The 72089-nt window shown below is 39.7% G+C and overlaps 1 protein-coding gene across 1 annotated transcript; it reads right to left on the reverse strand.

Moving 5' to 3' along the window:
- Positions 1-25281: 25281 nt before the first annotated feature.
- On the reverse strand, positions 25282-26163 carry LOC149172948 (chaperone protein dnaJ 11, chloroplastic-like). Its single transcript, XM_089427850.1, has one exon. The coding sequence runs from the start codon at positions 25917-25919 to the stop codon at positions 25386-25388; it is 534 nt and encodes a 177-aa protein (XP_089283976.1). The 5' UTR covers positions 25920-26163; the 3' UTR covers positions 25282-25385.
- Between the last annotated feature and the right edge of the window lie 45926 nt (positions 26164-72089).

The raw sequence follows: 72089 nt of genomic DNA on the forward strand, positions 1-72089 counted from the left end.
CTGCTATCGCCTCTGTCAGGTTTTCAACTAAGGTTTTTTTATTTGCTCTATGCACGAAGATTGCTAAGTTCGATGGTAAGGCCGTAATATACCATTCACATCGTACTTCTTCGCTGGGTTGGGAAGCAGTGGGAATTTTGTTGAGGATTTTATTGAACCGTAAATTGAAATCTTTGATGGGTTCTCTAGCCTCGGCTTTAAGATTGGATAGGTCATTGATTAACGTTTCCATTGATCTGTCATCACCAAACTTGGTAAGGAATTGACTTTGAAAAATGTCCCAACTTGTGATAGACTCAGAAGGTAATGAAAAGTACCATGACCCGGCTGTTCCTTGCATTGTATAAGGAAAAAGCCGGACAACAGCATCCTCGTTGGCAACTCCGTTGAGATTGACAGAAAGCATGAAATTGTTAGTGTGCTCTTCAGCTAGCATGCCTGCTTCTGGATTGAATTTGGGTAGCCATTTCTCAGGATGGGCCGGTATTTGGCTCAGGGGTGGAGGCATTAAAACTGCCCCAGGATTGTTCCATGGAGACTGGGCCATCGTTGAGCTGCTAGTAAATGAAAGTGCAGAGGATGATCCCTAAGGCTGGGAAGATGAAGATATTATGATCTTAGACGATTGAAGAAGAGGGGTTGTGGAAGATGGATGAGTGGTTTGGAATGAAGATGTGGGTGGCTCACTTCATGGTGAGGGAGTTGAAATGGATGATGTAGATGAAAGAATCTCACTGTCAGACTCTTGTGGTGTTTTCCTTGCTCTTTTCCTGGTGGGGAGAGGGAATTCAGTTGGCGAGATGCCAAATTTTTCACTCTTTAATCTGGTCAGGGGATGAGTAGGATTGTACTGTGAAGTCACGCTGCTTTGAGATTTATCAGACCTCTGTGTAAAAATAGAAAATCCGTGGAGTTTGCGAATCAGAGTTTGAACTTCAGGTGGTTCAATGGTAGATTGGTCTGAAATATTAGGGTATGTAGCAGCGGTTAATACTCGAGCGACTTCTGACTCTGGATTTAAACGTACTGGGGAAGTCGGTGGAGTTGATGAGGGCGATTTACTCTCAGAATGGTATTTAGATTTTGATTTAGGTGCTATTCATAGTTCGGTCCCTCCTTCTAAAGCCAAATATGTTGAGGCCCTGAAAATCGGGTCAACAACAAGGGGGATACCCACCCGGTCCGGACCTTGGTTGGCAGCGCCTTATCCGTTTGGTATAGCGGGTCCGACTGGGGATAATGGGACCAGTTTCCCAATTTAAGGGTGTGTGTGTGTGTGCAGAGTTGGATGATGCTGATCTAAGAGTACTTAAAGCTAATTTAATTCAAACTTATAAACTAACTCTATGCTATTGTAATCTAATGAGAAACAACACATATAATCTACGCTAACACAGGGTGTATTTCTTCTATTATGCGATCTAAAGAGATTTCGAACAATAACTGGTAATAAAGATCATTCAACTATCATAAGAATAGAAATCAATTAAGATAAACCACTTTGCATAAAAAGTTAGGCAAAACAGTTGTGAACAACATATCGCATAACAAGTTATTCATATATCAGACATAAATAAATGACTCCACCATACAAAAGTGCCAAATGGTAACTCATACATTCATGCAGTAATATATAAACAACTAAAAACTGTATATCACTTTAAGAATATAAACAGAAATGGTCAAGAGATAAAAGTACCATTTATGACTGGTTCCACTCATAAGCTTCAAGCAACAATGATTTATCTCTCCTTGCTCTAACATCTACTAAGAGTACAGAAGTGCAACATCAGTAGCAGATATCAAATGCAAACATTAATAAACCTTGATCCATCCATTCATCAAAACCCCCTCCGAGGGTGCAAAAGTGCATGTTCTGAGGACAAGTTTTTTGACAAATTTCTGGACCCTTCTCCTAATGCCTGAGAAGGGTTTAAATACTGCTAACTAATTAACTTAATTACATAAATTTAGGATACGGTTTTAAATGACCACCCTTCTGCTAAAGAAAAACTATTTCTAAAAATTTAATCTAATTCCTAACCATTTATGTATTTGCTCCTTAGTGCTGCAAGCATCCAACATTCGCCTGGGAAGAGTCGGCTGGTCGCCTTCTGCTTTTGTTTGAGCTATGAAAATAGAAATAAAAGCGTTGGCACCACTTTTTGGTAAACTAGAAGATATTTTCGAGAATCTTCCTCTGGCTGGGTGTATTCACTACGTGTATATTTGGTAATAACCCAAATTTCTCTCAAACTGATTCTGCTTTTGCTATTTCGGTTTCCAGCCTTGCGAATGACTGAACAAGTTAGGGACTTTGCTCTCTGAAAAACTTTCTGCATCGAAAACTGCCTTCGTTCTTTGTTCCGGGCTTTTCTGGTGCGTTTTCCTTCTTTAGCGCCTTTTTTCTTTTTGCTTTACCGGGCATAAGCTTCAGGATCTTTTATAAACATGCTGCTTTTGTGCGCCTTTGACTCTGAGTTTCGGATGGCCTATTGACATCAGCATCTGTTGAGTGATACTCTGGAATCTGTGGTCCTGTTGCATGTGGCATCCGTTTTTGAAGGCATCTCTTCTCTATTCTCCGAGCATTGACGCTTTCCCCTTTTCCTTAGATGTTTCCTGCACATTGCTTTATTTTATTTCCTGTCTTACAGTTTATGCAAAGGAAAAGAGTAATGATAATAAAGATTGACATGAAAGCTTTAAGATCTTATGAATGCATAATCATGACACCCATAACGAACTGACTCTTCGAAAAACACAAAACTGTCCTTCTTGAATACTTTGGCGTACAATCATTAATTTCTTTTAAGACGCGCGCCCAATTTTGGTCTACGGATAGCTTTCCTTGAATACTGTGCCGAGGAAATTTTGCGATGGGTGATTTCTGCGACTCGCATCGCAGCATCGCGGATCGCGCCGTCAAGATGTGTCATCGCAGAAATTCATGATCGCATTTATCGCAAATCGCATTCATCGCAGATCGCGCTTAGTCATTCAATCATTGTGTGTTGCTTACGCGATGTTGCGATATGCGACGTCGCATATCGGCCGTCGAAGATTCCTTAAGTTTCATTTAAGAGCGCTTCATAATGTATGCGATGCGATGAATTTCGCGTCGCTTCTTCGTAGCTTATTATGCTCATAGGAAAATGTTTCATTCTCTTCTTGCGATGCGATACAGTTTTAGGGAGTTAAATACAAAAATTTTCATAAAATGTTTTTTTGGATTTTTATTAAGGGTCCCCCTTTGCTTGGTGTTATTGCTTATACTGAACAAAGAGGGGGGTTGTTGGTGGCCATAACACCTTATAACTGCATCGAGCTTCATCGAGGTCTTACCTTACTTGTCGGGTACCACACAGCTCTCCCCGAGCTCCATTAACTTCCTCCTTCCCCAACCAATTCCCAAGACTCTCAAAACAATAAAGGCAAGATCGAGAAGCAAACAAGAAGAAAACCACGGAAACCAACAATAATATGACACTGCAAACAAAGTGGCATGACCATGCATAAGACATAAAAAAAACTGCAATCAAGCACAAAAAATCACCAAAAGAACAAGACTGAAAACAAACTCCATGACTCAATCCCCATGGTTCCCAGTGCTTCCAAGGGAAATCTCAACCTGAGCCTTCTTCGAGATTTCATGGTAGCCTCTTTTCGATGCAATCCCTTGCATCATACTACCATCAACACATAACGATCAGTGCATAAATGAACATAACAATACATTGGTTACCTTACCTCATCATGCCAAGGATGTTGTCTTGCAACTAAACACATCCACTCCATCTCTCAAGGGACTCCAATTCCTTTGACAAATCTAGCTATAACTAGACACCAATTGTTATACCTATCAAATACATGTCCATGATTATAGCACATACCCACATAATGTCAGACAAAATCAAAGTTAAGAAGACTTTAGGTATGTAAAGAACTCATTCATTTGGAATTACGGTTTCTAAATATAGCCAAAGGAATTCTTTCTCGATTCCTTTCTTTTAACTTTTTAGCTTGTTGCAATCAAGGCTTACTATGTACTATCACATCACCCAATTGTTAGTTATATAAACACATCAATTGTTACCTTTTCATGCTAATGCCAAGCATGTTTCCTGAAACTGTTTACACATGTCAACCACATGTTCCAAATATCAAGACAATCATATCTATCAATTTGAAATCAACCTTTACCAAGACTAATAATCATGTCATAATCCATAGTCAACTCATATTCATTAGACATAATGCTACAACTATCACCTACTACACTCAAGTACATATCAATTGTCTCAACACATAATGCGTTAGTACAACCATCTTAAAACAAGACCATTAATTCATGCAATCTTACAGGCACATACTCATATCATGCAAGTAATCAAATATTCAAACAACAGATAGACGACATAATAGACACCAAACACTCAAACACCAAATAGATGACATAATCAACCATTCAAGCACCAAGTATATGACATAAGAAAACTCGTACATTAATGTATCTCAGGGGAGGCTATCTTGCCCGCACAATCAATCCAAATTACATGATATAACTTCATGACATATCAAATCAAACATAAATAAGGTCATGATATCCATAATAGTCACTAGATAACATGTTCACATCATAAACTCATAAAAAATTATCATTCATACATTATAATCACATATAAATAGTCATTCTAGATTAGTATAACATAATATCACAACATATTAACTCATACCTAAATGTCATAACCCTAACCATTTGCATAGACTAATCCAAATTAGTATGATACATATAACATCAAGATCTTAATGTAATAATCCTAATCATCAAGTTACTAGAACATAACAACAACAAGTTATATATCATGCTCATCAACAACATATAACCTAATCATTAAGTTATCTAACATAAAACAACAATAGAAATGCATACAACCACAGGTTACTATCATTCATGACTATCTGACACATGTGCATATAACTACACTAATCAACTAGCACTCAGCTAGCATCTATCATGTGTGTAACCATACATCAATAGAATGAAAGGCATAAGCATAACCATAATGCATATAACAATCATTAACATACATGTCTGCATGCCCAACATACAACCTATAGGACGACATGCTCTTGCCTTAAGGTCCAATGTTGCAACTTCACTTTGATGATTTACATCTCCTACTCTATCTCATCCAACACATTAGCATCATAACATACCAATATCATCATGATGACCGAATTGCATACAACGACCTCACAATGCATGTCCAACCTACCATACATGCATAACGATAACCATGACAATGCATGCATAACAGCATATAGACACCAACATGCATAACAAATTCATATACAACCATACACTCATGACGACACATCCCACAACAACACCATCAACCTTCACATGGCGACATCACTACAACCATGATCAACACCATGCAAATGCAACAAGCACATGGGCTACAAGCATAAGAAACACATATGCAACCGTCATGAATGCATGACCAACAAACTACCCATCCAGTATGAGGGGTGAACCATGCTCTGATACCACTCTATAATGCCCTCCTCCCAAATCTACCCAAGTAACTAGCCAACTAGGGTAAACATGTGACGAGAAGTTACTGTGATATTATTCGACCTCCTAAGCCACCTTAAGGAAGTGGAACTGATGAAAACATGCTATACAGACCTTCCACATCAGCAACATGACTCCCAGGAACCATCCCAACCTCTAAAGTAACCAACCCTTGGGTCCCACTGAGTTTTTGAACGATTAAAGTCTCGGAGGCTCCCTTGATATGGGCATGCATGTGTCCAAGAGGCTTTAGACACTCCCACAACATGGGTATGCATGAATCCAAGGACTTTTCTGCCCAGTGGTGTGCCTGTGTCTTCAGGATTTTAACCACTTTTTAAGGCCCAGAGCCCATGTCACTGCCCAAAATTAAACGAAACCTTCAAAATAGAAAGATAACAATGGAGTAATGATACAAATGCAATTACTTGAACAAGGGCTTGACTGGACCCTTACTAGCCATCACGGGCATTTCGTCAAAAATATCACAAATATGTAATCTACATGTTTAAACAACATTACTGAGCATAGGGGTTTCATACTCATATGAGAATTTCTAAGAAACATTGATGCCTCATCACATTAGCTACAATTTCATCCATTAGGCCATAGATACATTATTCATTCATTTACAAGTAAAAACATGATGAGAGCCATACATAACCACTGTCGTAATACATGCTCATAACAAGTATAAAGACAACATAAATACCAAGGAAATAACAACCCTATAATCCACATATAAACTAGTATAATACTCATGAATTAACAAGGAGAAATAACCTCATATTAATGATGCAAAGGCCAACCAGTTGTGGGAATTCCACGAACCACCTGATCATAGACATGGATGAGCCGAATCTCTCTTCATTCATACACCGTTGCACCATATTCCAAGAATGAATGTGAGATCTCATAGAACACATCAATCATAACCATCCAGTGCTTCTAGAGGCCAAACCACCACAACCCATCAAACAGTGATTCCACCTCACGATCGGACATCACAAAACCATCATCATATTGGTCTCTACCCAAGCCTTACATGGCTCCAGAGCATTTGTTCCAACCAAGGCTTCCAAGAGTAGTAACTCAACCCATATTTTTCGTTGGGCTTCCAAATAATTTTTCCAACCAAGGATTCCAAGACTATTAACTCAACCAACCAAGGGCTTCTAGAGCATTTGTCCAACCAAGGCTTCCAAGACTAGTAACTCAATCAAAGTTGTTACACATCTTCTAAGAACTAGGAAATCAACCCAAGCTAAAGGAAACATGAGAACCAAACCCACAACACCATGGTTATCCAGGAAATATGAAGGCTAGGAAAATCCACTTTCAATCCAATAAATCCTCCATGCTAGTGACAGATCATGACCAATAAAAAACATGCCAAAACTATTGAGGAAAACATACATGCAACTCGGTACCTGCAATAAAACCCGTTGTAGTTGTTGATCCCGGTGTCCTCTTGTGCTTTCCTGCTCTTCCTTTTCCTTATTGCTCCAAATCTCCAAGTATGCCACACTCTCCAAGAGTGCTCCAAGAAAACTCTAAGTGTCTAAGTATGAGAGAGAGAGAGTAAAATAGAGCTCCACCAAAACCTTTCAAAAAGATTTCCAACTGATCCTCAGAAGCCTTTTTATCAATGAGGCCTCTATTTTCTTCATTTTCCATTATTTTCCTTCATTTTCCTCCTCACATGAAACCTATGACATTTCACCTCCGTTTTATCCTAATTTCCATTATTTTCATAAATAAATGTGCCAAAATTCCATTTTTCCTTTCCAAAGCCTTTTCCATTGCCTTTGCCAATTTATTTAGCCATAACAAACTGAAGTGACACCCATTAGGATGTTTTTCCCACCATTCAACTTGGAATACATGTCCCATGACCATGGTATTATATATTTTTACATGAATTTTTAACCAGGGTTGTAACAGTGATTGAGTTATTATCTGACACCATTTCATTTGGCATTCGTTCACTGATCTTTAGGTTAGATTCACAACTCATAGTATTACATTTGAATGGCTTTTATTCAGTTATAAGTGCTTCCATGTTAAGAATGTTTTTGCGATTTCATCTCTTGGAAAGAGAGTTTGATTATATTGATTATCAACATATTCTGTGAAGTTTAAACACATTAAGTGATGCATGGGATAATTATGTGTTAAATTGGCATTTGTACAAAATCTGTAGAGAAATCAATGCAACATTCATCCATATATTGTACAAGATAGACTGAAATAGAAGTAGTAGCCTTCATTAGGTAAATGTATATAACAAATGTGGTTTTTACAAAAATGTCATCCAAAGACGTGAAGCCCCGTGGCCTTTATTTTCAGGACATGATGGTACATCATCAAAAAGAAAAAAATATAGCCCTCAGACTAGTGGCTACACATAATTATCATTTCAGGATACAACAATGCGTGTTACTTATCGTAGCAAGTGATTAATAGGTCTGAGAACCCCCATAGTGTGCCTATGATAGCGGAGAGGCAAGTCATCTGTCCTGACATCCGGGCTCATTAGGGGAATTTTGAGGTCTAAAATGGGCCTCCTAAGAAAATGCGCAACCAAAATAAATTTTATAATAACCAATATGATTTAAGATAATTATGTAAACCATGAGGGATGATTCACCATTTTTGGAGTAAAAAGTAAAAAGATTAAAAAATAATAAAATAATAAAACTACTTTTTCAACTCATATTTTCAACTTATCTCCCTAAGGTTTTACTCAAATTTCGAGTGGGAGTACTCATAAGAAAATTTTAATTTCTCATCGAAGGAGTACCCATGTTGCATACTTTCGATGGACCTTGCTACATGAAAAATGAGAAATACATGAAAAAACGTGATTGCAATCACATTTTCCATGTATTTCTCATTTTTCATGTAGTAGGGTCCATCAAAAGTATGCAACATGGGGAATCCTTGGATGAGGAATCAAATTATGCATCCAACGAGTGTTGTCAATTGAAATTTGAGTAAACCCATAGGGAAATAAGTTGAAAATACGAGTTGAAAAATTAATTTTTTCTTTTTTCCCTCTAAAATTTGATGATGTAATATAATCTTATTTTATTATTTCCACTATTATTTTATAATTTCCTTAGGAGGCCCATTTTAGACCTCAAAATTCCCCTAATGCCATGATCAACCTCTCAAGGTTATGCTCTAACTCAGTCAATGCCTCTACTGCATCCAGGTTTGAGACTGTGGAAGCTACTGACTGCTCACCACTCCTATCATATATGTGTAACCCTGTCGATCTCACTTGGGCCACATCTGCATGATCATTTTAGACAATTAGTTTTGGATGCCATAAAATAACAAAAAATTCAAAAATAACCAAAGTGTGAAGGTTTTACTTAGATCATCCCACTACATCCCAGTTGGGCATGGTATATTTGGATCACCTGTGTAATCCATGCCTTTGTATGGAAAATATTAAATCATTATGATTTATTTTCCAGCCACCTGAAGAAGTTAGGAGTATACCGGACCAATGATCCTTTGCCACCTCTGTCGCGTGCCATGAGTGTGACCCATTTTAGCATGTGAGGGTCCCAAGGTCCTCCTCTCTCTATAGATACCTCTGGAGCGAGGAGAGGGATCTTCTCTAGAGCGAATGAGATGACAAAGGCACCATACCTAAATTTCTTGAGTTTTCCTGTTCTAACTCTAGTTAGTTTCCTTTTTAGATTGGCAACTACAACCTCACTCCACTTGAACATAGTAAGTTGCAAACGCTTTACGATGGTTTCCATTTGAACCTTTGTAAGCAAATGCAAAGCTACATTACCACATATTCATGCAACAGTGAACCCGATAGCTTTCAAAGGAAGCCTCACTATGGTTTTATTTTCAATTCTCCCATCTTTGAGAGAAGCTCCATCAGTGCAATGTTGTATCAGATAGGTGGCATTGGTTTTGCCACCTCACCTATGTCCATACAGAGAAATTTCCACCCCATGGCGTGGAAGCCCAATCAAAGAGTAAATGTCATCATCATCAATGATGATCCTATGGTCTCCAACTATAAAGCATTCTTCTTGCACATTCCACTTCCTCACCATCCACTCTAGAAGTCTAGTTAGGCCTTCATGCCCAGAATGGTGAAAAACTTGTACAGGCCATAGTTTTTCAATGCCTGTATGGTCTCTGGAATTTTTAGAGAAGCTATGTCTTGTTCTTCATTCTCATGTTCTCTCCACTCCATCTTTGCGGCTCAAAACCATGTAAACAAACATAAAATATCATTAAAAACAATCATGGTGGGCATTTTCAAGAAATTTGTGTGTTTCCTATTAAAAATTGTATGCCCTCGGTGCTGTGCACAACCGATTGTACAGAAAAGTGCAGATGTATGTGGTTATCTCCTTAGAAACCACGCACATCGCAGTTTTCGGTGTGAAAAACTTGCAATGTGCATAGGCCCGATAAAGGTTAACTATGCACATCAAGGGTGATTTTCAATTTGAAATGCCTCCCCAAAAAAACCAAATACATAGTAAAATGCAAAATGGAAACCATGAAAACAAAGATCTTGGAGAGGTGATTTACCTGGAGAAGACGACTCGCAATTTCGTCTGATGGTTTGCCCAAAATCTACGTCTGAAGTTCTTGGTGAAAAATGAACTCTATCACTCTCAAAGGGTAAAAAACACAAATGGTAAAAAGTTTTTAAGTTTTTTTTGTTTTTATAAGTTTTTAGGCAAATTAAAATATAATTTTCTGCCTATTAGCCCTTAAAATCGAAATTTATAATTTTTTGACTATATTTTTTATCAGTGATATGATTTTTGAGTTTAAGTGTGCAGATCACAGGTTATTTACTGATCTGATTGAGAAAATTATTTTTGTTGTGCTCAAATTCCTTTTCAAAATATATTAAAAGTGCTTGAGGATTTATGAAATTATTTGCAAGTTTAAACATGGGTTTTTGAGTGCTTTTATATAATTTTTATGTGCAAATTAACATAAACAAATGATTGAACAACAACATATAACAGACATAAACATCACCATAAACAATATCACAGTAGCACATGATGAAGGAGTTCACCCCTCCTGGGCTACTTCTCCTTGGTCTAGCTTCTAATGGCTTGGCCCTCTCTATTATGCTAAAAAAAATGAATACATCATACAATGCTCAAAAAGCTCTAAGACCTATTCCAATGGCTCCAAAATGCCCAAAAATACCTGTGTAGCCTATTTCTGCTCCTGATTTGGTAAAAAAACTCATCAAGTTATGATTTTCCCAAGTTTGTCTACTATTCGCTCTACAAACTCCCTAAAATCTAGCACCTAACCCACAATTTCGCCCCATAATGTGCTAACAGAGCAATATTTTGCCCAAAAAGCAGTGCAAATTGTGGGTGTCTTAATTTGGCCTCTAATGCCTTAAGTCTGAAAAATTTGGGCACATGGGGCCATGTGCCAGAGGCTAAGGCCAATAGCTCGCTCTCGCCAACCGAACCCCCCACTCCTCTCCACCGGTGGTCGTGTGCTGGTGGTGCAACCAACATCCGGCCCCATGGGCTGGCCCTACCTCCAAAATGGCGTGCATTCAACTTTAAATGAAACCCACGGACCATATATGTTAAGACTCGTGTATTTGGTGTATTGGAGGAAGGCTTTGCTCGGTTGTTGTTGGTCATGGGTTCGACCCCCGCTGCCTCTTCTCGTACTTGACCCATGATTTTGATGGCCATCGGGCTACCATGTGGCAGCCTACTGCTAGGCCGCATGTCAACCCGTGGTTGGCCACCAACCAACCAATAATAATATGGAAAATTGCATCAATGAAAATGTGCCACTTGGGACAACATGATTCACTAAGCCTGTTGACCAGTCAACCTGCCACATACAAGTCCCCAGTCAGCGCCATGTCAGCAGTATGGACTGTTAACTGGATTGTCAATGTTTTTTCAAAAAATTTACTATTTAGGAAAGTGAACAGAACATGATTCTGGGAGAATACAATGTCTGTTTCGTGTGAAATGAGTTTCGCTAGATTCAGGATGAAGAGCACTACGCAATCATCCAAGTTCCACACCAATCCAACAACTTTGAACTTTGAGCTATTTTTTGAGCACCTGATCATTCCTCCCCACTGGAAGCCTTTTGGACCCCAAAAGAACACTTTCAGTTGTCCAACAGTTGAGGGTACATTTTCCTCACCTTTCCAATCTCGATCCATTTGGCCTTTGAAGGATTTGTTCCTTTGAGCCCCACTCGAAGGTAATCCACATTCCCTCATTTTGAAGACCTTATTCTTCTATCAAGAATGGTGTCTTGTTGTAGTTCATTAAGGTATTTAGGAGAAAAATCCTCAATGGAATGAATTTTGATATTTTCTCCTTGATCTTCAATCAAAGAAGGCTCGTATAATCTTAAGTTCTCAACATTAACAACAACACAAATTTGTATATATGAAGGCAAATCCAACCTGAAGGCATTGTTACCTATCTTTTCCAAAATTTTGAATGGACCATATCTAATTGGTTTTATCTTTTTACCTTCTCTTGGAGCCTCTCTTTGCTAATGTGAAGCCAAAATTCATCATCGACTTAGAACTTGTGATCTACACGATGCTTGTCATGCCTTGCTTTGTACTTTCCTTGGATCTTTTCAAGTTGTTCTTGAAATCTTTGGTGTACTAATTGTATTTGTTCAATGAACCTTCTTGCTTTATCTATGTCACTATGACCATCAATAAAAACATCTTTCCCAAAAATGAATTCCAAAGGAGACTTAGGAAAGTACCCCAAACATGCTTCAAATGGCGATGTTTGAGTTGAAGAGTGCTTGGCCCGGTTTTAATCGTGTTGAATATAGTGCAAACGTTCATCCCACAACTTAGGATGCTTGTTGCAATACCCACAAAGATGATGTATCACTGTCATGTTCACCACCTCTGTTTGACCATCTATTTTCAGATGAAATGTTGTACTCTTTTTTAAGTTGGTGTCCATGAATCCCCACAAGCCTGACCAAAAATTCCCAAAAAAGCGAGAATCTCGATCACTAACATTGGATGTGGGTAACCCAAAATGCACCCATACATTCTGAATGAATAACTGAGTAGTTTTTTCAACTGTAATTTTCTTTTTACATGACATAAAAATACACATTTTGTTGAACCTATCCACAACTACATACAAATAATCATGACCTATTTTTGACAATGGAAGACCTCCTAAAAAATCCATAGAAACACTCTCCCATGGTTGTGAAGGAACCAGAAGTGGTGTGTATAGTCCTAACTTTTTATTGCTAGGCTTATAGACTGCACATAATGCACAGTGCCCTTTAATAAAACGTGACACACTTTCAAGCATATGAGGCCAATAAAAATACCTTTGTAGATGTGCCACCATTTTACATACACTAAAATGACCAGCAATAAGAGAAGTATGTGCGTCTCTTATGATGTTGACTCTTTCTCCCTCTAGAATACAAAGCTTGCCAAGATGGTACAACAAGTTATCATGCAAATGATAATCCAATTCCTTTACTTGGTTACCTTAACTCAAGCTTGCATAAACGTATTGAAATTCATTATCTAATGCATATTGCTCAGTATAACTTTCATGCAAAACAAAATTATGCTTGAGTAAAGTAGATCCACTAATAATAGGCCTAGAAAGCTTATCAACAACTTTATTGTAGATGCCTTTCTTATACCTTATTACTAAGTGGAATTGTTGAAGAAAACCCATCCATCGAAAGTACCTTGATTGCTGCAACTTAGAATGAGATTGCAAGTATTGCAATGGTTGATGATTAGTGTGAATGATTGTTTCCTTACCCATCAAGTAGTGTTTCCACTTTTTCACACTTTTCACCAATGAATACAATTCCTTGTCATATGTAGGATAATTAATCACTGCACCATTGAAAGTTTCCAAATGAAAACAGATAGGCTTACCATGTTGCATGAGGACTGCACCCATGGCAAAGTCATTACCATCAGGATGGATCTCAAATGACTGTCTCAAGTCTGGAAGTGCAAGTACTGGAGCTAAACTGATATTTTCCTTCAATGCATCAAATGCCTTTTTTTGTTTGCCTCCCCACTAAAAAACATTTTTCACACTTGTAAATGCATGAAAAGGAGCTATTATTGAAGAAAAGTTAGCAATGGATTTCCTCCAATATTGGGCTACGCCCAAAAAACTTCTTACCTCAGTAACTGTCTTGGACCTTGTCCAATTAAAAATGGCATCAATCTTGGAGGGATCTATTTTCAACTCACCTCCAACAATATGACCCAAGTAAACTAAATTTTTTCCAAATTCACACTTTGACATCTTTAGATACAACTGTTCTTTCTTTAAGACATCAAGTACTTTTCTCATATGCATAACACGAATCACAAGATTTATTGAAAATTAAGATGTCATCGAAGTAGACTATAATAAACTCATCAAGAAATGGCCTCAACATATCATTCATCACACGCATGAAGGTAGCGGGAGCATTACATAAACCAAAAGGCATAACTAGCCATTCAAACAAACCTTGTTTTGTTTTGAATTTTGTCTTCTAAATGTCTCCTTCAATAATTCTAATTTGATGGTAGCCACTCCTTAACTCCAACTTAGTAAAATTCTTTGCATCTTTCAATTGATCAAGTAAATCATCTATTATAGGTAGTGGCTAACGGTTCTTTACCGTAATCTTGTTCAATACACGAAATTACACACACATGCACCATGTTCCATCCTTCTTTGGCACAAAAAAAATAGGTGAACCACATGGCGAAGAACTTGACCTGATGATCCCTTTATCCAACAACTCTTGAATTTGTTTTTTAATTTCCACACTTTCAATCACTGACATCTTGTACATGCCAACGTTAGGAAGAGGACTATCTTGCTACAATTGTATCTCATGTTGGATTCCTCTCTTGGGAGGTAATCCTTTTGGTTCCGGAAACATCTCATCATATTAGTTAACAAAATCAACCAATTCAGATTTCAATCTTGAATCACAACCTTGAAAAGCTTCATTATCAACATCATTCTTGGGTTTGATCATTAGAAGCACAAAATTCTTGCTTGAATTCGCTAGTCTTTTCATTTGCGCCGCATTAACAAGTGAAAGATTTAGTTTCTTGCTATGAGCTCTCACAATATATTCTACTCCATCTTTGAAAAAATGGTAATTTTTTTCATGTCTATGGAAGATAGCTTTTTTGTCGTAGAGATACGAGCTACCCAAAACTATACCACATATGTCTAATGGCACAACATCAAGCTCCACTTCATCTATGAAATTTGCAGTAATGGTGAATTTCAGTTTACACTTTCTAGTTACTTGCAAGTGTACATTGTTACACACCCATCCTAGTGGATATGGTTTATGATGTGGAATGGTTTCCAAGTTTAAACTTTTGACAATTTTTTCATAGATGAGATTGGCTTGAGAGACACTATAAAAAACAATATCAATTTTGCTATGTTTTGAGATCACCCTTATATGAAAAAGTTCTCTCCTCTTCTTTTTATTTGGAGTTTCATTGTGTAAATTTGAAGTACTAGTGCTACAAATGGATTATTTTCCCTTCATACCCATGGCTGTAATTTTAGTTTCATCACCCAAATCGGATCCCAAATCCTATTGAGTGGTTGCAGTTGTCTTTTGTTTTCCCACGTTGTTGAATTTCTTTGGTTTCATTTAGGGATGAAGCTTCCAACAATGAGCTTCATCATGACCCTCTTTGCAACAATGCTTGCAAGTTAAATTCTCTCCTTCCTTCTTAATGAATGCATTTTTCTTTCCCTTCCCTTTGAAACCCTTTTCTTTTCCTTTACCCTTAAATGGCTTTTTACTACCCTCTTCTAGAGTTTTTTTCCCTCTTGCCTCAAGATGAGTGGCTTGCACACAAACACCTCATCCAGATTATTGGGATTAAACATAAGGATAGTATGCCTAAGGTAACTATGTAATCCCCCTATGTACCTCAACATCGTGTCTTGTGATTGCAAATCTACATCTAACATTAGAGACATTTTTTTGAATTCTTGGGTGTAATCTTGCACATTTTGACCTTTAAGTTGTCTAAAGTTCTGCCAATTCATGATGGCTTTCTGCATATAAGCTAGAGGATAGACTTGTCTTTTAATTGCAATAATGGAATTAGACCAAGAAATTGAGATCTTATCGTGTTTTTTTATCTCTTCTTGTGTTTTTTGTTCCCACCATACTATTGTTGTGCCCTCCAGCCTTAATGAAGCTAATTGAATCTTGATGTCATCCTCTTGAAGGTTTTAAATTTTGCAATAGACCTCCAACTAATGAACCCAATTTTCAAGCTTCTCTGCATTCACTTCACCATTATACATGGGCAGTTCAAATTTAACATCAAGTTTTAATAAGGGTGATTTACCAGTTCCTTTTGAGATATGTTGATGAGTATGAGTAAGGGTTTTGTTAGGGGAAGAGGGTGAAGATGCCTATGAAGAAGAATATGAAGAAGATGGTGGAGGAGGTGGAGGTTTACCTCCATTTCTATTACCTCCTCTTGAAGAACCTTCTCCTTTGGGAGGTTTGGATCTTTCACCCTGTAGTTGGTATTCCTCTCTTCATACAGGACCTTCACCATCTTTGTCATATCAAAGAAAGCCTTCCTGAAGACCTTCTCATCCTCTATCATGTTTTTAGATTATCCTTCATGAGACATGCTCACTTGAGTCTCAACTACAACTTGAGGAAGAACTCGTGGTGGAGATTGTGGAAACCTTGCCCTCCTTCCCCTTGACCCAACTTCAGGTCTTTCAACCAACTTCCCTTCTCCTCTCTGGAGTTTCAACCTTGTAAGCATCGCATTCACTTGCAAACAATTAAATCCTTCTTGCACAAAGAAAACTAAGAGCTCTAATAGCAAACTTGATCTGATTGAGAAAATTAGTTTTGTTGTGCTAAAATTCATTTCTAGAATATATTAAAAATGCTTGAGGATTTATGAAATTATTTCCAAGTTTAAACATAGGTTTTTGAGTGCTTTTATGTAATTTTTATGTGCAAATTAACATAAACAAATGACTGAACATCAACATATAACAAACATAAACATCACCATAAACAGTATCACAGCAGCACATGATGAAGGATTTCACCCCTCCTGGGCTACGTCTCCTTGGTCCAGCTTCCAATGGTTTGGCCCTCTCTATTATGCTAAAAAATGTGAATACATTAGTTTACAATGCTCATAAAGCTCTAAAACATGTTCCAATGGCTCCAGAATGCCCAAAAATGCCTATGTAGCCTCTTTCTGCTCCTAATTTGGTCAAAAACTCATCAAGTTATGATTTTCCCAAGTTTGGTTGTTATTCACTCTACAAAATCCCCAAAATCTAGCACCTAACCCACAATTTCACCCCAAAATGTGCTAACAGAGCGCCCATTTTGCCCAAAACCTAGTGCAAATTGTGGGCGCCTTAATTTGGACTCTAAGGCCTTAAGTCTAAAAAGTTTGGGCACGTGGGGGACCACGTGCCACAGGTTAAGGCCAACAACATGCCCCCGTCGTCCGAGCCCCTCGCTCCTCTCCACCTGTGGTACTAGGGTCGTTGTGCAACTAAGGGACGACTCTCGTGGGCTGGCCCTACCTCTGAAATGGCACGCATTCAACTTTAAATGAAACTCGTGGACCATATATGTTAAGACTCATGTGTATGGTGTATTGGCAAAAGGATTTTCTCAGTTGTTGTTGGTCGCATGTTCGACCCCCATTGCCTCTTCCCAAACTTGATCCATGATTTTGGTGGCCCCTGGGCTGCCATGTGGTGGCCTCCGGCTAGGCCACATGTCAGCCCATGGTTGGCCACTAACCAACCAATAATAATATGCCAAATTGCACCAATGAAAATGTGCCACTTGGAACAATATGATTCGATGTGCCCATTTACCAGTCAACCTACTACCTATACCTTCCCAGTCAGCGCCACATCAAGTTTACGGACTGCTGACTGGGCTGTCAATATATATATATATATATATATATATATATAATGCTTCTTTGCTCTGCCCTTCTTGCCTCTTGCTAGCAATGCCACATTGTCATCCTCCTCCACTTGTTTGGTTGCCCAAAGATGGTTCTTTCTAATCTCATTCTGAATGCAATCATCCCACAACCTCTTCATGAGTATGCTCCCATAATCATGTTCTGTTCACTTTCCCAAACAAACGATTTTTTGAAAAAAAATTGACAGCCCAGTCAGCAGTCCGTAAACTTGATGTGGCGCTGACTGGGAAGGTATAGGTAGTAGGTTGACTGGTAAATGGTCACATCGAATCATATTGTTCCAAGTGGCACATTTTCATTGGTGCAATTTGGCATATTATTATTGGTTGGTTAGTGGCCAACCATGGGCTGCCATGTGGTGGCCTCCGGCTAGGCCACATGTCAGCCCATGGTTGGCCACTAACCAACCAATAATAATATGCCAAATTGCACCAATGAAAATGTGCCACTTGGAACAATATGATTCGATGTGACCATTTACCAGTCAACCTACTACCTATACCTTCCCAGTCAGCGCCACATCAAGTTTACGGACTGCTGACTGGGCTGTCAATTTTTTTTCAAAAAATCGTTTGTTTGGGAAAGTGAACAGAACATGATTATGGGAGCATACAATGTCCATTTTGCGCGAAATGAGTTGCACCAGATTCAAGATGACGAATACTACGCATTCGTCTAGGTTCCACACTGATTCGAAAACTTTTAATTTTGAGCTATTTTTTAAGCACTTGATCATTTACGAAAACAAATCATTTTGGCATTGAGTATATTTTTATCACTTTTTCAAACTCGTTAAAACTTATGAAAAAATGAAACCAAGGAGTTCTCTTTACGCCCTTTTCAAAATCCCTAAACATGAAAAGATCGTCGAGTACTTGATTGTTCGAACTCGTAAAAGTAAATGAACAACCCTCTATTTAGTATAATTTTACCCCATTTATGGACTGAATTAGACTATTTATGAAAAACGTATACATTGACTAATCATGGTCAATAGAGTTCTCTCCTACAGTATTTTACTCTTTTTCGAGCTTGAGGGACTCAATTTATGAAAAAGGACATTGTGGAGTTTACTTACGTTTTTATCCTAACTCCCTAAAACTAAAAAACACTGAGCTTTACTTTCTCAGGGCTCATTAAAATTTACATTGAAAGAACTGGACAATTTTTATTTTTTTGTCTTTTCAAACTCTTTAAACATGAAAATGACATCGAGTTACCCCTTCACTGGACTCATAAAATTTAAACAATGTAGGACTCGTTAAGCATGATGAGACCAAACCACTCCTTCCTAGGGTTCATTAAAAATACTTCGAAGGACTCATCCGAAGGATGATCTTACAAGACAAGCATATGTTATCCTCCTCAAGCTTGTAAAAAATAAAGAGGTACTTGCCAGTAATGGTGGGGGGAAAGTGAGAAAGAACCTTTGTTTTTGTATTATAAAAGGCAGTATGTCGCTCTTGAACATGACACTCCGTCACTTTTTGTGTCTGGGTTGGGAAATCCATTTTCCTCTCAGTTGACCATACCTCATTGAAAGTCTTTAGTTGGTTTGGGTATTATTTTTGAGTCAAATGTTGCCAAGTCATCATGTCATGTCTCTGATATGTTCAAGAGAAGTCCAACCTCAGTCAAATTACTTTTCCATTCATAACCTTTAGTTGCATCGACCATCCCTAAGTCAATCCTAGATTACTCCAAGCTATTTTTCTTCAAAATGTTGACATGAGTTTCGTGTTGTAGGCCCTCCTATGACAGGTCACTTCCTATCGACATCATCTCACTATCGAAGAAGTTTATCTAGAAACCTTCAGTACCTTGGAGCCTGCATGCCTTAATGGCAGGTTTCTCGCCTTTGACAATAGGTTCTCATCATTGACCTTCGATCGATTGATTCTATGAGTGTTCGACATCCACACATCTATTCACACTTCATAGATTGTACTGGAAGTACCTTGAGAACCATTTTCATTATTGGTGGTTTCTCTCACACTAGTTAACGGTTCACATCATTGACCCGTAATCAAGTGGGTTCTACCATGTTTTATTGCGAGATATTCACTCGCATGGCTAGATTCATACTACGGATCGAGAGATGGAGATCAAGACCCTAGACCTAGTTTCATCCATCCAGGCTTCCTGGAGTTATTAAATATTCATGATTGTAAACATATATCTATTGATGGTTGCATCCATACTATGTCTTATGCTACCATGGATCTTCATATATATATTTGTACTAGTTCTTTTGAGACATTTATACTCTAAGTATGGGAATGCATACCTCAGTGATGATTATATACTGCATTGTAACATTTGTTTGATTGTTTCAGGTCTCCGACTGCTGTCTCTAACCCAAACCTTAGCATGATAAAGCGCTTCAGTCATCAAACATCTCTTCTAACTTTTCACTTTAAGGGGCAATCTGTTACACGCCATTTTTTCACATTAGGCAAATGACTATCGGTTTGGATCTTTAGCTATTCATAAATGTGTCCCAAAGTATTCCCCTACAAAGTTAGAATCCAAATTTTCCCAAAGAAAGTGGAATTCATGGATCCCATGGTTCAAAACCCTATTTTGGCTTCATTCACGATCCCTATTCAATCTTTGTGCATACGTAGAAGTGTCCATTAGGAATTGTGCACAAGTGTGCAATGTCTTACACTTTGACCTACCCACATGACTTAACACATGTAAAAATAAAAAATAAAGTCTAGAAACATTATTAGTCGTATCCATACCAACTAAAAAGCTTCGAATGGTTCCTATTCAACCTTGATACCTCCCATCATGGAGCTACTCCCTCTCTTTGTGGAACCCCTATCCCACCATTATTGGATCTCATCCCCTAGAAAATGGATCCCAAACTTCACACTCTTGGCCTATAAAGCTAACCCAGGCTTGAGGATTGAAAAGGACTATTGGAAGTAGACTTATGTTGGAGGAATAAGGTTGGAAGTCTATTCATTCAAGCAAATGGTTGGAGATTGTGGGAAGGGACTTGCAACATCAAGGCTTCATGGTTGTAAGACTATTCTCCATTTTATTAATATAAAGGCAATTGTTCTTTCTCAATTACATCTTTGTTGATAGAATTTATAGGATACCTTGATCACCTACATAGATTTTGATTCCATATTGATCAGTTTATGATACATGATTAAATTAATTAGTTCATTTACCTCTTATGCTATATACGAGATGCTTTGATATCGTGTATGTTTTTGTCTATGAATATCTCCTTCAGGACAACGTGGAGAAGCCGTGGGAAGCAATGGGAAGATCTCTAAAGCATTAAGGAGGATTGGATGATTGGAAGCTCTAAGGGGACTTTATCAATCATTTCAATTAAACAGTAAGTGGCCCCTATCATAGTATTTGTTTTAGTCAATCATAGTCTAGGGAAAGGTAGCAGTTCCTAGTTGTTTGTTACTAGATTTCTCTGAGGTCTAGGGAGATCTCTCTTGTCCACAAAAGGGATAAGTCCACATAACAAGGCAAGAAAAAAGAATGGAATCAATCTCCAATTAATAATGATTTTATGGTCCCTAGGCTTGGTTATGAACCTTATTATTTGTTTTCCAATACAAATCCTTAATGATTGTTTTCTATTGGTTTCTTTATAACCTATAAGCAAGGAAAGAAAAAAATTCCACATGATCTTATAAAATTTGCATAAGACATCATCTAATTTTAATGACAATCCTCAACCATATTGATTAGAGAATCTATCATTTCATCCAATTCCATCCTTTATTCTCACTTTCTTTAATTTTATTTTGAAGGTTGAGGAGAGAAACCACTAAGAAAAGTCAACATGAAGGCATAGAGATTGAGAAATTGATGTATAATCGATGATGAATTATTCTTCAATGTATTCTTAATTGGTTAGTGGTCCACTGGTTTCTTCACCGTAAATATTTTATAAATATTCCTTGGTTGATAAGGGCTTGAAAAAATACTTAATTAGCTAGCCCCCCATTTTAATCTAGATGAAATTCTCTCTCAATTAAGGCCCTTGAGCTCAGCATCTTCATCCATATTGAGGAAGACTTGTGAAAGTTTAGTAGCCCTAGGTTGTGTTTGTGCATCAAAGGAGTTGAGCTAAAGTCATCAATTGACATGTTTTAGATCTTCTTTTACAACCTTGTGTTCATTCCTTTATATTGAGGTAAATTGTCATCCATGCACCCTCAAGAATGAGTAAATACAAACAATGGAATCCTTTCACCAAGAATTCTAGCCATCTTCACTAGTCAATCTAGGGAAGAGATTCCAAACCCTTCTAATGTGATTAAGATTAAGATTTATCTAGATTTTCAAATGAGACACATTTAATAGAGAACATGTGTTACACATGCATATTTTATCATTAACATAGGATAAAGATAGATAAATCATGTCTTGCTCTAGAAGGGTGGTCTTTCCCAAAACATGGAGACATATTGCAATATTTCAATTCAAGTAGTCTAATGCATTTTCTCATATAGCATGGATCAATCTAATTTCATAGGAAACTTTCCCTTCAGTTCCAAAAGTTGAACCATGTAAGCTCTAATTTACAAGATTTGTTCCTTCTAAAAGTACTAAGATCATACAACCCAACCTTGCTCTTGAGGGCATTCTAGAAAACTTTCTTGTCACTGGGCATTTTGATTGGAAACAAGTGTTAATTTTTGTCTCAGGAATCCACCTATTAAGTCCCCATACACCAACTAATGGATTTTAGGAGTTCATTCGTCATCCATTTTGAACAAAAGGCATGCCTCTTAATATCAACAAATAGGAAACATTAGGCAAACACAACATCCATTCATCCCAATTCAATAGTGTCTAAACCAATCTTTGTGAGGAGTTGGTCTCTCATCTTTTCATCGGGGAGGCAAAATGAGGTTTGACTAGTTTTGCAAATCCAACCTGACCTTCATCATGATTATTAAAAGAAGCATCAACGTGCAACTAAATATAATTCAAGAAAGTTTTTAACATGAACTCACAAAATTTCACTATTTTGATACCTAAAATATCAATATTATGAAACCTTATCCTATGGACCTTTAACATTCCACAATGCTACTTTCATTGGGAAATAATAATAATATAGTAAATATCCTTATCAACATTATCACGTAGCCAAATAGGACCTTGTAAGCATATTAATTAGGTGAATTTTGAGGTTAAAAATGGGCCTCAAAACAAAAAATGTACTAACAAAATTGACTTTAAAAGAACCAATAGGATTCAAGATAGTGAAGTAATCCCCATGGGAAAATATTTTTGAGTGAAAAGAAGAAAACTATTTTTTTATTGTATTTTTTACTTATCTCCTTATATGTTCACTCAAATTTCAAGAATAAACAATCATTAGATGCACAATTAAATTCCACCTCCAACAAGTACCCACTGATTAGTAAATCCACATGGGAAAAAAAATGAGAATACATTAAAGAAATTGTTGAACACATTTTTTTCATGTATTTTCATTTTTTTCCAATGTAGATCTACCCATAAGTATGTAGAGTGGGTACTTGTTGGATGCAGAATTTATTTTTGCAACAATTATCTACTCTTGAAATTTGAATGAACCTTCAAGAGATAAATTGAAAATACAATTAAAAAAATTAATTTCATTTTTTTTTCTTTAAAAATACATCAGTCTTATTTTATTATTTTAAATATTATTTATTTTCTTTCAGACTCTCATTTTAGAACCCAAAATTCCTCTAACAAATTTGAAGTCATTATAGAGCACAAACCTTGAATTTACTTTAATCCATATCAAGGTCTAGAACCATTTGGGAGTTCAAAAGGAAAAGTGGAGAGTGATCCCTCATGCCACCTCCTGAGTTCAAAAGGAAAAGTGGAGAGTGATCCCTCATGCCACCTCCTCAAGAAGGAGGTTTTAAGAGGGTACATCAAATCTTTTCGAGAGTTCACTTGTGGGTTTAGCGAGCGTTGATGCATTATCTTGAGCTACAATTACCTTATTAATGTAGGGGACATAAGTGGGTTTTACTTGGCCATAAGGAAAGAGTCAATGATCTTTTGCTTTAGGCTTTAATATTGAAAGAAGCATTATACATAAGTTGGTTAACCATCTTGTACCCACCCTATTTCAACGAAATTCCGTAAAGTCTTTTGACACATTAACTTTTAGTTGTTGATGTCTCCATTTAGGCTTAAGGTTGAAGAAGGAAGTGATAGTCACAACACGTGTAATTATGTGAAATTATCTATTTGAAGTTATGTGTTTGAAGAGGGCCAAAATTGGATGAAAAGATTACATAAATCCATTTTCACATGGCAAATGTTGGGTAATTTGCTCAATCATGAAACTGAAATCCACAATTCAAATGAAATACATAACAAAAGTATTACAACAAATACACAATTCTATATTAAAATATATTTCCTTAAAAATCTATTTTTTAATTAAAAACACGATTATTCTTATATCTAAAATTATCCATTTATTAACATCGTCGATATATTTTGACCCTTACACGTTTCGCATACTTTTATACCAACTAATTAACAAAAAAATTCATTTCATATATATAAACTTTAATTAAATTAAATACATTTTCAAGCGTTATCCATTCACTTATTCGTACTTCATATGGAAACTGATTTTATTCCTGGTTTGCGCACACTGATAAATTACTCTGGTTTATTTACAAAGATGTTCAAAATGCATTTTACCTATTACGACAATTGCCCTGGTTTGTCGGCCAACATATTTAAAATGCATCTGCTAATTTTGTCGGTGGTTTCGTGATTTTAGGAATTATAAGGAAAATTGATTACAGTAGAAGTAACAGTCAATTTTCCACCTACACATTTGTCGGAAAATAAAAGTCAATTTTCCACCTAAACATTTGTCAGAAATTAAAAGTAAGAGTGAAATTTTTAGGTTACACATTTGTCAAATATCTATTGGATAGCTTCACCAGTTCACCACCTATACATTTTCACCTGACGTATGCTCAAAAGTTTACAAATAACAAAAATATTTAAAATAATAAGGGTAGGATCACTGTAAGTCTATTCTCAATACTAAAATTCTAAAAACCAGAGTTCATGGCAGGACTTGTTTTCATCTTGCTAATATTTTTTTATACTAATGAAAAGATAAAAAATTACTGATCAAGAAAAAGAAAGAGGATAAATAATAATTATCTAATTTTAAGGTGGTTGTCAATTCAGGCATTAAATTGGTGGATGGGACTTCCTTGTTTGAGGGACGATGGACATAAAGTTTATGAAGGCATAAATATTTTATTTTTCTGGTTTTGAAAAAACTAGTCATCAAGAAAAAGAAAGAGGATAAATAATTATTATCAAATTTTAAAGTCACTGCCAACCCACCAAATTGGTGTATAGGACTTCCTTGTTTGTGGGACAATAGACTCTCCTTGTTTATTGGAAATGCATAGACTCTCCTTATTTGTTGGAGATGCTAAGTCTATAAAGGTATACATACTCTATTTCTCTAGTTTTGAACCTCTAATTTTTTAAGAGAAAACACATGCTCTTAACCATTAGACTCACTCAAACAAGAAAAAACTAAAAAACACATTTTACAAAAAAAAAAAAAACTGAATAAACCAATACTACCATTTTTTTAATCCATGGACTATAGATATACTTCCCAAAAAAATGTAAATATACGTTGAAAAAATCGAAACAATACGCGCACATATTTACATAGTTAATTTTGTACATAATCGCCTGGAAAATTTCAGATTAAGATCACCAGCATTGATCTGATTCCCAACTCCGCCCCATATGACCAGAACATCTATAAACAGCCGGCTGCCCATTACTCGCTCTGCGCCACGTCTGGCCAGTGAAACCCCGAACCGGAGCCGAAATCTTGAGGTCATATTGCGCGCGGTCATGTGGATCCGACAAAATCACATACGCATTGTGTATCTTCAAAAAGATCTGGGTCTTCTCTTCTTTTTCCTCAGGAGAAGCCGCGTGATCCGGATGAAACTGCCGCGCCAGCTTTCTGTAAGCCCTCTTTATGTCCTTTACAGGGGCCGAGGGGCCTATCTCCAGTACTTCATACAAACTTTTTGACTTAATATGACCGTGATCTGAAATGGCCGCTGCGGCGCCAGAGGCCTGCATTGCTCTCACCTTGAAACACCGCCGAAATCTAATAACATTTCGGCTCCGGGTGCTCGATCCCGCAAGCCGTTTCTGGAAGCCCATGAGACCAAAGGCCGGCGATTCTTTGGATGATAAAATGTTAGAGGAAAACACAGCAGAAGAAACCATTGCTGAAATACAAGATTGTTCTCTGGAAACAAAGTGGCTATCTGATATACTGACTAAACGCTTGCAGAAACTGTGGATAAACAATCGATCAATAAAACTATCACAACACCTAGGGGATTTACAGAGTTTTTTCCAAAAAGGGATGTTTTAATTATATACACAAATACACAGCCCAGGAAGACGCAGAGAACCTGACTCAGATAACTGTATTTTAAAATTAAAAAAAAAAAGGCCGCGTGAGGATCGAGCCAATTGTCGTGAAGCCACGTGTCATGTGTCTGACAGCTTGAATTTGATACGAGAAATGAAAAAGAATTAGGGATCGGTGAATTTATTTATTTTGGTGTGGACACCTGTGAAAATTGGATTGGATTAAATTGGAGTCAAAAGTCTTCAACTTGCTGGATATGAGTTAGGTATGGTTAGTGGGAAATCATCTTCCACGCTACTTGTGCTTCTAGAAGTCCAGTGGTTGTATATTTTAAAATCTTCCAGATTTAACGTTCCGGTCATGTGAGTTGCATACAATTTAGTGAGAGGATAAGGTCTGTGCACATTCTCCTGACGTGGCTGACAGCGATAGGTTTAAACTCCAAGTTTTCAATGAACCGCTGCCCGAGAGGATATTTTCACCAAATTTGTTTCTCCATCTTTGGCCAGGGTTGGATGAGAATGGTAAGATGGAATTTCATTTGCTGTGTGTCTCTATCACGCTAATAGGAAATGGTACGTGGATAATTCATGCCAATCAGCCTACGTAGGTCATGCACTCTAGTAGCCACAAAACAGGGGGATCATTAAAATAAGTTGAGTCCTCTTTTGAAAATTGCAAGGACCACTATGGCTTAGGGCATATAATAATACTATATGCATATTAAAAAAACATTAAAAGGCAAAAAAGTCTAGCCTCTCACCGCATCACTCTAAGCATGAGATTAGTATTCATAGTTTAATTCACTAACAGAAGTCAACCCATTTGATATGAGGGGGCTCCCATTGTACTTATGAGCGTATCCCCAACCATTATTAGTTGGCCCTCGATTTGGGATGATAGGGCCTCAACCCTTAAAGAGTCCCATTTGATATGAGGGCTTCCCATTGTACTTATGAGCACATCCCTAACCATTATTATTTGGCCCTTGATTTTGGATGGTAAGGCATCAACCTTCATTATGCTGCTTAGTCTTCTTAAGGAGTCTCCTTGATAATGCTAAGGACAATGTGTAGAAGCTCATCATTTTGGTGTTTCAATGAAGGGGACTAATTGTAGTGGAGTTTTTTTTTTAAGAAAAACAACTATGTGTCATCGCTTTCCTTAATATCTTTGGGATTGCCTCAAATACCCTAAATGGGTTAGAGAATCCTTGCCTCAAATACCCTAAAATACCTTAAATACGTTAGAGAATCCTGGTTCATTATGTAGGAGGACCATCCTAATACTTTAAAAGATAGTGAAGGTGTATTAAATCTAATTAAAAGGCTTTTGAGTTTGTAGAAAATTCTCTACATATAGAATACTCTACAAATTAATTAAGAATTGACATGATTAGAAAAACTCTTAGCAAGTCATGCTTTATCAACACATAGAACTATTTTGCAAATGAGGAAAAACGCTCCAATTCTAATTTGTTTTGATGTTGTGCAAGTTAAGGGTCAAGAATATCTCCTTAAGATGAATTAATTGTAGCATATGGAGGTAAGGAGGAATTGGTTATAGAATTCAATAACCTATAAAGGTGTTCAGAATTTTTGGGTTTATCATATAATGAACACTTAGGCCGAGGGATGCTAAGGTTAATCAACTTGTTGCCAAAAATGAAACCCCTAAGGTTGAGGAGCCAAATAGAAAAGGATTTTTAGGCTCGACTAAATGTTTCCACGTGTTGTGCGACTAGAAGAGTTGGGTCATTTGCTTATATTTTAGCTTTTGAAGATCACCCAATTGAGCCACTTGTAGGCATTAATGAGTTTGTGCTTCTTAACAGCTTTAGCCTTATCCAATAGTACACCCATCCGCTCGTGTTCTAGACACCTTTATAAGAAAAGAATAGGAGTGTAACAACACTAGTGAAAAATCCATGTAATAAGGTTAATAAAGGCAAAAATAAGACCACGGTTAAGGGACACTTATTCCAAGCTGAATGTTGGGCAAAAATATCTTAGTGGGCATCACTGGATGTGTGTTTTGGCTAAGGAAAATTGGCAAAGACATTAAAAGGTAAAAAGGTTTTTTTGGCACATTTATTTATGAAAATAAAGGAAAATAGGAGAAAAGGAAGGTAAAAGGTCCCAGGTTGCATGTGAGCAGGAAATTGAAGGAAAATAATGGAAAATGAAGAAAATAGAGTCCTCATCCATAAAAAGGCTTCTGAGGATCAATTGGTAACCTTTTGTCAGTTTATGTTTAGAGCTATCTCATTATTCTCTCTCTCTGTCTCTCACTCTTGGTCACTTGAAGTTTCTTGGAGCACTCTAGTTTGAAGCAAAGCAAAGGAAAAGCAAGCAAGGATCAATGGAAGGAAAGCATGATCAAGCAGCTTCAGCAAGAATACTTGCAGGTAACCTTTTGCATGTGTGATTTCCTAGCTCGTTTGGACAAGCATGGATTTGCATGATGGTGTATGGCTCTCTTGTTGTCGTTGGCATGGTTTTGCAGGGTTATGATAGTGGTTTTCAACCTAGCCTTCCCTTTTTCTGGATGACATGGTGTTGGGATTTTTATTTCGGTTTTGAGCTTTGGTTTGTCGAATGGATTTCAGAACCTGGGACAGAGGTGGTCTCAAGTTCCATTCCAAAAGGCCTAGGAATCCCTTGACCATTTTTGGCGAGATACATGATAAAGCATGAGGGAGAAGTCTCAGTTTAGGGCCTAGTGATCTAGGTTTGGATTGCAGTAAAGATTAAGAGACGGGTCTCAGTTTAGGGCCTAGTGATTCGGTTTGGATTGTGGTAAAGCCTAAGAGATAAGGAGATAAAAAATTTCTCAAGGATAGTGATGGATTCCGGATGACATTCCAAGTTTGGTTCGGTTGTGATTGGAGCACTGGTTTTGGTGTGATCACAGGGTTTAACCTCTGGATTCCCTTAGTTTGGTGAGGGTGGAGGTGGTTTAACCTCTGGATTCCCTTATTTGTTCTTGGATTGGTTGTTCTATGAGATCCCATATTCATGCTTGGAATATTACACGGGGGTGACTGGTTGAAAGAGAGATTTGGTTCAACCATGTCTATGGTTGGGTGGTACATGGAAGTCCCAAACCTGGTCTGATTTTCCTATGATTAATAAAAGCTAATTTCTCTTACATTTTCACTTATATATATGTGGATTTAATGGTTGTCATATCTCTGATATTTATACAATTTTATATTGGTTATAAGCATGGTTGAATGATTGGTTTATGTCATAGATATTTCATGTATTTACTTGTAACTATTAAATGGATGGATGCAAGAACTCATTGATGATATACTAGCTCTTTGGAGAAGGAGGTGATCCTTCTGGTTATGTTTCATAAGTTATTTCAGTCATTTACGCTCTGTCTTGTATCCTAGACTTGTAGGTTGCACTGATGCCAAGTGTTTGACAAAATTTTAGTCTTGGTTGGGGATGCTTAGGCCTAGTTCTGAGGTTGAGTTTTGATTTATCATCATTGTTATCATGTCCTTAATAGATTATGAAGCTTCTAGCAAGTTTTGGGCAGAGTCTAGGATTCTAAGCTAGAAAAGTGGCTCAAATCCTGAGATTACTGGCAAATCAGAGCATTACCCTTGGCACTAACGCATTTAGCTAAGGGTTGGAGAGCATTATAATTCACCTAAGTTGTGGCTAGGGAGCATTACTCTGGCCTAATTTGGCCAAAACTTCAGTAGGACCCATAGGCAAGCTGTCTAGCTTGTTTGGTTCCTGAGGGTCCTGAGGCTAATGTTGGATGACCTTGTATTATGATTCTGTCAATTCCACTTCCTTAAGGTCACATAGGAGGTCGAATCCTATCATAGTAGCCTCTCATCGCATGTTTACCCTGGTTGGCTAGTTACTTGGGTAGACATGGGAGGAGGGTGTTATAGGAGATAATTTCTTTTATTCAAACAAATGCAAACATGTTTCAATTGGCCAATTGAAAATTATCTTCAATGTTGACTATAGTCATTAAATATGTCCTTGATAATATTGATGCCTCTTCTTAAAAAAGGTTGAAAACCACATTGGCTTGATCATGGAAGTTTCTTCATGTAATAATATGTCACCATAGGGAAAACCCATTAAACAATTGACTAGACCTGAGAACTTATCCTTTCTAGTGGAGTTCAAGTTTAATTTCCTCTCAATATTTCTAACTATTTTGCATTAAAAGTTCCTTTAACAACTTCACATTCACTAGAGTCATAATATGAGTTAGTAAATTGATGCCCATCTAGTATTTTTTTTGTAGGAGAGCTCGTATGAAGATGAAATTACCTAGAAACACCTTTCATGGTTCACAACTTTGAATTCCTTGATGGCCCTTTTGGCCTAAACCAACAAGGCTTGAGAATGTGTATTAATGATCTCCACCCTTGTAATCTCTAGGATTATAAAACATGTTCTAATTTACCAAATGAAATCATTTCCATCATTCATATTAGCCCAAATAAATCTATAAAGATACATCTCAAGCTATTGATAAACACTATTTGATGCAACCCATTTCGACAAGTAGTACACATGGTTAGCTATTAAACCTTTCTTTAACAACTTCTTAGTTACATTCTTAGTGATGGGTTTTGTCAAAAAATTCTAAATCATCTTTTCCTTGTGTTGAATAACAATCATGTTCCCAGGTTCCTTAGGTTATTCCTCAAAAGTAAAAGGAATGCTAAGGAACTTAAAAATACAAACATGTTAGATCAGAGATTGTCCTTGATCAATAAGAAGAAAGCACATTTTGCATCCTTTGCTTTTAAAATTTAATTTGATCTTATTGGCTTCTAAGCTTAATTCATAAAAAAATATATGGAGGTAATCAGTAATGTTCCTTAAGGAGAATTAGGCCTCAAAATTAGTGAGAAATAACTCTTTTGCAAAATGGTTATCATTAACCAAATTCCCACCTGCTCATTACTGAAGATGAATGGAGCCATTAATAATCCCTAGGTCATCGAACAAGAAATGAAGTAGGCTAATCCTTGTGCTACTGTGACAAATTGAATTGTGGTCACATACATACAATCCTATGAATTGAGACGAAGAAACAAAAATTTGAGGAAGAATACTCCAAACCCAAGGCCTTTAGCATGTGCCAAAATAAAGGACCACTCAACCTTGTCATAAGCTCTTTCCAAAACAATCTTAATGATGAGGACATCAAGGTTGATATCTACCTACTCCATACATTTACACTATATGACATTATTTCAAATGAATCACACTATAATGAATCTTATCTTCTTAGAGTGAATGCCCAATATGGTTTTTTTAAATCTCTAATTCATAATCAATTTAGGGTCTCCTAGCTTGGGTATGAACCTAATTATCCATTTTTGAATACAAACCCTTAATGGTTTATTTCTAAGGGTTTGTATGCATACTTGGTGTAGGAAAAGGAAAACAAAATCCCATGTGGTTTTATAAAATTTTGAACAAAACATCATCTAATCTTGAGGAATTAACCATCTCGGTCAATTTAACTTACACCATTTCATCCAATTTTAGCAATTGTTCACAGATTCTTTCCTGTGACTTGAATTTATGATAAGGGAACATGTCAAGACAAGCTGACATGGACACCTATTGACGGTGTTGGATCCCACCAACATACAGGGGATCTCCACGATATGAGGTCCCAATTAGACCTCACACCATTCGGTGCAGGAGTCCCATATGGAAATATGGCCTAGCTTCCATTAACTTAGATATTTTTCTTGGCTTAAGCAATTAGCATGAGAGAGTAGCGCGCATGTGATTTCAAATAAGCAAGAGAGCATCCCTTGTGTAATGTTCGATTTTAAATGTATCAAAGTTATTTCACTATAAGGAAGAAAAGTGAGTCTCCAAAAGAAAAGTGCTAGTACTAATATGATAAAGACACACACACATAAATAAGGAAGGATCACTAAACATCAAGTGAAATAGTTCACATAGATGCAACGATCATTAAAATCATTACAACACATTTCCAACAATTTGAGAACCAAATTCATCAAAATAGTTCAATTACTTTAGTACATATGAAAGCAAACATAAGCCACAAACATTAGAAGAATAGTTTCAAAACAACCACGATCCATGCGTGAAAATGTGTTAACCAAATGGCCTCAAGTATTAAGCAAAAGTTCCAAGATACAAGAGTACAATGAACATCACTAGCTCCAATAGTGGAGTGTTAGAGTCACTACTTGCTCCCCAAAAGTACTATCTCTATCTCTCTAATGCCTTGCGGGGGAAGCCAAGGCGAAAAGTCTTTTGCTTGAGTAATGAGACTTATTTTATAACTTGAGGCATGACTTTTCATATCCCCATGACTCTTGAGTTTCTCATATGACTTTTCAACTTCTATAAAACTCTTGAACTTCTATAAAACTTTTGGAATTACCTGTGACTTTTGGAATTACATGTATTTTGGACTTCTTCACATGACTCTTTTGTCCATACATGACTCTTGGACTTCGACTTCTTTGTCTTTACAATACATAATCATATCATGATTTCCACATCATCATGTGGTGAGAATATGACAAGTCACTCAACATTGATGAGTTGGACTCATAGTGACTGATGGCATGCAATTTCATGATACGTGGCAATGTTGCTACTTGTATCTTTAATCTTGCATGAAGCTTCCACATTGTTGATGCCTTTACCCTCCAAAGGGTCTTTGATCATATGGAGTCTTTTGGGCTACTTCGATCATAAGGATTTCAATGTTCTTCATTTTGTCACGTCCCACGTTATTCGTTCTTAAATGCTTCCTTTGGCTACCCTCTTTGTCCGATCTCTTCATGCATCTTTGTCATGCTATTATGGAATATTCACAATTGAGATCAGTCATGGCAAGCAAACATCAGTCTGAAAAATATCCTTTTCTAACATGCTCCATGTAAATTTTTTGTTTGTTCTTTATTATTGCGCTCGAGAAGAACAAGGGAAACTTCTGAGCATAGGGCGCACTTCCAGAGAGGAAGGACTGAGTGCTTGAGGATTCAGGGATGCATTGTGTGCTCAACAAGGAAGGTAAGGCTTGATGGAGGGCACTGGGTGCAAGTATGAAGGGTGAAGGAAGGTTGTTGAGGCTTGGAAGTGCATTATGCGCTCAAGGAAGCCAAGAAAGGTGTAAGGCACAATTCTGGAGGAGGAAGGGGTCAAGTTTGGGCCCTCCCAAGTGCGATGTGCACTCAAGAGAGGTCAAGAAGAGCACAAGGTGCAAGGTTGAAGGATGAAGGGGGCTCCTTGAGGCTTATTGGTGTGCCATGCGTTCACCATGAAGGAAGGCTTACTTTAAGGGCACAATTCGGAAAGGGAAGGAGAGGATGATGCTTGGGAGTGTGTTATGCCCTCTTGGAGGGCACATGGTGCACTCTGAATAGGGAAGGGGTCCTGAATAAGGCTTAAGAGTGCACCATGTGCCCTCTTAGCCTTAGTGGGCTAACTTGTGAAACCAAAATTTATCTAAGTTTGAAAATGAGACTAGGGGAAAGCGCAGTGTTTTTAGACATAAAATCAAGTGTGACACATACCAACTCATCAATAAAACTTAGAAAATATCAAACAATGAGAAATACACATCAAAACGCTAGTTTATAAACACTCTCCAAACACAATAGACTAAGTATGTGCAATTGCGACCAAAAGTGTCGTTTTACAACAAAAAATGTATTATAACCATGAATTGCACTAGATATATTCTAAACAATTCAATGACAGTTAGGAATGATCAATAACACTTAAAACATGTGAAATGACTTGAAGCGACACTTGACGACCAATGCGCCACTTGATGTGATAGTTTGGTAGGCTCCAAAATTTGACTATAGTAAATTTTGGAGGGTTGTTGTAGCAGTGACAACAACACCCTGAGTTCCTTCATGAGGCCTTAAGATTGAAAAACAAATATATATTGGATAATTAACTATTCTTCACCATCCTATTACTTTTCTAGTCATTAATTAGTTTCCTTCATCATAGAGATTTGTTAGAATATCCCTAATTGCTAAGGCTTTGAAGAATTGCTTCATTGTTATTTCCCCATTTTAATCCATCTGAAACAAGCTTTCAATTAAGCCTCCTCATGTTAATAAACTTCATCCACCTTAAGGAATACTCATTGAGTTTGGTAGCCCTCATCTTCGTTTACTCATAAAAGGGTCTGGATTTAGGTTGTTGGTAGGCATGTTTCCTTCTTCTTTGAAAACCTTGTGTTATTTTCTTAGGATTGAGGTGATTTTTCATCCATGTTCTATATAAATGGAAGAAACAAACACATTGGAATTCTCCCATGGAATAATCTAACCATAGTCACTGCTAGGTCTAGGTAAGAGATTCCAAACCCTTATGATACAATTAGTATTGATTTTATTTTTCAAGCAAGGGACATTTAAGATACAATAAGTCTTATGATGCACATTTTATCAGACTTCATTTAGCACCTTAAGGAATACTTCCTTAAGTTTTGTGATCTTTACTTATTTTCCCTTATCAAGAGGGTTACAGTAAAGTTATTGGTTGACATGTTTTAGATATTATTTCACAACTTTGTGTTATTTCCTTTAGATTGAGGTGATTTTTCATCACCATGCCCTAAAAAAGGAGGAAGCATGGACAATGGAATCCTCCCACCAAATAATCCATCCATCTTCACCTCTAGGTCTAGGTAAGAGATTTGGCAAACCCTTCTAATACAATTAATATCTCTTTACTTTTTCAAATGAGACACATTTAAGAAACAAGAAGTCCTATGCATGCACATTTTATCAACTCTGTAGGATATAAAGAATTAAATCCACCTTCGTTCTAAAGGAACAACCTCTCCTTCTGCTATTTGCTATGGACGAAGAAGGCATTTTTCTCATATAGCATGGATTCATGATCAATGATCAATCACTAAAATGATCATTGATCAAAGTGGATTCATACATGAAAGAATGATACAAGTATGATCAATACAGAGGTGTTTCAATGAGGGTAAAAACATTTAGTTTATATACACAAACGAAGCTGAGAAATATGCAAAGAAGAAGAAGAAGTAATTATTTCATTAAAAAAGGAAAAATGTTTTTGTATGATTATGGTGTAGCCACATTTGATGTGTTGTAGTTTTACAAAGTTAAGGAAAAATATTGAAAAATTAAAATATCAAAGTAGTTAGTCAATATATTTTTATATGATCAATAACTTTTACAGAGATTGGCCAATAAATTTTTGTGAAAAAACTTGAAATTAATTATTATATAAAAATGAAAATAAATGAAAAAAAAATAATAAATTTACATATGCAAAAAAAATAAAAAAATCTCTCACATATATATTTAAAAAAAATTATAAGTTCATATAATTATATTTACCTTAACCATAATAATTTATCCTCAAAATTTTGAATAATTTTAAAACAACCTTATTATCAAAATTTATAAAAAAAATTAAAAAATAAAACATAACTTTCCCTTGTGAAAGAAGATGGAAAAAGAGGATTCAAAGAAAGAACTAAGTCTACCTACTTATTAATCAACTTACTCTTAACAAAAATTACCTGAACATGTCACACTATGTCACACTTGCTTCTAGAGGCATAGTATTTGTTTGTCCTGCACTTTCCTTTTTAAAAGCTTGCATCATTCGATGTTTTAAAACTAAAATTTGTTCCCTTTTTCGAGTTTTATATCATTTAGTGTTCTTAACTAGAATTTATTGAGAGGATAAGCTTTGTTTCCATTCCACTTACGTGGACTCCACTAAGGGGCTTAAACTCATCAATTTGAATATGACATTTGAACTTAAACCCCAAGTGGCAAGGGATGATGACTAGATGCTTGATATTATCCTCAACGTAAGTTTAATTTATTATGTGTTTCTTTGATGCTAATAGAGAACGGTAGGTGGGTGACAATGGCTGATATGCAAATCAAGCAATGGGCAGATGTGTAGGTGCCCTCGACTAAACCAATAACTTCGACAAGGTGGGGACCTCAAAGGTGTCATGTTTCTACCTCGAATGAAGGTCAACAACTCCATCTCTTCTATTTCAAGGGTTACTGTTCTCACCTAAGGCTTCCTTCTAGAAGTGTAGTAATGTAATCACATTAAATGAAATGGTAATCACATTAAAGCAAAAAGGGCAAGTAGATTTATGATCAATATATTTAGTGTTGCATTATAAGACAAATTAATTGGATGGAAATTACCTTGTTTTTATAATGAAGTAACTATTTAAATATTTCTTTAATGATCTTGTTGTTATAAATTTCAAAAATTTAGATAATTAAGATGGATGGTGTCACAATTAATGTGTTGTTAAAATTTTCCAAAACTCGGATTCTCTAAATATGTGTTAGGATTTAGCAGGTTGGGTATATTGTTAAAGTGTTTGGGAAGTATGATTTTTTTATGTTTTATTATTATTATTAATTTTTTTTTATCATTCTATATCGATTGTTTCATAGAGCTTGTTTTTAAATGTTTATATGAAAATAATAATTTTATATGTTGTAATTTTTTTGATATAGAAGTAGATTTTGTAGGGATTCAAGGATATTGTGTATGTAACAACTCTCGGTTAAAAGCTTATGTAATAAAAGTTAATAAAGGTGCAATAAGATCACGGGCAAGGGACACTTATTTCAAGCTGAATGTTGGGCAAAATATCCTAGTGGGCATCATTTGTTGTGTTTTATGACTAAGGGGAAATTGACAAAGGCAATAGCTAAGACTTTGGAAAGGAAAAAATATATTTTGGTACATTATTTATGAAAATAATGGAATTAGGAGAAAATGAAGGGGAAAGGTCACAGTGTTGGAAATAATACTGAGATGGGGGGTGAATCAGTATTATCAAATCAATATAACTTTTTCATTTCCATATTAAGATTCATATACGCTACTTCAGTTAAGGCAAACCGCGTGTATACGCAACTGTGTTTAATGCAACAAGTGTATATCCAATAAACTTATGATTCAGTTAGTTGATCCTTAATGAGTGCATCAAAACATTATTAACCATATGAACAGTAAACAGGAGCAATAAACAGAACAGATCATCACACACAAGAAGCACACATGAACACCATGATGTAAGGTGGAAACCCAATGTGGGTGAAAACCACCTACTGTAATTCATCTCTATCTTCTTTTTAATAAGAAACTTCTGTTTACAACATTTCTATACTGGAGCAGACTTATTCCAGTACGCAGGCTTATACCTGCATAAGGCTACAACCTTCTCTCATTCTCCAGCTTCTCCTGGAAGGGAGTTGCAACCCCCTTAGCTCTTGTACTAGCCGATCCTTTTACTAGTACGTAGGTGCCAACCTACTGAATGCTCCAACCTTTACTCGTTTTCTAGCTGCTACTGGAAGGGAGCTACCACCCCCTTTACTCTTGTACTAGTTGATGTACTATTATGTAGGTGCAGACCTACAAAAGGCTAGAACCTTCTCTTTCTTCCGCCAGGTACCACGTTTCATAAATTTTCATACTGGATAATCTGAAGGCCACGTTCATCCAATTTTCATACTAGACCCATCAATGTCATTGAAGCACACAATCAGTCAACACTAGCATCATCAATCTCTGAATCACCCAATACTGAAACACTAAAAACCCTGTCAACAAACTGCAATCACCAGAACACAGAGCAAAACACAAAACTCTGCAACAATGTTCAGATCTAACTGTATAATAAAAAAGCATGCATCAGAGTGCATACGCTACTTAGAAGAGCCGAACCAGCGTGTATACGCAACTTCACCAAAGAGAAACAGCGTATATGTCATTAATTACTTACTTATGTCTTCGCTGCACTCCTGACTTCAGACATACCCAGATCATTACATATACAAGGATAATACATAAGTTAGCAACCAGATCTAGTCCATCATATCACATAAAGATCAGTCATTATGATCTTGATCCATTATAGATCTCATCCATCAACATTGAAGCTAAACATAACCAACCAATTTGAATATGCAGAATACTTACACCAGTAAATAGTCACGAGAACTCATCAACAACTAGAACCACCTGTAATTTCAAACATCATAGCGCATATGGTATACTCTACTTAGATGTATCTAACCTGCGTATGTACGCGCTTTTATCATAGTCAACCAGTGTATACATCTGTAAATATTGATTCATGATTTGCAACTATTCCAAACTTGAGTTATACCTAGATCATAATATTTATAGAACATTACATGCGTCAATATACAGATCTAGACTAAACAAGATCAAACCGTATAGAGATGATTCATTCCAAGCCATTAGATCCTGATCTATCCTTAGATCTGTTCTCCATCAACCAGTGAGATTCCTCCTTATGGTCAGATCAAGCAAAGCATCATGAACCCATAATCTGCATACTGGATCTCATACTTCATTAGATATTCAAGACTTTCTTAGTGCCTTTGCTTAATGATCTTCTCCCCCTTTTATATTCTTAGGCTTTACTCAATACAATGGTCCAAAACCATAGAGAATCAATACCATGGACCCAATACCTGGGTTCAACACATCAGACGAGATACCATGGTCCAAAACCATAGGTCCAAATACCAAACTAAGTACCATGGACCAAAACCCAATGTACGTGCCTTCCCTTGCATGAAAGTGCGTGTATATGTATACGAACCTTTCGGTTGGCTAACCCGTGTGTATACACATATCTATCAAAGGGAACCTGCGTATATCTCTTTTTCTTCATTCTATGAGCCTAAACTATGATCTGTTATCTTAGTAAGTTGCCATCAAGGACAACACCTGTATCATAATGCCAACAATCTCCCCCTTTGGACTTGATGGCAAAGTTAACTTGCCATACTGAGAACTGTCATCTTATTGAGTTGTCATTGTACATTACATCTGTCATCTTAATGAGTTGTCATTGTACATTACATCTGAATTGCTTCCTTTGAGCTGTCATGTATTCTGTCACATCTGATCTCTCTTCTGTAGATTCTTCTAGTTATATATAAGTGAGATGTTTTGCTACGAGTGGGTTTCCATCAAGTACAACACATGCATCATAATGCCAACAATCTCCCCCTTTGGACTTGATGGCAACAACCATACCCAGTCACTCTCCCCCTTTGACATCAAGGGCAAAGGGCGTACCAAGATATTCTCTTCCTTGATATACATTCTGCTGTCCATACTCCCCATGAGTACCTGCTGAAATCTCTCATTGAGCTCCCCCTTTGTATATGCCAAGGTATACCAATCTGTCCATGCTCCCTCTGAGTACATGCTGAAAATCTCCGCTCTGCTGAAGTGTGATGTTCATGCTCCCCTTGACTGTAAGCAAGGTCTGCAAAAAGATGTTCTACAAGAAGAACATGACTCTATACATCATAAATAACCTTCCTATCACCAAAGACTCATACATACATCCATCTCCCAACCAAGTGGGGATATACCGATATTGACTCATCCACCTGACCAAGTGGGGATACACCAGATACCAATAGTTTATACATGACTAAAATCTTACATCATCCTTCCCATGCATAGTGGGGGTACAAATTACATCATATGACCAAAAGAGATTCATCAAATGACTACAATAGATAGAGACAAACTATTACATCACGAGTCTTGATATGACCTTTACATGAGACCAAACATCTAAATAAGACCATGATAGTCATCAGCAACTATCATACACAATGTATGATCTGCTCCATAAGCATCTGCCAACAGCATCTAGACCAGCAACCTGTGTATGTCCATTAGTGTATAAGTGTTAGGGTCCCACCGTAACCCCCTTATTTATGTAGTAGGATCGAGTCATAGTCATAGTTAAGTAAGGAGTCAATAAAGCCCATATTAATAATTGTAAGTGGTTAACCCGCAATTAATGATGGGACCACAATTAGTTACAAATGGGCCATGGTATTAGATAGATGGTATTAATAAGAACCATGGTATTCATCCATGGTATTGCATGTATGAGTCATATATAAAGGATAGAGACTCCCTGCGAGGAGCATTGTGTCTTATTTTGTAATCGAGCTCTGCTCTATTGGAGTTTGCCCCCTCGAAGAGGCAAGTGAACATTGCTTTCTGAATAATAAAATACTTGCTGTTGTTTCTCACTATTCTATGTTCTGGGTATATTTCTTCGCATATTCTGTATTCTAGTATCGTCTTGCAGGTCAAGAGAATAACAAGTGGTATCATAGCTCTTTCCAGGGCTGGTGGGATCTCCATTTCTTAGCAAATTGTTTTTTGGCTAGAGACGTGTTCCAACGTCTTTAAACCACGAGATTCGTCATTGAGCGCATAAACCTATGGATTTGGGGAGGCATGCACGCAGGAAATACAAGAGGTGGTCACGCTTGTTGGACTCCCTTGTAACCCCTGTGGGTACCCCTTCGAGTAGTAGCGCATTAGACAAAACTGCGCACAGATTGTCTTCCAAGTACCCTCTGGGTATATCGGAAGCCCCCTAGCTCCTTTGAAACCTCGCCATAGATAAACCGTTGGCTGTCTTGCTGCTACAGTACATTGAGAACAGCTCGTACGATAGGGTATTCAGGTTGTATGGCTAAGGGTACGGTTGATCCTCCTTAGTTAGAGCCCTGAAACATTGGGTCGAGTACTACTGTCACACCCTTATGTATATTGCGATCTGTAGCACCTGAGACTCCTCGAGACCATAGTTCCCTTTTCTATCTCGGGATCATGCATAATCTCTGCCAGATTAGATCTCGCAAGTGGGGTTGCAGCAGCAACAAATATTAGTCCCGCAGTTACGAGTTAGCAGACTAGACTTTCTGATCCATTAGATCCGCAGCAGCAATCGGTGCTGCCACTAAGAGATATCCGATCAGCCATTCAGATCTCTCAGATCCACCAGATCTGAGTAGTTGTGTGGGGTTCCTATACCGAGGTGTGATTTTCGCAGGACTTTTGGCAGAATTGACATTTTGGGGATTCGGCTACTGCAGTATTCCTAAGCAAGGAGTAAAACTAAAAAAAAAAAAAGTCTGAGACCCCCGGGGCGCTTATTGGTGATCTAGCCCATAAGAATTAGGACGAAAAGCTGAGCAAGGTGGTACCATTCAATTGTTCATGAAAAGAAATTTGGGTGGTCCCAAATTTCAAGTACATCGGATCGGTGCATGGTAGAAACTAGGGCTCAAGCTATGGCCAATGAGAAGATCGACAAACTTGAACAATCCTTGCAAGCCATCCAAGCTCATCTTGACAGACTAACTGACACACTCTCTAAGGGCAAGGAGGAAGCCTGCAAGGAGGCGTATATTGGCAATGGACACAGTGAGGGTGAGTCTAGCCGCTCTCTTCACCTCTGGGGCACCCACCAACAATCCCGTCCGCGACCTCCCAAGCTGGATATGCATAAATTTGATGGTTCTCACCCGACCACATGGATAGCACAAATGGAGCAATATTTCAATCTGAATAACATCTTAGATAAGGAGACTTAGCTTATGGTGGGGAGCATGTACTTGGACAACGAAAGATGGCAATGGTGGGAATGGCATCAACGTTGCAATGGAAGTTTTATGATGTGGGCCACCTTCAAAAAAGCTCTTATAGAGCGCTTTGACTAGGAATCTTCTTTTTTGGGTTGTCTCACTAAGCTTCGACAGACTGGCACAGTGGATGAATATGTTACAGCCTTTGAAGCCTTATCTTTCCGCACTAGGGATCTCTCAGATGCGTTCTACACGGAATGTTTTATCAGCGGTCTTAAAGAGGCCATACAAGTCCACGTCCGACTACACCACCCTCCCACATGGTCGGAGGCTTGCAAGGTAGCTCATAACGTGGAACGTGCATTAGCAGCCCAGTCCTTTCGCCCAAATTTCACCGCCAAGGGTCGCCCCCCACAGGCTCATAGCACGACTCAAACACTTAAGGTTCAAAAGGTGTCAATGCAGAAATGGCAGAAAGAAGAAAATAGGGATTATGTTACTACTGTGATGAAAAATACTCCCCAAGTCATAAATGCAAGGAGCCTAAATTTTTTCAAATTGATGCCACTGATTACAGCTCATCGGAGGAAGCCCCACCACTTGAGGAACCGGAGGAGGTAGAAGAGGACAACCAGAAGGACAATGTCCCTAATGAACCAATTATTTCGCTGCATGCTTTGGTAGGGATTTCTTCACCTCAAACTCTCAAAATCATAGGTTTTATTAAACATCGCCCAGTAGTAGTCTTGATTGATAGTGGAAGTACACATAATTTCATCCATCAAAAAGTCGCGGAAGCAGTGCATTGTTTTGTACGAGTAGTTTCTAGCTTCCAAGTCCAAATTGCGAATGGGGAAACAATGAAATGTGAAGGCAGCTGTGAAAATGTCAAACTTCAAATGGGGGATTATCAGTTGAAGACCCACATGTTTTCCATACACATGGGAGGGTGCGACATTGTCCTCGGTGTTGAATGGCTTCTCACTCTTGGGCCAATCACAATGGGTTTCCAGGAGTTATATATGAGCTTTAAGCAGAACAGCTCCACACATACCCTCCGTGGACTCCAGGTGGGAGCTCCCTTTATCAACAGCTCGCATAGGATGGAAATATTGCTAAAAAATGGCCATCATGGAGTTATAGCTCAATTTAATGCCATCCAGGCCGTCGAACCCAATTCTCTGCCGATTCATCCTGAGATGCAACAGATTTTAAATAACCATCTGCCAGTCTTTGACAAGCCTCATGAGCTTCCACCCTCATGAGGGGAACATGATCATAGCATCACCTTGGTTTCAGGGGCCCAACCACCAAATGTGCTCCCATACAGATATCCGTTCACCCAAAAGAATGAAATAGAAAAAATAATCAAGGAACTTTTGGAAGCAGGTGTCATTCGTCCCAACATTAGTCCTTATTCATCACCAGTGGTTGATGAGCCCCAAATTTGGTAACATTTTGGGCTCATTTGGCCTAACTACCCTTGCTCAATCCTTCATTTTTCATAACTTGTGCATCATTTTTTAGTATGTTTATGTCATTTGTACGAATAAGGGCAGTCACTATTCCTAGGTGGCTAACACGTGCTCATTTCAGGTTTTTTGACACACGTTGGAGCAAAACTGAGCAGACAAGGGCTAGGAGACAGCCAAGATGGGGTTGAGTATTCGTAGGAGGGTTGCCCACAGCATTAAATGGCCTTCCTCGGGATCTTCACCCCCAACTCCGAGCTCCAACAGCCACCACAATCGGATCTAGAAGGCAACCAAACGGATTTTGAGGAAGCAGTTGTTCACTCCCAGTTTGGTCAACCAAGTCCCATAGATTTAGGAGGCCAACCTAGGGCCTCGTGATGTATAAATGATAAGGCTTTAGCCTTCGAAAAGGACTTTTGAAACACTGTTGCACATTCTGCACTACGAGCTGTTAGCTTTGTTTTTGCTCTTTTGTAGCCATCATTGGCATACTTCTTGACTCATGATTATTATTTTTTAATGAGAAGCAGTCAGATTTGATCTCAGCTCTGAGTTTCTAAAGGAGCCATAGCTCTCGGGGTTGGGCCCAACTTGAGAGCCTAGGGTCTCCTTCTTTTGTATTGATATCTTTCCTTTCAGCAATATGGTTTTCTTTACATGCATTTGAAACGCAGTTTGTTGAGTTAGATTTATTGGTGTGGTTAAGTAGGTCATTGTTAGAAGATAGAGTTGCTTCAGATGTTTAGAATAGAGTGAACATATTAGAATTGATAAAAGTTCCAGAAAAGGGTTGCCTGCACTCTCATTTTCACCTCTTTCTAGGGGCTGGAATTGCAGACAGTGCTACCCACTAAAAACATTGGTTTGCGTACTCATGCAATCTTTGGTGCAACATTTTCGTTTGTAGAAGTTATCCATGCGCTCAGACCTCTTGGAATGTTTCGTTGCTTCAGTACCATACATGGTTTTCTTTAGAAATAACGTTGTTGTTCATTGGTTTCATTAAACAGTTAGGACAGATTAGGAATGTTTTGATTATGTGCAGGACGTGGATGATTTGGTTTAGTTTACACTGTGCAGTGCAACTCCATCACTCTCTCGTCCCTCTAATATTCTCCCAGGCCAACTGCTCATCTCCAAATTAGACGTCTCGTCTCACAACTATTCTACTGCCCACGTCATCCTACCTTTTTGGCCTTCCATTCCCTATGCCCTCCTTAAGACAAACTAGCTCTACACACCCTCTCATCACCTCGTCTCTCTGTCACTAAGTCATTACAAACCCTTCTCCTACCTCCCTATCCATCCATGCAGCCTCTTCCACTCACCCATCATCCAAAATCCAATCGTAGAACATCCTGTAGGAATTACTGAACATCCTGTAGAAATTTTGAAACATCCTGTAGAACCCCTGCAGACTTCCTGTAGAAGCTCATAAACGCGGTTTCTTGGTAGCCAAACTTTGTGAAACTCTCTGGAAGGGTGTTAGGGACCCCTTGGACCCTCTCTGAACCTTCCCAACCTTTTCCAAGCATTTCTCCTCCTTGATCCACCTCTGCACAGTAAAAATCTAGTTAAAAGCACATGCATGATAATTCTAATAACTTAAACAAAAATACAAAAAAATGTTTTCTTCAGATAGAGGTAGTCTAGACACATGCATTTTACCTTCATAGAAGTAATGGCATCTCTTTCAGTAGTTTGCATTCCCATCTTTGCATCAGTAAGACTAGCTGGTAGAATTACGGTTTGCTAGGGTTCGCGTTTCTTGTTGGCTTTCAGTTCCTTTCTGCAAGTAGATTAGCTTCCTTTGAGTTAGCTTTCGTCCATCAGTTAAAAAGCTTCTTCTAAGAGATCATAGAAGTTGGCTTGAGCCCCTAAAGGACTTGTGCCAGCTGACCAAGTGACAGCTGCGGCAAGAGCTAGTACTTGTGCATACAACACCGTCTGTTCCAAGTTTGTTACGAACTACCGGGTTGATAAAATTAAAGAAGGAAGCTCTAGGAGTTGTAGCATTGTTGCTACAATACTGGAGCCCACCATCTTTTTGGCGCCATTGCTGGGGAAGCGTCAGAGTATTGGTGATTGTTGCTTTTCTTCTATTTCCCTACTCTCGCCTTCTGCTAAGTAGTTTATTTCATTTCCATTTCGCAATTTCCTTTCCGCAAAAGTAGCATAGACATTTCCTGCTTTCATAGATTAACATTTCAATTCCGCAATTTCATTTCTGCAAGTGTAGATTAGCATTTCAATTCTGCAAGCGTAGCCTAGCATTTTATTCCTGCAATTTCGTTTGAGCAAAATAGATTAGTTCTTTCATGCTTTCATTTCAATTCCGCATTTCCATTTCAGCAAGATAGTTAGTTGCAATTCAATCTGTTTTAGTTTTGCAGGTACCAGAAAAAACAAAAGCAATCAAAAGTCTTCCCATTTCATGCCTCGTAGAAATCGAGATAAAACAGGCAAATTCTTACCCAACACCCCCACCACATCACTGAGTCACCCTTCTCTCTTCTTTGGTGACAGTGATCTAGAAGAACCTATAGGCGAACCTCCTGAGATATACGAAGATCCTATAGCAGAAGAAGAGTTAGAGAACACTCCATCTGAAGCTATGGCTGACAATAGGGGAGAAGATGAGAGAATTGAAGGTGCCTTCCCCATCCGAGAGACCAATGGAGACATGAAAATGAAGAACATAAGCCCCTCCGCTTTACCTCACTTCCATGAACTGACTACTGAAGACCCTGATACCTTCCTGTTTGAGTTTGCCGTCCTTTGTTGAACCTATGACTATACCAAAGATGAGCAAAAATTGAAACTCTTCCCCTCTACCCCTAAGGATGCAGCATTACGCTGGTTCATGGGCTTACCTGGGAACAGTATCACCACTTGGGCCCAGATGGAGCAAGCTTTCAATACCAAATACCGGGACTACTGTAGGTCCAAGGAAGCCAAGGGAGAAATCTTTCGGATGACCATGGGGAATAATGAGTCCTTAGAAGATTACGAGGAAAGGTTCCAACTTAGCTATAAACGGGCCAGGTGCATACTTGACCTTGAATCCCTCAAGTTGGTCCTGCTCCGAGGAGTCCCCGAAGACCTCTTAGATACCATTCACATGCTAGCTGGAGGAGATATTTACCAACTACCTTATGAGGACATGAAGATTGTGTTTAGAAACCACTCTAGGGCAGCCCGGAAAAGAGGTAGGGGAAACCTCCTCTCAGCCGGTATTCCTTTCTCCAAACATGAGTTTGCAAATCAATTAGAGGACCTCAAGAGTGAAGTGAGACAGACCATTGCCATGCAACTTGATACATTCCGAATCCAGCAGAAGAAAGAGGAAGCTGAGAGGGCTTTGGCTATCTTCTGCCCTAGGTGTACAAGGAAGCACCCTAAGAACGAGTGCCCATTACATTCGGTTGAGGTATGTTTTGTTTGTGAGGAGGACCATCCCACAAACCAATGTCCAACCTTACCTGGGCTTAAGGCCATGTATCAAGGGACAGAAGCGCCCACTGAACCTCTCTATTTCCTCAACCAAAGGAGACCACATGGACCTAGACCTTACCAACAGGGGATGCAAGGGACACCCCAAGCTTATTATAGCCCCAACCAATCTGCTCCTATGCCTTCCTGGGGTCCCCCTGCTCATCCTTCCTGGTTTGTGCCTCCTCCATGGTCTTACCCGCCTCAGTACCATACTCAGCCCACTACTCATTCGTTTCACTCACATGCCTAGCCACAGCCTCAGTGGAATGCACCTCAACAGGGGTGGAGGCCCCAATACCATACTCCTCCCGCCATTTTGCCTCCACCACCAGCTCAACAACAACCATTACCTCCTGCTCCTCCAAGGCAACCCCAAATGCCTGCTCAACTGAACCCGAACCCCAACAACTGACAGGCCCAGCAGGTATATACCAGGGAAACATCATGCCCTACCTATGCTCTGGAGATCCAGGAGATCAACCTGCGATCTGGAAAGACTCTTCCGAATCGCCAACCTCCTCCCCCAGAGGACGAGGAAGATAAACAAGAAAGCGAACCAAAAGCCATTCCACCCTTTCCTGAGAGACTAACGGCCACCACACAACCCGACCCAGAGGAGGATGAGCTTCTGGGAGAACTCAAACAATTGTGTGTGACAATACCACTCCTCCAAGCCATCAAAGATGTACCGATATACAACAAACTGGTTAAGGTAAAGTGTTTTAGACACCCAGGCAGGCGAAAGAGAGACGCTTCAACCATCAATGTCATAGGACAACTGTCTGATCTTATGTTGGGGCAAGTCATCTGCCCAAAGTATTTGGATCCGGGGAATCCTGTAGTTGATGTCCACATCAATGACACCATCATACCACACACATTGATTGATCTGGGGGCTGCCATTAATGTGATGACCAGAGATACCATGCTCAAACTCAACCTTCAGGGTTCCTTGAGAAATACCTCGACAGTCCTGCAACTAGCAGATCGCTCCATCGTGACTCCCGAAGGGATTGTAGAGGATGTCTTGGTCTCTGTTGACTCTTGGGAGTACCCTGCAGACTTCTTGGTTCTACAACCAAAGGCAAAGCTTACTGGATACCCCCTTATTTTGGGAAGACCTTGTTTAGCCACTGCAGATGCTTACATAAGCTGTCGCGCAGGAAACATGACCATCAAAAATGGTCCTATGTCCAAGCAGCTAGTCCTGTACCCTCATGCCCAACCCTCATTAGAGCATGACTTGCCACTTTGGTTGGAGGAAGGAGAAGAGGATGAGGTGTACTCAGCACCCTTGTGCACCCTAGACACCACTAGGGGAGGTCCCCCAACCGAGGATGATCTGATTGAGACCTTGATTCAGAATCCACCTCCCAGTGCATTGTCCTTAGAGGAATTGGTGGAGGATGCCCAAGCCAGCACCTCAGTGGACCTTTGTGTGATCAACCCGGTCACTCCCAGAGTAAAAAATGTGGAGTTCGGCCCCGAGAGAACGTTAAATATCGGCTCCTCCCTATCTCCTTCCCAGGAAAAGGAGCTGTGTAGTCTGTTGGCCAGTCATCTAGATGCTTTTGCTTGGAGCTATAAGGAGATGAAAGGAGTCCATCCTTCGGTCTGTACCCATCACATCTACATCAAAGAAGATTGTAAACCGGTTAGGCAACCCCAAAGGAGAATGAATCCAACCCTTAAGGACATCGTCAAGGAAGAATTGCAAAAACTGTTAGATGCCGGATTCATTTACCCCATCTTGGATAGTGAATGGGTGTCCCCTCTGGTGTTGGTTCCCAAGAAAAACGGGAAGTGGAGAATCCGTGTGGACTACCGAGAACTGAACAAAGCCACCAAGAAAGACCACTTTCCTCTACCCTTCATAGATCAAGTGTTGGATGGACTGGCAGGAAAGAAGTTTTTCTCTTTCCTAGATGGGTTTAGCGGGTATAACCAGATCCAAATCAGCCCGGAAGACCAAGATAAGACCACTTTCACTTGTCCTTGGGGTACCTTTGCTTACCGAGTTCTTCCCTTTGGACTATGCAATGCTCCTGCCACCTTCCAGAGAGCCGTCTTGAGCATCTTTTCTGAGCTGGTCCATGCTTCGGTGGAAATCTACATGGATGACTTCACTCCTTATGGGTCCAACTTCCAGGAAGCATTGTCTAATCTGGGAAAAGTCCTAACCAAGTGCATTGAGATGAACCTGTCCCTTAGTCCTGAAAAGTGTGAATTCTTGATGAGTGAAGGGACCGTGCTAGGACATACCATTTCTCACCAAGGGTTACATGTGGATCCTAACAAAATTGCTCTCATCAAGAAGGTTCCACCTCCTCAGAAGGTAAGATATGTTCGAAGTTTCTTAGGTTTAGCAGGGTATTATAGGAGATTCATTAAAGACTTCAGCAAGCTAGCCTTGCCATTGTTTAGCCTCTTGGCAAAAAATGTTGAGTTTAAATGGACTGACGATTGTCAGAAGGCTCTGAATGAATTGAAGGATAAGTTGGTGTCTGCCCCAATCTTGAGAGGTCCAAACTGGGCCCTACCTTTCCACATCCACACTGATGCCTCGAACAAAGCCATAGGGGCAGCCTTAGGACAAGTTGAATGAAAACTTCCATACGCTATATACTTTGTCAGAAAAAACTTATCCAAGGCAGAACTGAATTATACTGTAACTGAGAAAGAATTCTTGGCCGTGGTCCATCCATTGAACAAATTCCTGCATTATATCACTGGCTATCAAACATTTGTACATACGGATCATGCTGCAATTAGATATTTAATGGATAAACCAGATGTGAATGCTCGTATTATTAGATGGTTACTTTTGTTGCAGCAATTTGATTTGACTATTGTTGACAAACCAGGTAAAGAAAATGTTATTGCTGACTTTTTGTCTAGATTGGATTTACCTACAGGTGAGGATGGAACAGTGGATGACCAGATGCCAGACGAACATCTGTTTGCTATCTCAGTACTCTCTCCATGGTTTGCTGATATAGCAAACTACCTTGTCTCAGCACAGTTCCGTCCGCACCTATCCTCAAGAGAGAAGAGCAGGATCGTAAGGAAGAGTGCCTCATTCACTTGGATCGGGGGCAACCTGTTCAAGCTTGGCCCCGATCAGATCTTAAGGCGTTGTGTAAGGGAGGAGGAAGTCTTTGATATCCTCCTAACCTGTCATGAAGGGCCTTGTGGAGGACATTTTGCAGCCAAAAGGACTGCCTTCAAAATCCTACAGGCAGGCTACTATTGGCCCACGCTTCATCAAGATGTCAGAAGGTATATCAGCCAATGTGACTGATGCCACAGGATGGGGAAACCGACTCCAAGGGACAAAATGCCTCTCCAACCTCAAGTGACTCTTGAGCCATTTGAGAAGTGGGGTATGGATTTTGTGGGTCCAATCAATCCTCCTTTGAGGCAAAGGTCTTACATCATTGTGTGCACAGACTATCTGACAAAGTGGGCAGAAACCAAGGCAATCAAAGCAGCGACAGAAGAAAAGGTGGCCGAGTTCTTAAGAGAAAACATCTTCTACAAATTTGGCTACCCAAGAGAGCTAGTCACCGATCAAGGAAGCCAGTTCACCTCCAACTTAATTGAAGACCTACTTGCTCATTACAAAATCAAGCATAGGACTTCCACCCCCTATCATCCTCAAGCAAATGGGTAGGTCGAAGTCACCAATAGAGCGTTGGAAGGGATCTTGACTAAGGTGGTGAGCAGCAGTAGAAAATATTGGGCAGATCGTCTGGTTGAGACCACGTGGGCTTACAACACCACTTGGAAGACCACAACCGGCTTCACACCTTATGAGCTAGTCTATGGGAAGAGAGCTTTGCTGTCAATTGAGTTCGAGTACAACACCTTGAGGATGGCAGCTCAGCTAGACCTGGATCTCAGCCATGCCCAACAAGAAAGGTTATTGCAGCTGAATGGATTGGACGAGCATCGAATGCAGGCCCTTCTCCACTCAGAAGTGGTTCAACTTTAGAGGAAGGTATGGCATGACCAACACCTCAATGACAAGCAATTTCAGCCAGGAGATTGGGCGCTGTTGTATGATTCCAGGCATAAGGATTTCAAGGGGAAGCTGAGAACCAGATGGCTGGGACCATATGCAGTAGAAAAATGTAATAACAATGGATCTGTTCTTATTCGGACCATTGATGAGGAGGCCATCCCCATGCTCGTCAATGAGCATCGACTAAAGATCTACAGAAAACCTCTTTCAAGGCAAGAATTCATCAAAACTGTGGAGAAATCAGTGCTGGTCATAGAGAAGGGTTCTGCCTCTATTTTGGGCATACCCTGAACATCTCAAAAAAATAAAATAAAAAAATAAATAAAGATCCTTGGGTGAAAACCTCTTTGAGGCTCCCAAGGCAGATGGTAGGGGTGAAAGCCTCATTGAGGCGTCCCTGCTGTCTTTCTGAAAATGTTTGAAAAAAGACCCTTGGGTGAAAACCTCTCTGAGGCGCTCAAGGCAGATGGTAAGGGTGAAAACCTCACGGAGGCGCCCCTGCTGTCTTTCAAAATAAAAATAAAAAAAACAAACAAAGAAACATGGAAAACAGGTTCAAGATTTGATAGTTCATGCAGGTTGCAGGTATTCCATGCAGGAAAAGAGGTCCCTCAACTCAAGGACAAGGGTCCCTACTATGCTACCAGGTGACCTCACCAGCACTCCCTCCAAAAACACTCATCTCTTCCAAGTTCTGGGCATGATTTGATCACAGTTTAGCCTTCTACAGGAAGCTACAGGACTTTCTACAGGAAGTTCTGTATTCCTACAAGAAACTTATTGTAGAATCTTTGGACGGCCCAGGACCGACTGTGTGGGAGGATTCGAAGCCGAGATCCAATACGGAGGCATGCAAGCCAATGTTTTCCTCCATCATCCACTGCTGTCGCCTCCTTCTACCACCCTTGATGCCATGCAATGTAAATACCTGCATAGTCAAATCAGAACGTTGAATTCTCAAAGGAAGCAATTCTCAAATGGAATAAAGGATGCAGAGACCCCATGTGCTACTTATCAAAGCCATCCGAGGACCCTGTGACCGTGACCGTAATGCCACCGTCTCCACCATTTTGGCATGCACCCTAGGAGGAAAAACTGCTACAGGACATCCTACAGGAATCCCGTAGCAGTTCATCCAGCTAGAGCGTACACCGTCAAGGCACCTGCAACACATAGAGCGGGCACATGAACCATCCTCAACCAGGTAATAAGTTTCGTAACTAGCAGCAGTCTGCAAGGAGGAACCCCCGTGCCTGTGCGTGAAGAAGCAGCAAGCGGATCCATCACCCTCGTCTTGAAAGCTGAAAGTAACGTCGTGACCGCACAGGTAAGTGCCTCACCCTTTTTTCGTCAAATTACATGAACAATACTCTAAAATGTTTGCGAGTATGGAAATGAATGGGTTGAGCCAGTCGGGTAGCCATTCAACTGGCCACCACGACCAGTCCGATGGTCTCGTCAGATTTGGAAAGTGTTGGTCGTGGCAAGCAAAACAGGAAATGGACACGTGGGAAGCATCTAGTCGGGGAGAAGCGGCGATCTAACAGAAATGGAGGCGGTAGATATGTAGGGAATGATGCGGCGGTCAAGCAGACTTGGAGTGAAATGAATAGGTGACGTCGTCCAACGGCCGGTAGGGATAGCTCACCCCCGTGCCACGAGTTCCGCAGGGATTCAAATCCACCGGCTAGATCGTCACTCCACTCATTTATCATCAACCGCTTTGCAGTCGAGTAAGCGTCTGAATTCCCTGAAGCTCGTTACTCCGATTCCTCGGCTTGTTCAAACGTATGGTGGTTGCATAGAAGTCCCAGAACCACTGACGCGTTCTCTAGAACCTGTGCGCGACTTCTACAGGAAACTGTGCTACAGGAAGCTCTCCGCTACGGAGGAAATCAATATATTCACGTCAAAGGTGGCGAATTGGAAAAGGTAAGCCTGAACCTGTTCCTCCCATGAAATTGGTTTGAAGGGTGGCGAAGTCGACGTCCTAAAAAATTAAAACTACAGTCTGAGCATAAAATTGCAAGCGTCGTCTTCCTTTTGCATGAGAATTGTCGTCGTAGTATATGCGGGGTTTTCTACAGGATTTGGTTTGTAATTGAGCCCCTCTCAAGGCTCACCTGTAGATAGCCGAGAATTCTAGAACTGTGTGCTTGAAAGAGGCGTAATTCTGTGCTATGTCTCAAGAAATCCGAAAGGCCCATCTTTTGATACGCACCAGCCACCTCTGGCTAACACAGCAAGCTTTCACCATGCCGGGTGGATTCATTAGGAAGGAACCGACAGACTCAAAGAAGCTACGAGAAAACCCTGAGGTGGTAGAATTGTTTTCTCGTGCATGATGGATGTCGTTCTGCGATAAGCTTCAAGGTTATGATGATGAGGTGGCAGAGGAATTCCTGCGAGCTTTGAAGCCAAAATCAAAAACGCTGGCCATCGTCAATTTCAGGGGTTTGAATCTCAGACTCACCCCACAGTTCATCAGCAGAGTCACTGATCTCCCAATGGGGGTCCCGTGGGATAAGGAGGAGAGAAAACTAGGCTAGAAGACTTAAAAGGAGTTCTTTCTACCAGAGGAGCAATTCTCAGAGGATAAGAACGGGGTTCGCAGAGCTAGCCTACAGCCACTTTGGAGTGAGGTCAGCCTCCAAATTATGAAATATATCGCGTGCAAAAGACGATTCAACATCGTATATGGGTACCATTTCCAGCTGCTCACAGAACTGAGGCACCAAATGGACCTACCTTCAGAAAACAAGCTAAGTATTCCTTACTTCCTCCTGCAGTCCACGACTGAATGTGCCACCAAATTATGAGAGGGCACGCCAGACTAGGGAGCCCATCATGGGCTCATTAAGCTCCTTGTGGAGGATGCACTCCACACATACACCGTCCCTCTCTCGTGGGAAGCCTTCAGAAATTTGACTAAGGATGGCGACATCAAAATGTTGACCGAGGAGCTCAATTCCTCCAACAGCGAGGAGAAGGAGCCAATACACATAGAGAAGAAAGGGAAAGGCCAACAAAACCACGGCCAAAGCACCGAAGAAAGAACAAAAGGGGAAACAAGAGAAACACCAGGTTGCCGAAAAAGGGGATGAAAAATCCACATTGACACCCAGGGAGAAAAGGTTACAGAGTAGGGTGGAAAGGACTGAACAAGTCCATGCCAACGAAGGAACCTCGAAAGCAGCCTCAGCAAAGTCAAAAGGCAAAGCACCCTCAGCCAAACAGGCTAAAACGGTGCCACCTGTTTCTACAGGAAAACCAAAAATGGCTTCTACAGGAAGCCAGAAATCAGCCGCTACAGGGCCTTCTACAGGAAGTCCTGAGAAAGGAAAACCAAAGGAGAAGACAACCGAAATCCTTGCAAGGGAGGCAGTAGTCGTGCTGGCCACCCTTAGTACCCCTCCCAAGCCGAAGGAAAAACGAAAGAGGGAGATCCCTCTGTATTTCAAAGCCAGGAGAAGTGTGAGAATCAAAACAGGCAGGCCCCAACCTCCATCTAGCAGCCCAATTACTATAAAAGACACCCCTACCTCACCAAGGGAGAGGTCCCCCTCAAAGATATCAATCACTTATGAGCGGGGGAGCCCGAAAACAACTGCTTGGAAGGAGAGAATGGATAGGTTGGCTTCAAAAACCCCGCTACAGGATGTTGAGGCCGTTCTACAGGAAACATTGGCCCGACTCAAGGAGACAGAGAGAATGGAGGGAGAGGCAGCCACATCACCACTTAGGGAAGATGGAGTAGAGCCACCAAGGGAGGAAGAGAAAGAGAATATTCTGGAACCTAGTCCCCAGCCAAGCTTGAGCTCGTATTATAACTTTTTGGAGGCGGGGAAAATTATTCCACAGAAATTCACAGTGCCGCTTTTCTTTGCGTTGGAGGAAGAGAGAGTGAGAACCCACACGTGGATGAAGATAGCTAAATCAAAAGGAGTGGCAGATATAGGCCTTTTGGAGGAACAACTCAAGGAGGCACGAAGAGAGTTAGCTATGGCCAAACACGTGGCAAACTGCCAGCGGGTATTCCTACAGGAAGAGAATGAGGAACTTAAACTGCAGCTACAGGAACTGAAGAAAAAAAGGGCACATCATCAGGGGACACTACAGCAGAAACTCAAGGCAAAGAAGGACTACAAGTTTGTCTTGGGGAGCTAACCTCGCATCTACAGGAAAGGGAACTGCAAGCGCAAATCGAGATACAAGCTCTCAAACAACAGTTGCAGCAAAAAGAGGCACAACTGGCCTGCATGGCCAGTTGGGCCATGGATGCTCTACAATGTAGAAAACCAGCCAAATCTTATGGCCTATACCTACGAGACCAGTGGCTGCAATTTCAAATTAATGCATTGGCGCAGAGGGGTATCTCCCAAATCCAAGACCCCCAGCAGTTCACAGAGTTATGCAATAGCAGTTCATCAGAGGACAAGGCAAAACTATCGGAGTTCTATCTCCATAATTTGGCCCTTCCTAATGTGACTTCATGGGATCCCAACACAGTTGTAGGAGATATGCAGTTGATGGCATTTGCCTCATGGTTGAACCATGAAGAAAAGAGAGCAGCAGAGGTCAAAGAGGCCATGAACCGAGAGTTACATGAGCCACTACTGATTAGAGCAGAGCCAAGGGATCCCACTGCATTGATATCGGCCCACCAACACTTAGCCACCAACCCTCAAACTTTATTGAAATACATGGATCAACAGGCTCAGGCCATAACACATTTCGAGGATATGGAGCGACTATTAGGGGACAACTGTGTTCATGCCTGCATCCGCCGATGGAACACATTGTCCCAAAACCTCAAAATCAGAGAATATCACACTCCAACTCGAATGAGGGAAGCTCTAGCACGGGTGCCCCTCTACAAGAAGTCCATACAAAACCTCCAAGCCAGCTGGATTGGCCTCAAGCTAAGCCCACCTTTGCTTTTAGGATTGATGGAAGGCCGCACAGAAAAATACGAGCATAAGCAGTGGGAAGAGGTGGAAAGGAAGGCTGGGTTCCATGCCAGTGAGGAGGATACTACTTCAGAAGCCTAGGATGTGAGGGTGGCGGTGAAAGCAATGAAGGACGAGGAGCTGGATTAGTTGCTCAGGGATGAGCAATCATTTTAGCTGGGGGGTGATGATGAGCCTCAAATTTGGTAACATTTTGGGCTCATTTGGCCTAACTACCCTTGCTCAATCCTTCATTTTTCATAACTTTTGCATGATTTTTTAGTATGTTTATGTCATTTGTACGAATAAGGGCAGTCACTATTCCTAGGTGGCTAACACGTGCTCATTTCAGGTTTTTTGACACATGTTGGAGCAAAACCGAGCAGATAAGGGCTAGGAGACAACCAAGATGGGGTTGAGCATTCGTAGGATGGTTGCCCACAACATTAAATGACCTTCCTCGGGATCTTCACCCCCAACTCCGAGCTCTAACAGCCACCACAACCGGATCTAGAAGGCAGCCAAACAGATTTTGAGGAAGCAGCTGTTCACTCCCAATTTGGTCAGCCAAGTCCCATAGATTTAGGAGGCTAGCCTGGGGCCTCGTGATGTATAAATGATAAGTCTTTAGCCTTCGAAAAGGACTTTTGAAACACGGGTGCACATTCTGCACTACGAGCTGCTGGATTTGTTTTTGCTCTTTTGTAGCCATCATTGGCATACATCTTGACTCATGATTATTATTTTTTAATGAGAAGCGGTTAGATTTGATCTCAGCTCTAAGTTTCTAAAGGAGCCATAGCTCTCAGGGTTGGGCCCAATCTGAGAGCCTAGGGCCTCCTTCTTTTGTATTGATATCTTTCCTTTCAGCAATATGGTTTTCTTTACATGCATTTGAAACGCAGTTTGTTGAGTTAGATTTCTTGGTGTGGTTAAGTAGGTCATTGTTAGAAGATAGAGTTGCTTCAGATGTTTAGAATAGAGTGAAGAGATTAGAATTGATAAAATTTCCAGAAAAGGGTTGCCTGCACTCTCATTTTCACCTCTTTCTAGGGGCTGGAATCGCAGACAATGCTACCCACCAAAAACATTGGTTTGCGTACTCATGCAATCTTTGGTGCAACATTTTCGTTTGTAGAAGTTATCCATGCGCTCAGACCTCTTGGAATGTTTCGTTGCTTCAGTACCATACATGCGTTGCTGTTCATTGGTTTCATTAAACAGTTAGGACAGATTAGGAATGTTTTGATTATGTGCAGGACGTGGATGATTTGGTTTAGTTTACACTGTGCAGTGCAACTCCATCACTCTCTCGTCCCTCTAAGATTCGCCCAGGCCAACTGCTCATCTCCAAATTAGACCTCTCGTCTCACAACTATTCTACTGCCCACGTCATCCTACCTTTTTGGCCTTCCATTCCCTCTGCCCTCCTTAAGACAAACTAGCTCTACACACCCTCTCATCACCTCGTCTCTCTATCACTAAGTCATTACAAACCCCTCTCCTACCTCCCTATCCATCCATGCAGCCTCTTCCACTCACCCATCATCCAAAATCCAATCGTAGAACATCCTGTAGGAATTACTGAACATCCTGTAGAAATTCTAAAACATCCTGTAGAACCCCTGCAGACTTCCTATAGAAACTCATAAATGTGGTTTCTTGGCAGCCAAACTTTGTGAAACTCTCTGGAAGGGTGTTAGGGACCCCTTGGACCCTCTCTAAACCTTTCCAACCTTTTCCAAGCATTTCTCCTCCTTGATCCACCTCTGCACAGTAAAAAGCTAGTTAAAAGCACATGCATGATAATTCTAATAACTGAAAAAAAATACAAAAAAATGTTTTCTTCAGATAGAGGTAGTCTAGACACATGCATTTTACCTTCATAGAAGTAATGACATCTCTTTCAGTAGTTTGCATTCCCATCTTTGCATCAGTAAGACTAGCTGGTAGAATTACGGTTTTCTAGGGTTTGCGTTTCTTGTTGGCTTTCACTTCCTTTCTGCAAGTAGATTAGCTTCCTTTGAGTTAGCTTTCGTCCATCAGTTAAAAAGCTTATTCTAAGAGCTCATAGAAGTTGGCTTGAGCCCCTAGCGAACTTGTGCCAGCTGACCAAGTGACAGCTGCGGCAAGAGCTAGTACTTATGCATACAGCACCGTCGCTTCCAAGTTTGTTACGAACTACCGGGTTGATAAAATTAAAGAAGGAAGCTCCAGGAGTTGTAGCATTGTTGCAATAATACTGGAGCCCACCAGTGGTCATGGTGCTCAAGAAAGATGGGGAATGGCGGATGTGTCCAGACTTCAGGGCCCTCAATAAGTTGACAATCAAAGATAAATTTCCCATCCCGGTTATTGATGATTTTCTGGATGAACTCAATGGAGCTCAATTCTTCACTAAGTTGGATCTTCGCTCAGGCTACCACCAAATTCGCATGAAGGAAGATGACATTCCAAACACTGCTTTCAGAACTCATGAAGGCCATTATGAGTTCCTAGTCATGCCATTCGGTCTTTGTAATGCCCCATCTACTTTTCAGAGCCTTATGAACCACCTTCTCAAACCATATCTCAGGAAATTTGTCCTTGTCTTCTTCGATGACATCCTCATCTATAGTTGCACTTGGGCCGCACATCTTCAGCATGTAGATCTGCTCTTGCAACTGCTCTGCAAGCATAAATTATTTGTTAAGATGTCCAAATTTTCTTTTGGCATGGCAGAAGTTGAGTATTTGGGCCACATTGTGGGGCATGAAGGTGGACCCCAAAAATATCTAGGCAATGTAGGATTGGCCTCAACCTAAGACCTTGAAGAGCCTGAGAGGATTTTTGGGCCTCACAAGCTATTATCGCAAATTTGTCCGCAATTATGGTCGCATTGCGAAGCCCCTCACTCAACTCCTCAAGAAAAATTCATTCTTCTGCAATGATGATGCACAACAGGCATTTACAGCTCTCAAAAATGCCATGTGTTCCACTCCAGTCTTAGCACTACCTGATTTCACCAAATCTTTTGTCATTGAATGTGATGCTTCAGGTATGGTTATTGGGGCGGTCGTAACGCAGGAAGGTCAACCCTTGGCCTTCACAAGCCAACAACTAAGTGAGAGGAATCTGGGACAATCTAGCTATGAGAAGGAAATTATGGCCATCTTACATGTAGTAGATACCTGGAAACCTTACTGGGATGACATTTCCAAATCCACACAGACCATCACAGTCTTAAATATTTTTTGGAGCAACGCCTATCCTCCCCACAACAAAATAAATGGCTTGCCAAAATTCTGGGATATGATTATGAGATCATTTACAAGAAAGGGCACGAAAATAGTGTAGTAGATGCATTATATCGCCAATTTGAGGAGGAAAGTACCTTGCTTGCAATTTCCCTTCCCATTCCAGAATGGATTAAAGAGGCTTGCAGGGAATGGTTTTCACATCCCTGGCTCTCCCGACTCATTACTCAATTGCAGGCGAATCCAAATTCCACCAAGGGCTACTCATGGCAGGATGAGATTCTTCACTGCAAGGACAAAGTCGTAATATTACCAACATCCACCCTCAAAATCTGCATTTTTGCAGAATTGCACTCATCCCCCATTGTAGGACATTCAGGCTTTTAGAAGACATATGCTCGCACTAGAAGATCATTTTTTTGGAGAGGCATGAAAAAGGACATGCTTACTTTTGTAGCGGAATGCGATGTCTGTCAACGCCACAAAGGGGAGACAGTCAAAGCACCAGGCACATTACAACCGTTGCCCATCCCGACATCTATATGGACGGAGGTTTCTATGGATTTCATTACAGGTCTTCCAAAGTCAGGAAACAAGTCAGTCATCATGGTGGTGGTGGACCGACTTTCTAATTATGCTCATTTCTATGCCCTACCCCACCCGTTTACACCGAGTTTGGTCGCTCAATCTTTCATGGATCAGATCTTCAAATTGCATGGCATGCCCACTTCTATTGTGTCTGATCGTGACCCGATCTTCACCAGTAATTTTTGGCAGGAACTCTTCAGGCTACAAGGCACCTAACTAAAACTCAGTACTTCCTATCATCCACAAACGGATGGTCAAACTGAAGCCGTCAAAAAATGTCTGGAAACCTACCTTAGGTGTTTCACTTCAGAAAAGCAACATCTATGGGTACAGTGGTTGCCTCTAGCTGAATGGTGGTATAACACCAACTATCATGCCACCACCAAAGGGACTCCCTATGAAGCAGTTTATGGTCAACTCCCTCCTTCCCTACTTCTTATATCAAGGGGTGCTCCAAGGTACAACTAGTGGATCAACTCCTACAAAATGGCACAACCATGCTTGCCCATCTTAGAGAGAATCTTCATCAAGCTCAAAACCGCATGAAGCAACAGGTAGATCAACATCGCTCAGAGCGCCAATTTCAAGAAGGGGATCAAGTATTTTTGAGGCTACAACCATATAAGCAAACTTCACTCAAAGACAAGGGTTGTCATAAACTATCTCCAAAATTCTACAGACCATATCAAGTACTTCAGCGCATTGGAGAAGTGGCCTACAAGCTAGCTTTTCCACCCACTGCAAAAATCCATCCAGTTTTCCATGTCTCATGCCTCAAGAAAGTGATTGGGAACAATTGTAGAATTCAAACCAGTCTACTTGAATTGGATGAAGAAGGGTCAATCTGGCTCCAACCTGAACAGGTCCTAGACACACGAGAACGAAACCTGTGTGGCCGCATGATCAGGGAAGTCCTCGTCAAGTGGAAAGACACCTCTCCGGAAGATGCAACCTGGGAACCAGCCACTATTCTTCAGCAGTTTCCACAGCTTTAGCCTTGAGGACAAGGCTATTCTTAAGGTGGAGGGCTGTTAGGGTCCCACCCTAACCCCCTTATTTATGTAGTAGGATCAAGTCATAGTTATAGTTAAGTAAGGAGTCAATAAAGCCCATATTAATAATTATAAGTGGTTAACCCGCAATTAATGACAGGACCATAGTTAGTTGCAAATGGGCCATGGTATTAGATAGATGGTATTAATAAGAACCATGGTATTGCATGTATGAGTCATATATAAAGGATAGAGACTCCCTGCGAGGAGCATTGTGTCTTATTTTGTAATCGAGCTCTGCTCTATTGGAGGTTGCCCCCTCGAAGAGGCAAGTGAACATTGCTTTCTGAATAATAAAATACTTGCTGTTGTTTCTCACTATTCTATGTTCTGGGTATATTTCTTCGCATATTCTATATTCTGGTATCATCTTGCAGGTCAAGAGCATAACAATAAGTCATCAACCTATAACAAGGTATGTTTGCATATAGATATCAACTCATCCTTTTGAATAGAATTCTGCATATGACATATAGAATCATTCACATCATATGTGAAAAACACCATGGCCATCTTATCAACATCAAGATCTGCATGATCTTATATATCATCCAAGTATCATCACTTGGGAACATATGCATCAATCAACATATGTAAGTATCAACCTATCATCATATAGGTAAGAACTCATCATCATCATGTCTCCAACAATGTAACTTTGAGTGATCATCCATGTATCTAGCATAATGTATATAGCACTATGTATCTTGAGCTCAAGATCTTTTGTCAAGATTTCTTGATATCATCAACAACAACAATCCTCATCCATGTGAGTGCCAAGAACTATAGGAATCCTGCATCATAATTGTATTATATGTCGACAGTAGCATATGAGTGACTCATCATCAAGTAATGAATTTGTGTATTCAATCTTTGTACTTCTCCTTATCCTTATGAAGATCACCATGTAAGCACCATATTTGTGTCATCAGAGAATCAACCATGAATCTGACCTGAACGACAACTATGTAACCCCAATAATCATATGAGATTTTTTCATGGACAACTCATAACAAGATTTATCATTTAGCCATATAAGCATCATCACCAAGGACAACTAACCATAATGCCAAAAATGCATGATTAAAAGTATATGCTCCCCCTGAACCTGTGCCATCTTGTTTACTGTCAGATCTAATCATGCATATATCAGCAAGAAGTATCAAGGCATCATCATCAACAAGTTAGGATCAAAACACTTCTAAACATCTTACAAGTATCAAGACATTTCCACACATCATCAATAGATTGTAACCATTATCAAACAGAGCAAGTAATGGACTGAATCATATCAGACCCTTTTCCTAAGCCTGTCCCACTGCTTTTCTCAAACTGACATATACGCGACTGTGAATTGTCTAACTCACGTATATACACGACTTCTCTTTATGAAACTTGCGTATGAGATTGAGAGCACTGAAGGTTTACACTTTCAGCTTCCTTTGAGTCTGTTATGTCTGTACATTGTGCTGTGCCACATCTTTCAAACTGTGCTTCCTTCTTCTTCCATATCTTCAAGTGTGATGATGTTTTCTCCTTTTGGTATGGTGCCCGTACTTTGTTCCTGCATTCCTTTGCTATATGTCCCAGCTTGTTACATGCATAACATCTTAAATTTTTCATATTCCTTCTGTAGCAATCAACAGCTTTGTGACCAAACATATTGCAAGAAAAACAATATCCCTTAAAGTACATGGAACGTGATGATGTTCCTAAACCATTCTACTTCTGCATCTGGCTGCAACATGTCCAAGATTATGACATACATAACATTCAACATTATTCATCGGAGAAGTAAAAGATTTTCTTTGAAGAATTTCTTTCCTTGGTTGTTGATGGGATTGACCTCTCATCTCCTTTTTGAGTATTTTAGATTGTGCACTAGAGTTCCTTGTCTTATTTTGTGAACTAGATTCACCTTCAATAGATTCATGAAATCCAAGACTAGTTTTGATAGCAGGAGACCTTTGACTACTAAGAATATCATCCAAGATCTTAGTACTATCTTGAAATCGTAAGAGCTTATCCTTTTCTTCTAAGTTGTCTTTTAGAATATGTACCTCAACCTGATGTTGCTCTTCCTTTTCACGATACTTCTTCTTCATGTTTTCTTCAGATTTTCTTCCTTCTTCCAATTGATGTCTTAATTCAAGAACTTCATTTTCTTGTTTTTCAAGAGCTTGGAGTAGTTCTTTATTCTGCTTATTTGATTCTTCAAGATCTTATTTTAGCGAGAGGATCGTAGCTTCAAGACTTTCATAGTATCTGGATCTTTCTCTAAGTTTCTTGATTGTTGTGCTCCTTTCATTTACTTCATTTCTTAATGATGTCACTTCATCCTGCAACTTTTGACATTGATCTTCCTTTTCCTTGAATAGCTTCCTTACCTTGTTTCCTTCCTCTAGTTGAGCTTTTAGTTTGGTAACTTCTTCTTTGGAGATACATTCCCTTTTGTGCAATAGATCTTGTTGATCTCTAATTTTGTCTGTAAGCCTTTTAAATTTTGCCTCTATTTGATATCTTTCTTTCTCACCCATAAGAGAAAATTCAGTTGTTTCACTATCACTTTCATCATCTTCAAATGGATGGATAAATGTATTACTAGAGGATAACAAATTCATACCTGATAGTTCTTTTGCTTGTTCATCTTCATTCTGAAGTGATTCTGAATCTGAGGTGCTTCTTCCACATATTCCCCAATCGATTCTCCCACTGTCATAGCTCTTCTACGATGTCTTCTTCTTCTTAGGTGCTTTCTTCTTAAGCTTCTTTCCCATTGTTCTACGGATCTCCTTCAAGCGATCAAGCTTCTACCAAAGGACCTGCTCTGATTCCAATTGTTGGAAATAATACTAAGAGGGGGGGGGGGTGAATCAGTATTATCAAATCAATATAACTTTTTCATTTCCATATTAAAATTCATATACACTACTTCAGTTAAGGCAAATCGTGTGTATATGAAACTGTGTTTTAATGCAACAAGTGTATATCCAATAAACCTATGATTCAGTTAGTTGATCCTTAATGAGTGCATTAGAAAATTATTAACCATATGAAAAGTAAACAGGAGCAATAAACAGAATAGATCATCACACACAAGAAGCACAAATGAACACCCTGATGTAATGTGGAAACCCAATGTGGGTGAAAACCACTTGTTGCAATTCATCTCTATCTTCCTTTTAATACGAAACTTCTGTTTACAACATTTCTGCATTGGAGTAGACTTATACCAGTACGCAGGCTTCTACCTGCAGAAGGCTACAACCTTCTCTCATTCTCTAGCTTCTCCTGGAAGGGAGTTGCAACCCCCTTAGCTCTTGTACTAGCTGATCCTTTTACTAGTACGTAGGTGCTAGCCTACTGAATGCTCCAACCTTTACTTGTTTTCCAGCTGCTACTGGAAGGGAGCTACCACCCCCTTTGCTCTTGTACTAGCTGATGTACTAGTACGTAGGTGCAGACCTACAGAAGGTTACAACCTTCTCTTTCTTCCTCCAGGTACCACGTTTCATAAATTTTTAGACTGGATACCCCTGAAGCACAACACCATAATCTGAAGGCCACGTTTCATTCAATTTTTATACTGGACCCATCAATATCATTGAAGCACACAATCAGTCAACACTAGCATCATCAATCTATGAATCACCAAATATTGAAACACTGAAAACCCTATCAACAAACTGCAATCACCAGAACACAGAGCAAAACACAGAACTCCGCAACAATGTTCAGATCTAACTGTATCATCAAAAGGCATTTATCAGAGTGCATACACTACTTGGAAGAGCCGAACCAGCGTGTATACACAACTTCACCAAATAGAAACAATGTATATGTCATTAATTACTTACTTATGTCTTCGTTGCACTTCTTGACTTCAGACATACCCAGATCATTACATATACAAGGATAATACATAAGTTAGCAACCAGATCTAGTCCATCAGATCACATAAAGATAAGTCATTATGATCCTAATCCATTATAGATCTCATCCATCAACACTGAAGCTAAACATAATCAACCAATCTGAATATGTAGAATACTTACACCAGTAAACAGTCACCAGAACTCATCAACAACCAGAACCACCTGTAACTTCAAACATCATGGCTCATATGGTATACGCTACTTAGATGTATCTAACCTACGTATGTACGCTTTTTTATCATAGTCAACCAACGTATACATCTGTAAATATTCATTCATGATTTGAAACTATTCCAAACTTGAGTTATACCGAGATCATAATATTTACAGAACATTACATGCGTCAGTATATAGATCTAGACTAAACAAGATCAAACCGTATAGATATGATTCATTCCAAGCCATTAGATCCCGATCTATCCTTAGATCTTGTTCTCCATCAACTGGTGAGATTCCTCCTTATGCTAAGATCAAGCAAAGCATCATGAACCCATAATCTGCATACTAGATCTCATACTTCATCAGATATTCAAGACTTCCTCAATGCCTTTGCCTAATGATCTTCTCCTCCTTTTATAGTCTTAGGCTTTACTCAATACAATGGTCCAAAACCATAGAGAATCAATACCATGGACCCAATAAATGGGTTCAACACATCAGATGAGATACCATGGTCCAAATACCAAGGACTAATTACCATGGACCAAAACCCAATGTACGCGCCTTCCCTTGCTTGAAAGTGCATGTATATGTATACGCATCTTTCAATCGGCTAACCCGCGTGTATACGCGTATCTATCAAAGGGAACCTGCGTATATCCCTTTTTATTCATTCTGTGAGCCTGAACTATGATCCGTTATCTTAGTAAGTTGCCATCAAGGACAACACCTATATCATAATGCCAACACACAGGTTGCATGTGAGGAGGAAAATGAAGACAAGTAATGGAAATTGAAGAAATTAAAGGCATCATCAACAAAAATACCTCAGAGCATTATTTGGTAGCTTTTGTCAATTTGGTGTTAGAATTTGTCCCAAAGAGGAGGAAACACCATGAGGAGAAAGAAAGTAAGCAAGCAAGGAAAGGAAATGAAAACCAAAGAAGGACAAGGAAAGCAATTGAATGTGTTGATGGTGCTAGACCCGATAACATGTCAGGGGATACCCCTGGTAGAAATTCCGAACTAGACATCAGACCATTTGGTGTAGGAGTCCCAACAGTGGGGTAGTATGGTATCACCTTGACTGTGGTTGCATGCAGAGGTGAGTAAAATGTCCTCGTTGGTAGCAAGGGTGTGACATTTTTAGGAAGTCAAGGAAGGTGCATGAAAGATTCTAACACACAGAACAGGGGATGAGTGTGCCCCTTAGAAACCCATGATAGCACGCAGCTTGAAAGGGAACACACGAGAAGAAAGACATCACAAGATGGAAATCAGGCTAGATGACGATCCAAAGTGATGGTTATACCAACAACACATTTCAATAAGATTCATACAAACATATACAAAATAGTCCATACATACATGTGTAAATAACAACTACATATATCGTTAGAGTAACCAAGATAACTAAACTAAAATAAGAACATATGCATGAAACGTGCTACCTTTGTTATAATAAGAAAGAGTGAAATATCCAATCATACATACAACCATGACCAACCACTAGTCCCAACAATGGAATGCTACAGCCACTCTCGCCTGCTCCTCCAAAGAGATACACTAGCTTTGCACTGTGGAGAAGCCAAGGCTCGTTACAATAGAATCCAAACTTTCTCTAAGATACACCTATAGGAAGATTGGCTCCCAAAAGCCTATACAATGAGTTATGAGGTTCTATAAATAGAAAAAGGGTGGGGTGACCCTTGACATTCCCTTTTGTGACACTTCAACTACCCTCATGACTCTTAAATTACTACATGACTATTACATTCTACCATCGACACTTGGTCTTTCACTTTTACAATATGTTTCATTACAATCTGCACATGTACCCATGTGAGACAAAATAGGCTTGAGTAAGCCATGCAAGACATCACTAAAACTCAGATAGTTGTGGTAAGACCAACTCTTCAACATCCTCATGATGATCAATGATGGCGAATTGATGCCAAGCTTTGTAGTCCATTATGGTGTCTGCGTGCTCTATGGTGACATCCTTCTGAAAGAGAACTCTTGCATCTGTTGCATCCATGTACACAGATCTGGCACCTCTATCCAACTCATCTAATAACATGCCCATCATAGTCTTGAGTGCAACTAAGCCAGAAACATACTGATGCATAGTGTCTGCCCAAGTTTGCGCTAGTGGCTACGCGCTTGAACTCATCAAAGTACATGTCAAACTTCAGTTGGACTTGGTTCTTTGACTTCGACTCAGTGAGTGTGCCAATGGATGTGATCGCATGTATGTGAACAATAACATCCATGCTCTTGAACACCCGTGCATGTGAAGCCTACAAACTATTGATGAGTTGTAGGAGTTCCTCATAGTTCTAGATCTGACTCCAGATGTGTGCCTTCAACTCTACCACCTTTGACTTCATCATCTTTAGCAAGTGCAATGGGTCTCCTTTGTACCTCATTGTCCATGTTTGCATGCGATCGACAACAGTGTGCAGGTTTGACAAGATGTGTGCTCTCCTAGCACATCAATGTTGCCAACCATTGAAATGGACAACTGACTCATTTACGGTGATGAATCTAGAGTATAACGTTTATATGATGTCTCGAGACATGATACTTCATCCAATATTTCTCTCCTGAACTCTACTCTGGCTGATGCTGTAACCCGTTCTCCTCCCTACTTGGCCGTTTGTAACTCCTTAGCCATATGCTCATTCTCTTCTATCAAGAATCGAACACTTGAGCTGGTGGCTTTGGCATATGCTATGGTAGCATTAGATAATGTTGTTGGATTCTTATGCAAATCAGATACGATCAATTGTTCTTCAAACTGCACAAGAGATATATGAAAATATGGAGTAGGTACCCTATGTGACTGCACAACTATGTATTGTGATTTGTCGAAAGATATGTTGTGCATCTCCACTTCTAGATTGTCTTCAAGGATCTCTGTGTCTCCTTGATCGCTTGGGACTTGCTCTGCTTCCGGATCTGGTGAAGCTAGTGGGGTGGCCTATTGGTTTTGAGGCATGAGGTCAATATCCCGATCTAACTCTGGTTGAACCATATCCGTATCCATCTACTCTAACATATTTTCAATCTCTTGAGAAAGGTCCTGCTCCTGTGACTTATCACCATGTCTGCTTTGTGCCAGTTGGTCGGATGATCTATAACTTGTATGGGCGCAGTTTCATTAATCTATGCATGTTGCGCCTCCTACTATACATGTTCCTACTACACTTCCTTCTCTCTTCTATGCAACTACTATTCTTGAGTTGACGCTTCAACTCCTATAACTCCTTTTTTGTTTCCTCCATCCTCTTTTTCTATCTTTTCCTTTGCGCGATCCTCCTATCACGATATCTCCTCTTAGCCTCAATCTCCAAAGATGCTTTCAACATAAGTGGATCTGCTTTGAACTTGTAGCTTTGCTCTACCTCTGAGTTGTCAGCAACATTTCTCTTACCTTCATCACATGTAGGTCTTCTACCCTCTACTGTTGCTGATGATGCTGCATCCTTCTGCGTTTCTAACATGTTCTCCTCCTTGCTTGGCTGCTTTTAACTCCTTAGCCATATGCTCATTCTCTGCTATGAAGAATTGAAAATTTGAGTTGGTGGCTTCAACATATGCTCTGGTAGCATCAGCCAATGCTGCTAGATGCTTGCGCACATCAGATATGATCACTCATTCTTCACACTATGAAGGAGATATATGAACATCTAGAGTAGGTGCCCTGCATGACTGCATAACTCTGTGTTGTGACTCGTCGAAAGATATGTTATGCATCTCCACTTTCGGATTGTCTTCAAGGATATCTGTGTCTCCTTTATCTCTTGGGACTTGCTCTACTTTCGGATCTGGTGAAGCCGGTGGGGTGACCTCTTGGTTCTGAGGCATGAGGTCAATATTCTGATCTGACTTTGGCTGAACCATATCCATATCCATCTGCTCAACCATCTGTTCAATCTCTTGAGCAAGGTCCTGCTCCTATGACTTCTCACCCTGTCTACTATTTTCCAACTGCTTGGATGAGTCTATAACCTGTGTGGGTGAAGTTTCGTTAATATGTGCATGTTGTGCTTCCTACTGTACATGTTTCTACTGCGTTTCCTTCTCTCTTCTGCATAGCTCCTATTCTTCCTTGAGTTGATGATTCAACTCCTGTAACTCCTTTTTCTATTTCCTCCATCCTTTGTTTCTCTCTCTGCCTTTTGTGAAATCCCCCTGTCACGTTGTCACTTCTTTGCCTCAATCTCCAAAGCTGCTTTCAACAGAAGTGGATTTGCTTTGAACTTGTAGCTTTGCTCTACCTCTGAGATTTCAATAACCTTTCTCTTTCCTTTGTCATGCGCAGGTATTCTACCCTCTTCTATTGCTGATGATGCTGCTCTCTGAGATGCTACTTCCTTCTGCTTTACTAACCATTTTACAGCTACGCTAGCTAGATCATTGAACCTAGAGAAGTGATAGCAGTATCTTCATAGGTCTTCCTCAGGAAAATTACATGCCCCATGGATCCAAGGATTTTGCACTCTTGGACAATGGTCATTCACAAAGCAATGTGGGTCATACAAATTGAAACTTTTGGTGCCAAAGGTGAATCTTTCCATCTCAGCCTTAGCATGCTTGAGATTTTGGATCGAATACAACCTGATCTGCAAAGGAAGAGCGAGCCAAGGTGCCTTCTTGTTCCTGTGTAGTCTCCTTGACAACCCTGTCGAGGTGTGATACAACGCTCCTTGCATGAAGAGCTTGTCCATGGAAAACTTCAGTAAAACATGCAGAGCCTTCTCCATGCTGTACATCTGTATGAAGGTGCCAAGGGGTGAGGCATACCAATATTCTATGTCGATCAATGCCTCCATCACTACCTATGACATGCAAGGTGGATCTTGCTCAAATATCATCTTGTACACTGGGGTGACAAAGTGGTCTGACAACTGTATGATAACTCCATGGAAGCTACATTCAGACAACAATATGCAATAAGTGTGCATAAAGGTTTTTGAAGGTGTCCATGCCCAACCAAATATTGGGAACTGTTGATGGGAACATAATGCATCCAGTATGTAAGCGGACATGTATATCTTCGATTGCTGACCCTTGGGCAGATGTCGGGCTTCTATTACATGTTCCTTCAACCTGAGAGCCAACATGTCAGACCAGTTGCAAGGTCTTCCTTCGCTTGCCAGTTGATCCAACATAATAACCCAACTCTGTGGGAAGGTTTTTGTGCTCTCTTGGTCATATAAGTAGCATGCAAAGATGACAAAGAGCTGATATGCCTTCCACAATATCTTTGTGTTTGTAAACCTGGTTGGGTGTTGTCTTGAACTTAGTTGGATCTTTCACCCATGTCTTCAAGATATCTCTAGAGTTTGCACTATTGTTGGGTCTACTAAAGGGTTTCTCCGTCATGATCACTAGCTATGGAAAGTGATACATCTCTTGAAAGTCCTTCACCCTGAAGGCAACAAGTTGTGTTCCATTGGAACTGCTCAACACCATTGTCTCTGGATTAGTATGCGAGAAAATCCAGTGGATCATGTTCACACATGGAAATGTGGGATATCTGCATGCAATCAAGTACAAGCCAAACTTGTGAATGTTGACATAGACCATGCGATCTTCCAGATTTTCCTCAAATGTGCCTGAGAAGGTGTCATTGATGTCCTTCCATTTCATCTTGATATATTGTTCTATGAACAACTTGGTGTATTCATAGATAGGCAAGCTCATAGACACTTGCTTAGCTGCATCTCCAATTACACTCTCGACGATGTCCTTTGACCTTATTCTCGTGGAGGCCATTGTACCTGTAGTGCTGAGAAACAGATGAAAACCTATGATACCTGGAGACATAGCAACACTCATGGCAAGGAATATGACAGTTAAAAACCAAAACAACTTTGAGGAATGACATACAACATACCTAGGTGACTGACTGGGAAGATTGCACAATTTTCACCAGAGGCTGGGAGACGAACTGCCAAAACTGCACAAGGCACAGTCCAGGCTATCAAGTGGCTAACTAACTACTAGAACTGTGCAACGCATAACCCAGCCTGGCATTCTTAGGACTAAAACTGCGCAATGCACAATTTCAGTCAACAGTGATTGCAAACTAACAAACTGCATTTGCACAGTTTCTGGGGTCAACAAGGTAGTGTCTCTAAGAATTGCACGGAGAAAGCTTGAATGCCAACAATGGGCCAAATTTGTGCAATTTCTAGGAGGAAGGCAGAGCCCTCACTCTCTGAAATGTATCTTGCCAGCCGGGCAAGGCAAGATCTAGGCCAAGGCAGCCCAGACCCATTGACGAGCGACTGAAAACATGAAAAGCTATGAATGCATGGTGAAGCCAAGTCCAAACAAGAGTGAATCATCATGCATGAAAACAGTGAGTACAGGATTCAAAAAATACGAAAACAAGCACATGTGTGAAGTGAGTCACTGCAACGACAACTGTCAGTGTAGAAACATTGTCATGCATGCGAAAACAGTGAGATGCAATGAAAAACTTGAAAAAATGCTTCTACAAGCTAACATGCATTAAAACAACAATAGGCTTTCAACAAAACCAAGAAAATAGTACACACACAAATTGAAACATAGAAAGTGACAGAAAAGCAGCAAAAGATATGAAAAGCAGACTTACTCGGAAAAAGTTGAGCTCAATGTGCCGAATGCTCCTAGATGCGTTGTGGGATGTTAGAGCGCCAAGATCAATCTGAGGAATGAGCTCTAAATTGTTAAATAAACAAGTTGATAAGATCGAGGCTTATGACGCGCATGCCAAAAATCTAGGAAAAAGTGACACTTGGTGGGAGGTTTCTAAAATGACATTTGCATGTAACCTCCAACTACTAAAAGTGGATCCCTAAAATCAAGGGATGTTTTTATGCTTTTTTATGAAAAGCAACCCATGCATGAAAATCAAGATTGGTCAGTCCTAGAAGGAACTGGTAAACCTGGGAGCACATGCAACAACCTACAAGCCTGGGAATGACAATTTCACAGTTTCTTGGCTGAGAAAGTCTGGTTGTCCCTCATGTATTATGCAATTTTTGGATTGAATCCCTGACTGTCAGTTAGAATTGCAAAATTTTTGAGATAAAGCCCACTGTTGGGCTATATTGTGCATTTTTGGAGCCCAACAGGTAGCCCAAATGGATTTTTCAATTTCCTGAGGGAAGGCTGGTTCCCCTCTAGAATTGTGCAATTTCCTAGGTGAGCATCAAAACCAGAAAATGGTTAAGTCCCAGAGTGTCAGCCTGTGGGTGGGAGGCAAAAAAGTTGAAAAGCATAGGATGATAAGCTACTGAAACTCAATTGAAGCATTTGTACTTGGACAATGCAAGACATGCTGCTAAGGATGGTTGGTAGGGAGGTTCCAAAACAAAGCTAAGGAAACATTTTAAAGGGTGGTTGTAGCCGTTACAACACTTGGTGAGACACTGGTAGAACTCTAGCTCTTTGAATGGGCCTTGTTTTGTGAAAAACAAGTCTAACTCATTCGAAAGTATTGTTCAATTGTTAGATCATCTTGGTTTCCACACTAGCTTGATCGAAATATGTAGCACCTGCCATGCTCTTGGTTTGTCGACACACATTCCAAGTGAAGTCAACATAGTTGTTTTGATTGGGGACGAGGG

This window comes from Pinus tabuliformis, chromosome 4_2, assembly GCF_031772625.1.
Source record: "Pinus tabuliformis cultivar Carrire ecotype Pingquan chromosome 4_2, CPIR1, whole genome shotgun sequence".
Lineage (NCBI taxonomy): Eukaryota > Viridiplantae > Streptophyta > Pinopsida > Pinales > Pinaceae > Pinus > Pinus tabuliformis.

Coding starts and splice junctions, on each gene's coding strand:
- LOC149172948 (XM_089427850.1), bottom strand. CDS start 25,919: ATGGTTTCTTCTGCTGTGTTTTCCTCTAACATTTTATCATCCAAAGAA.